This window comes from Rousettus aegyptiacus, unplaced genomic scaffold, assembly GCF_014176215.1.
Source record: "Rousettus aegyptiacus isolate mRouAeg1 unplaced genomic scaffold, mRouAeg1.p scaffold_m13_p_2, whole genome shotgun sequence".
Taxonomy (NCBI): domain Eukaryota; kingdom Metazoa; phylum Chordata; class Mammalia; order Chiroptera; family Pteropodidae; genus Rousettus; species Rousettus aegyptiacus.
Genome location: NW_023416295.1, coordinates 97,505,353 through 97,566,300, shown reverse-complemented (window position 1 = coordinate 97,566,300; position 60,948 = coordinate 97,505,353). Strand labels below are relative to the sequence as shown.

Genomic DNA, 60,948 nt, shown 5'->3' with positions numbered 1-60,948 from the left:
TCTTAACAAATTTTATGGTAATTTTCAGTAGAAACTATGACATGGAGAAAACAGGTTCATCAAGCCGGTGCCAGATGATTAATCAATGGAATCAGTACCTACTATAGGGTAGGCTCTTAATAAATGTTTACTGTTGAACTGTAACATGTAGAGTATCTCAATACTGTGTAACTGGAAAATATATTTTAGAAAGGGGGTGGGGCTGGGTAGGTGAAGTAGTATACAACAGTATAAAAATATACACTAGAAAAGAACAAAATGTACAATGGCAATAAGCAAATGCTCACTTTAATCATAATTCTAAATTACTTGTTTTCACATTAACATAGATGTTTCCATAAACCAAGAAACACTGGCTAAGCATTATACATTTTTTAATAGTTAACATGATTTGAAGAATTCTTATTAAAAGTGCTCAGGAGTGGGTTGAAATTCTCACTATAAATACAAGGTATCTATTACTATTTTGATTCACAACAAAGTTTCCTGATCTAAGTTTTCAGACCTAAGTTTCATGAATAGCTAGCTATACTATCTAATAATAAAAGAGATGCCTAGGTACTGGACAATCACCCTCTAAAGCCATGACTTACATAAAGTGATTACTTTAACAACACCCCCCTCCTTTATATTTATAACAAAAGGCTAATGTTTATTTTGCCAGGCATTCATGAAATTTAGACAGCCAGAGACAGATGGATATAATGGTAGTATTAAGAAAAAGAGTATATCAAAACGTCTTCATTTTTATTAAAGATTTTTGACAATAAGGGCTTCATAAAATGTCAAGAAATTCTATTTGCTATACAATAACCATCTATGTCTAAGTAGGAAACATATGCAACTGTTTTAATGTGTAAAATAATTCTGAATTCTTACTATAAAAATATTTGGCTAAAATACGAAACATATTTGCAATAAAACTGATAATGTAGCTTAAGCAAGGTACCAGGTTTCGGAAATGTCTGGGGTTCTGGGAAAGGGAATGTTTCCTTTTGCCAGATAAACTGTGAACTAAGCGAAGGTGCTGTTAACTAGACAAAGCTAGAAAGAAAGATCATGCTACTAGAAAAGAACAGCACGTAACATGGACTTTCACTGTGTCAAACTGACAACCACTTAATGACAATGACTTATTACACATAAGGAAAATAGAATATACTTTTCAGAAAGAAATAACATTACAAGATAATTCATACAAACTTCTTATTGAAATATTAAATAGCACTCCAGAGAACATAATCACTAAAAGGTAGAAATTAATTTACTTGACACTAAAGAATTCCTTTATATTACAATTCTCCTTAAATGTAAACACAAATCAAATATAAACACACTTGTAAAATTGTGACTCTGTTAACCAAACATTTCTTTACTGCCACACTCAGCTACTGGCGGCATTTGGATGCAAAGGTTTAACTCGTGCTAATCTGGATAAGCCAAGGCGGAGACTCTGATTTGGGGATTTAACAGACAATCCTGCCAGTGGGCTGCTGCTGTTGCTGCTACTCCCAGATACCGCTGAAAGAAAAGATATCACTTGATGATGATAATGTCAGAAATCTCTTAAAAAAATAAATGTATAAAACAAAAGCGATAACCATAGTTAAACATTATTCTGCTGTATAGGTTCTATCAAGTTATCAACAAGAACAAAAGAATGAAAAGTACTAAAGAGCAGAAAAATTATAGTATTGCCTATTTTCAAATATGCCTAAAGGGCAAGGAAAAGATATATCAAAAGCTTTAAGCATGAAAGCTGACACAGGTTAAGTTGGGAGTGAATAACACTGGTTGTAAAGGCATAAAGAAATAAACGCAATTATAATTTCTAAAGTCGTAGAAAAATCTAATGCATTTTTTAAAATCATGAAACTTTTATGAGTACGCCTTTGAATCTATTTTTTCAAATACTAAGTAACTTTAAACTTGAGAAATGCCATTCTTATTTATTTACACTGGTTTCATTGCGCTAGCACTCCAATGTAGCAACTATTTCCATCAAGTATTAAATTTAAAATTTATCTACATTAAGTGTTCATGGCAGATCATGACTATAGTCATGATAAGTACAACTGTGTGTACTTTTTTCAAAAGAAAATTTATAAACCTTGCCATGTTTCTAACCATCTGACTTATTATTCTTAATTGCATGCATGTGCCATATATCAAATTCTTTCAAACTTTCGGGCTGTTTCTAGTTTCTCACCATGTTTCTATAAATAGTTATAAAAATCTAATCACATTACTTTTTCTTCTTTTGAATTCTTTTTTGGGAATAAATTCCCAAGACTAGCTCCTAGGCCAAAGAACAGATTTATTTTTATGGCCCCTGTCAAGCTGTCCTATAAAGAGATTGTAAGTTTATAGTAAATAATTATACCCGACAACCCAGAGTATACTGGATTATATTGTTTTATTATTTTATGAGGTATAAAATAGTATTTTATTACTTTAATTTATATTTCCTCAATTAACAGTGAGACTGAAATTCCTTTTGTATTCATTTCTCATTGTATTTCTTGGGGCATTAGTACGTTTATGTCTGTGGCTCATTTTACCATTGCGGTGTTGGTGATCTTCTCATATTTGTAAAAACAGGTAAATAAATAACTGGCAACCTGAGGGTCAAATCCAGCTCTCAAAAATACTGTTTGGTCCACATGGTATAAATAAATGTCAACTTTTAAAAATTAGGAGATTTCATTAAAATCTAGATGTCTGGCTTCTCTTGAAAAAGTCAGTTCTGAAAATACCATGCCCATAATCCGCATGTAAACAATTTGATGGAGCTGAGTGACAGCTGTTTCCTTCCAAAGAGGTATGAGCTCTAAGTCCAACAATCCCTGGTCACTCAAGTTTGTTACATGGGCCCAATTTCCTTATACACTTCACTTGCTCTACCCTTTCACATAATAAATCTATAAGCACTTTGTGCTTTATATTAACTCTTTATCCATCATTCCATTATTTCCTTCATCTTTTTTATTATGCTACCTTTAAATTTCTATAGTCATTATATCATTTGTTTTAAATTTCTTTTAAATTTTGTTGGGGAAGCACTAATTATTCTTAGAAGAAATACACTAAGGATTATCCTTCAAACCATAAGGCATCATTATTTCAGTAACTAGTCTTCCTCCTTACCTTCTCCAAAAAACTATTAAGTCCTCATTAAAATTCTAGAATTTTTTTAGTCAGGAAAAGACTTTAAAGATTATATAGTGCCTAATATTTGAGATGATGAAATGAAGATTTAGAAATTAAGTAATCCGGCAGTCTCAGGCTAAACCCATCTATTAATACCTAGTTATGACTAGGGCAGTGACCACTGTGGACCAATCAAGAAACATCGCTGAAAAGAAGTAAACCTGAGTCAACTTGGAATGACTTAGAAGAGACAAATGAAGAAACATACCAGAGGAGAAAACTAGATAAAGAGAGGCTCTAAGAATATATACACTGTGTTTAAGGAACAACAACAACAAAAAAGGTATCAATTTCATTGGAATAGAGGATTCATGTGATTGGATAAGGGAAAGTTGAAACAGGACTAGCTAGGAAGTCACCAATAGTTTGAATATAAAATGAACAGGGCCTGGATTTGGGTTTTAATAATGTCAAGAAAGATGAAGGTCAAAGAATTCTTGGAGCATCGGTGGTGCCTGGCTGTGGAACAAAAGAAAACAAAAAGAAGTCAAGTTTGTATGGGCTGGAGGGTGAGTTTGCTAGGGCATGTATTAAATGCTGGAATTCCCATGTACTGGCCCTGATGCTTCAGTTAGACTATGGGGGTCAAGCAGGTTTTCAGCAAACCAATTTGTTGCCAAAAACATATGTCAGGAACCTTGAATGTTAATACTCTTTAACACTGTAATTTTATTAGGAATTTATCCTAAGAAATATTCAGGGATGTGCCCACAGATTTCTAGAATAAGCATGTTTGTGCTTATTGCAACCTTATTTATAACACTGAAAAAATACTACACAATCTAGATGCTCAACATGAGGGAGTGAGACATAATGAACCAATGTAAAATCTTGGTTTTGAAGAAAATGTAATAATATGTATAATGTTTACAGCTAGAAAAGCAATCTACAGTGGTAATTTTCCAAGCCCCTTCCCTTGATTAATAAATATATCATACCTGGTGGGACCCATTTAGGTCTCCTGCTTTCAGTTGAAGGACTACGTATTTGTAATGGTTTCCTAGTGGCCTCTGAAGAATGAGAGACCTTTTTCGGTGAGGGCTGAGATTCTGATTTGACAGCAGCTGGAACAGAGTCTACTGAAGTCTCTTATTTGAAAAAGATTTATAAAAAAGTTTGTCACAGAGGAAGATTAAGTCTGGTATGTATGTGTAAAAATTATAGATACATAATCTTATAAAAATTAAAAAGGCAGTATCATTTTGAAAAATTCTTCTTAATCAACATTTATTATGAACCCATTAGCCATCATTTATAAGCATTTATACGATAGGTGGTACAGTAAGCATATCGTATACATTATCTTTAACCCTTAGAGCAACTCTGACACAGATATTACTGTCTCCATTGTCACATAAGGGAACAGAGAGGTTAAGCAATCTGCCTCCAGTTTGACACCTAGTAAATATTAGAGCCAAGATTAGGAACCAGGTCTGATTCCAAAGTTCATACTTCTAAACATTACAACAGTGTCTCATCAATATATGTCAAAGAGACAATATATTAGACTCCAGGGTTACAACGAGTATGTAATTCATGGATCCTGCTCCTAAGGAATTCCTATGGACCAGTCACTAGACTCTAGTAGAAAGGGCAGCAAAGTAATATGTATAATGCAGTGTGATAAGATATGAGAGACTCTAGAGGTTTGCACAGTAGGAGAGAACCTACAATCTGTATATATATTTGCACAGATTTAGAAGTCACAGGAGGTGGGTGGGGATAATTTGAGCCAAATCAAGGATAGAAGGTAAAGATGACTTAGAGGAAGTTTTTCCAGGCAGAAGGAGTACAGCATGCAAAGCTGGATGATGTAGCAAGTTCCATAACCAACTACTGCTTCAGTATGGCTGGGGCAGGAATGGCAAGCGTGGGAAAGGTAAGATGGCAACTAGACTACTGAGAAGGCTCTTATGGTGAGAAGTGATAGAGCCTGAACTAAGTGGGGAATGGAGGAAAGAAACAGCAGACTAGATAACTTTTAGTAATTAGATGTGGGGAGGTGGTGATGGAGATGGAATAATCATGACTTGCAAGCTCCTGCCATGGGCTCACTGCTTGATGGCGCCATTAACTCGAAAATAAACACAAGAATGGGAGTAGGTGTCTTTTTCTTTTCGAGGTGGGGAAGAGAGGTAGAATATAAAGTCACTTTCAGATAACTCTTGCTTTGAGATACGATACCTAAGGGGTATCTAAATGCATATGAATATGAACATTTTCACTACATACTTTTCTTAATGTTAACATTTATATTCCCTAGATCAGCACTGTACAACAGGAGCTTTTCTGTGATGCTAGAAATGTTCTCTATTTTGTGCTGTGCAATTCAGTGGCCACTAGCCACATATTGTTATTGACCACTTAAAAAGTGGTTAGCAAAATCAAAGAACTGACCTTTATATTTTATTTAATTTTAATGAACTTAGGTGTAATATAGCTACATGTGGTGAGTGGCTACCACAGTGGACAGCTTGAAATCTCTTCTTTCAAGGGAATTATCACATGTACCAGATGAAAGACTCTTATAGGCTACTCAATACATTATTAGTGGAACAAGAAATATCCATCTTTCATAATTTTTAATCCCATTATTTAGGAGTTAAATTTTACTTCTAATATTATATAGTAAACTTCTTCGAGAAGCAACTTGCTCTAAGGTATATAAAACTTTATATGGTAAATTCCAACTTGGAAACTGAAAGTTTTAGTTTTTAGTGTATTTTGGGGAGGGAAGCATAAACGAACATCTAAAGAAAATATAAAACATATTCATATATTTAATGACTTGCATTATCACAGTTTGTGGCAGGCAGAATGACCCCTCAAAAACATCAATATTCCAATTCCCAGAGTATGTGCATAGCAAAGAGACTTAGCAGATGTCATTAAGTTCAGGATCTTAAGATGGGGAGATTATCCTGAATTATCCAGATGGGCCTAATACACATAAGAGTCCTCATAAGTGAAAGTGAGAGGCAGGGGAGTGAGAGTGATGTGATGTGAGAAAGTCCCTGTTAATGCTGGCTTTGAAGATGGAAGTGGGGCACCAGTCAAAGAACGCAGGCAGACTCTGGAAGCTGGAAAGGCAGAAAAATGGATTTTCCCCTAGAGTCTCCATGAACAACAAAGCCCTACTGATAGCCTGATTTTAGCCCAGTGAGAACCATTTTGAACGTGTGATCTGCAGAATTGTAATATAATTTTTTTGTGTGGTGTTTTCAGCCACTAAGTTTGTGGTAAAATTTTACAGCCGCAACTGGAAACTAATATACAGCTTTATTTCTAAAATCTCTTGCATTTGAAATGTAATTTCTGGAAACTAGATCCATTTGACAATTTAAAAAAACACTAATTAAAATCTCTACAATTCTGAATACAGTAGAAAGAGGAATATGACTCAATTAGAGTTTAATTCTTATTTCTTATCAAGTGCTCAGTACCATGCTATTTAAGGCAAGAGCAACTCCCACCATTAGTAAATGGAGTATGAATAATAATATTTTAGTTTCAAATAGTGTATATATTAAACAACTAAGACATAAAAACATATATCAATAAGTAAAACAAATCAGATTAAAGTTATGTTATAATAAACTATCATATATTATGAACTCAAAAACATCCTAATTTCTTTTACAAAAGAAATGGGTACTCTATGTTCAAGTTGTCACAAATTCCAAAAGTTTTATCATAAAAATGGTTTCTAATTGAAGTTGTTTTGAAAAAACAAAAGGGCCCTAAACATGTAGTAAAACAGTTCTCAAGTCAAAGATTAAGGCAAGCATGAAAGCAAGAAATTAAAATCATGGAAAGTTCCCCATTTAATTGCCCAGAGAAAACGTGGTCCAGTGGATAGAGTTTAGGCTCTGAATGGATAAACATGGGTGTGAATTTTAGCCACTTACTTATTAATTGTAAGAATTCTAACAAAGTACTTAACCTCTCTGAGCCTTGATTTTCTCATTGTAAAATACAGGTGATAATAGCTATCTAGAGGGTATCTGTCAGTGGTAATACATAAGAAGTGCTAGAAAGTAGTGGAGCCCAGTACACTTGGCTGATGTTTTCCACCCCACTCTGCTTTCTTCTATGTACTTTAATTAGAAAAGAACGCTGGCCAACTGTTAAGGAGAACAAAGGCAAAGACAAGAAACACCCATTAAATAAACCAAATACATTTCCTTTATAAAGTTAAGTGTTTCGTACTAAACTTACCCAAAGCATTACATTTGGATTTAGGTTTCTTCTCTTTCTTTTCAACTGAGGATTTAACCTTCACTTCTTTCTTTTTAATTTCTTTAACTTTACTTTTTCTCACAGTGAAGTCTTCATCATCATCTTCACTTCCACTAAAATCAGAATCATCTTCAGAATCTTCACCTAAAACAGATTACATACTTTTCTCTGTTGTGAAAACTGAGACATCTATGTCCTTGACTTTACCCACGGCTTTTGCACCAGGTTTTGTGCACAGCACCTTTGTGCTAAGCCATTTCCAGTGGCAAAACACTGTACAGTTGCCTGGGTTTGAATCCTGGCCCTTCCGCTTACACGTTGTGTGCCTCAGTTTCCTATGTCTAAAATGGGGATAACCATAAAACCTACATCATAGGGTTGTTGTGTTTGCTATTACTATTACCATGATCATTTTCCATCAGTAATCTTTACTTTCAATTTTACCAGTTTAACTCAGTAACTTTCGAAAAGAATGGTAAGGTATAATGTTAGCTACTCTTTCAAAATGATACTCTTGATTGTAATAATAACAGTACACTTTCCCTTAATCACATAAACTTCAACGTTCTAGAATAGAAACACATTGGGAATTGAGTAGAGACTAATTATACCACAACAATTTTAACAGATAATTCTATATATGATTTCATTTGGAACACATACCTAATTTCCTACAAACTCTTTTCTGTACTGCATGGAGGGGATTTAATATGTTAAAGAAGCACAGATACTCTGGAAAAAAGTATGGAAGATACCTGATAGTTAAATGGCATATGGTTATGGAAGAAGATGTAGACCATACAAAAAATGTATTAAGGAAAAAAAAAGGTCCACTCCCTAATTTCACCACCCAGAGATAACAACTATACGTCCACCATAAATAATATCTACCTATCTATACGAAATATATTTTATATAAAAATATGAAATATTTCAAACATATTCAACAGTAGATAATAATAAACTATTCAACAATCATCAATTTTTTTTAGATTTGTTTCATCTATCTCTTTTTTCTTTTCTCTCCTTTCATTCTTGGAGTGTATTAAAATAAATCCAAGGCATCATATCATTATACTCCTATATGCTTCAGAATGCATCTCTAAAAAACACAAATTTTTTTTTAAACAAAATAATGTCATTGTGATCATTATGATATCTAACAATGTCAACAATAATTTCTTGGTCTCATCTTCTACCTAGTCCATTTAATGACTTTTAATATAGAACAATATCCTCTCCTTTTCCCCTTGCCTTTGACTTGTTGAAATAACCACATCAGTTGTCCTATAAAAAGTCCCATGTTCTGAATTTGTCTGTTTACTTCCTCATGTCACTTAATTTATTCTTGCATATTCTGTGAACTGGAAGTTTCTCAAGACTCAATTAGAATCAGGCTCACATTATTATTATTATTATTTTTGGCAAGAATACACTTCATAGGTGATGCTCTTTACTTCGTATTATATCATATCAGAAAGCACATAACGTATGGTTGTCCCACTCTTTGTTGGTTCAATAGATGCCAGCCTGAATTCTCCATTGTAAAGATCCTCATCAGCCTTCCATTGATGCTCTTTGCCTAATTAATGATGATCATTGTGAACTTTAAATTGCAAATTTCCTTTTTCTATCATTCTTCCCACACAAATAAAATTTTTTAAAAAGATAAGAGTAATCAATCTACATATTCACACAATGATTACTGTGTTATATAGAATTAACCATATAATATCATCAGATCACATAAAGGCTGTTATAAATAGTACCTTGCAAAATCAAGCAATTATTTCTAGAATCCCAAGAGGATCTAGGTTCGAGATGGCAAGTAGTGGAGAAGTTTCTCCAAAATTTCAGAATATAAAATCTAGGAGGACAAAACTCCCTACATATCTAACAGTTCTAGTATTGCATGTGCTCTTTTCTTGGCTTGAGAAGATAAACGGTAGCAGCTGGGTATAATAAATGTATTCTTTCCTGCTTTTAACGTTTTCTATATCCTAAATCACTGTTCGACAGTACAGAACTTAAAAATCTATTCTCTCAAAACTATGGCTCACATTTCAGCTTGAAAATATTTGTTTATACAGATTTGAATAAGGAAAACACTTAGAACCAAGAAATTTACTTTTTAAAATAATTATGTTCTTAAAAATTTTTTTAACTGTGGTAAAAAAAACCATGTAACATAAAATTTACTCTTAGCCACTTTTAAGTGTATAGATCAGTAGTGCTGAGTACGTACATTTAAATTGTTGTGCAACAGATCTCCAGAACTTTTACATGGGACAAAACAGAGATTCTATATCCATTGAACAAAAACTCCCCACTCCTCCTCCCCCAATCTCTTTCTACTTTTGGTTTCTATGAATTCAACTACTTTATATACCTTAAGTAAGTGGAATCACACAGCATTGCCTTTGTGACTGGCTGAGTTCACTTAAGTCTTCAAGGTTCATCCAAGGTGTGGCATGTGACAGGATTTCCTTCCTTTTTAAGGTTGAATAATATTCCATTGTATGTGTATACACATTTTGTTTATCTGTTCATCTGTCCATGGATATCTGGGTTGCTTTCACCTCTGCGCTATTGTTAATAATGCTGCTATGAACATGGGTATGCAAATATCTGAGACTCTGCTTTCAATTCTTTTGGATAGACATCCATAAATGGGAACACTGGATCACATTGTAGTTTATTTTTTGAATAACTGCCATACTATTTTCCACAGAAGTTGCATCATTTTACACCAACAGTGATTAGGATCCTACTTTCTCCATATCCTCACCAACACTTGTTATTTTCTATTTTTGACATCTTAATGGGTGTGAAATATCTCGTTGTCATTTGGATTTGTATTTCTCTGATGATTAGTGATATTGAACATCTTTTCATGTGCTTTTTTGGCCATTTGTGTATCATCTTTGGAGAAATGTCTATTCAAGTTCTTGACTATTTCCTTTTAAGAGCCAAGGGGTGATTTTAAAGTCACTATCCAAATCATGATTTCCATAAAAACTTACTATTATAAAATGGTTTAAGAGAGATTGTCTGAAGTGAGAATGCAAATAACACAATGTTATTGTTTTTAAATATCTATCATACCTCTGGAAACATAACCCATGAATTCCATAAATCCAACAAAGCAAGCGATTTCACTTCCACATATGTAGCAAACGTTTTGATACTTGTTCTGCTATGCTTCTTGAAGGTATTTTCTTTCACTGGTTCCTACTTTTTGATGCTCCATTTATATTAGTATTTCTCAAATTAATATCAGACCACCTCCCTTGGGATCACAGGGGTCACGTGGAGGAACAGGTATTAGTTAAAAAGGCAGAGCCTAGCCTCTGCCTTGCCTTCCTCTTCTCCGTAGCTCTTCTACGATGGCACTTGACACATCATGGGCAGCCGGACCTCAAATAATATCATTTTATTCAATGCTGTTTCATTATAACAATGATGAGATGCTATAGGAACTTAACTCTTGTTTATCAATTAGCCTATGGTAAAATTGGTTTCACGGTCCGTCATTTCACTTAAAGTCGCAGAACCCATGGACAATGTTAACTGAGAACTTAACCATATTTGATTATTGTCCATGTCCCCTCACTAAAATTTAAGTTTCTTAAGGGAACTCTGTTTTGTTCACTGCTGTATTACTAGTATCTAGAATACAGTGCACATAACAGGCACTCAAATATTTATGGAATAAATGTTGATGAAAAAAAATCTGTTATTGTTTGATGCACCATCAAGGTCACTATGCTTCCCATTTGCCTGAATTTCTGAATGGGTCAGAAAACAACTGTCATAATAAAACTGAGGTTTCATATCACTTCTACCAAAAATATTTCATAAATTTCTACTACTTACAGAAAAAGTCTACACTTCTTAGAATGAGTCTGAAACCCTTCATGATTTAGTGCCAGCCTGCTACAACATTCTTCCCTGCAGGCCTCACTGCACTGTCATCTGGGTACTTGTCTATCCCATTTTTTATGCCTATTAGTCAGAAAAGCTACTTTATCCCTTTGTTTGCCTAAATGCTACTCATTTTTCAAGGCATGGCTTAAAGGTCACTTCCAGATAACGTTTTTTTTACCCAAATGCCACAGCTGAATTTAAAACTGTGTTATGTGTTCCTCAGGTTTGCATACGCCAAACATTTAGCACTCTGCTTTGCACACATTAATGGTCTCTAAGAACATTTTACTGACTGTCCATAGAATTACTTTTGAGGTAGGATATAACTTACCAGTTGCAAAGTCTGGTTCAGAGTCATTAACACTACCACCATCACTGCCTTCCAAAAGAATTTTCCTCTGTTGTACCACAGCTTGAGATGCTGCTTTTCTTCTCCCCTGAGCACCATGAAAATCATCTTCCTCCGTAATCTTATCCAAATCTTCAGGGGAAGCACAGAAATCAATAGAAAACTTTTTGTGACAGGCAATACTTCAAGAACTGGAAGTAGACTCCTTTTACCTCTGTTGTTTTTGTTTGCCTAGCTATTGCCCCCACCTCTAGTGATAAGATAACATAGCCCAATCTAGGCCAATCATAATAAGTTTCCTGGCAACAGAGTCTAGTTTAAGGATAACGCCAAGCCTCAAAATAAGAGTCTTTCCCCAGGAATTTTCAAACTGGAAATGGGAAGATACAGCCCCTTTCTTCAGTGGTCAACTATTGTGGATTAGAAGCCATGGGTAGTCATGAGCCTTCACCGGGAAATAAACTGGTCAACAGTAAAAGAAAAGCAAAACAGAAGGAAATAAAGGAGAGAGATGAAGAGGTTCTGGCTAGTTTCAAGATTTCAAATAATGAGTTAGAAAAATAGCTTATTGAAATAAATAAATACGATTATTACTATAAAAAACTTACCTAAATAATCACTGGCTACACTGCAATTGGAGATGTGGGGGGACTTATCTATTGTTTCTGTTTCATTATTGCCATGTTTTTCAGCGCCTAAATGTAAAAAAGAGGTAAGAAGAAACAGATGTACCTTAATCAACCAATGTCTAGATATAGGAAGATTAGTGCTAAAATAGCATCCAGATACAGATAATTGACCCAAACTCAAACTAGCACAATGAGTTTAATTGGAGAGGGTAGAATATTATTAGGAGTTTGGGCTCTGAATTAAAGTTAATCAAACTTAAGCTCAAATTCAGATTCTACTACTTAAAATGGGTATATGACCATGGGAAAGTTGCTTTCCTCTCTAAGACTTAATTTCCTCATCTATTATGGAGATAAAAATAGTGTGGGGATTAAATGGGGTTATTGTGGAGAATTAAATATCAACCACATGTGGAAATTGCTTATAGTAGTGCCCCAGCATATAGGAAACAGTGAATAAATATGAACTATTATATTTGCATAGGCAGAACCATCCTTTTACTAGCATAAAGACTCTTCAATCATTTAAATAACCTTAAAATGACCTAAAGTATTTTAAGAGTACTTTAAGTCATGATGACTGGTACTGTTAAATCCCAGTGCTACAAAGTACATTATTCTATGAGAAGCAGTACTTCTAAAGAAATCCTGCTCTATAGTCTACAATCTCATATAGGAGATAAATTTGTTTTTCTCGATTTTAGATATATGAAAACCCACTTTTTAAAGTTTCTTTGATTCCTGATTACTAAAAGGCTCCCTAATCAACACTGCTCTCATTTATTTTCAAATAGGAGACAATACTGATTTAAACATCTATACCCCTAAATAAGCTAATGGGCTAAAAACACCCTCCAACATTAAAGCAGTTAAGCCAAAACAATTTAATCCAAAAATCATTTTAGAGTTTGAATGTCTTTTCCAGAAATAATAATTTCTGCCTTTCCAGAATATCAATATTGACATCTGAGGCAGTTGCCAGAAAAATTAAAGGAGAAAAACCCAGAAAAATCTAGAAACCATAGATCCCTTAATTCTACTGAGTTTGCTAACCAAATTACTACCTTTAATCTTTGTAAATAAAAATTGCCATCATTAGGTCATGTTTAGCTAATTTGAATTTTGAAAGAGGTAGATTATTAGGACTGTACAGGTCATTTCAGTTGATTAAGAAATCAAATTTTCACTGTATACAAAGATGAAATTTGAACGTCCAATTTCAAAGTTCTGGTACTCAAGTTCACTTTGAGTGTTAAGCAGATGTATGTGTGTGTGTGCAGAATAAACAATTAAATCCAATCGTACCCTCTGCAACTTGCACCATTTATAATCCAAAGAATTAAAATTTTATTCTTTCCTCTGTGAACACTAATGCAAAGAAATGATTACAAAAGCAATAAGAATATTATAAATATATAGAAAATAAAGTTACTTTTATCTTGAGACTCTTCCACATCAATGGTGACTGTTGGAAGTTCCTTCATTGATAATGCTAGTGCAACTTCTAAGCCTCTCTGGTAGAGCTTATCATCTAAAGTCATCCTAGAGTAGACACACAAATAATAAGTTTTTTAAATTATCAACCTCAATTAAACAGAAAAATTTGAGATTTTCCTGAATTACTATTTAAGAGTCGCTAGCCTCACAAAAATCTTTTTAAACAATAATCATGATAATTGACCTTTAAGGATAAGACTTCTAAAATGTATCAATGCCATATTTTAAACTAGCATAAGAGATTTGAAACAAGAGCGGCAGGTGCTGTTGCACTTACTCTTTCTTGTGATGTCTGTCCTTACTACCAGTTCTGCTCAGGTGGGAAGCACTTGCTCAACCTAGAATAAAGACTCAGTTCGAACCTCACTTCCACCTAGAAATCTTCCTTGATCTCACCCACACCTCCTCAGCTATTATAGATCTTATATGTATGTATATTTTTACATGTGTTCCTCCTAATCTAGACTTTAACAAATATTTCACCAAATACTTAACTGTGCATGAGGCACTGTACTAGACAGGATACAAATGTACCAGCAAGGACTCTGCAATTAATAAGGACAGTAGGGAAATAGGACATACTAATAAATATCCCATATAGGCAGATTATTATGTCTCCTACGTAAGGTGGTTAAAAGTATTGTGGTGTGTGAGAGGAAATTAAAAACAGATAAGGAAAAGTTGCACAAAGGAAGAAATAGTGAGGTACATCTTGGAGGATTTATTATTTTTTTAATAACAATTTTGTTGAGATAGAATTCATACAGCATAAAATTCATCCTTTTGAGGTGTACAATTTATCAGGTTTTAGTACATCCACAGAGTTTTGAAACCATCACCATTATCTAATTTCAGAACATTTTCATCATCATGAAAAGAAATTCTGTATCCATTAGCATTCACTTCCCGTTACCCTTTCCCAGCATCTGGCAACCAATAATCTACTTTCTGTTTCTATGTAATTGTCTATTCTGGACACTTTATATTAATGGAATCATACAACGTGTGGCCTTTTTTCTATCAGCATAATGTTTTCAAGGTTCATCCACGTCGTAGTATATATAAGTACTTTATTTTTTTATTGCTGAATAATATTCCACTCTATGGATATACCACATTAACCTTTTATCAGTTGATAGACATTAGGATTGCTTTCCTTTTTTGACTGTTATTAATAATGATGCCACCTTCATGTACAGGTTTTTGTGTAGGCATATTTTAATTTCTCTTAGGTAAATGCCTAGGCCAAAGCATATAACTCTGTGTTTAACGTTTTGAGAAACTGCTACTCTGTCTTCCAATGTAGCTGCACTGGTTTACATTCCCAGCAACGATGTATGAGGGTTCCACTTTCTCCACATCCTCCTTAACACTTGTTACTCTCTGTTGTTTTTGATTATGGTTTGATTTGCCATCATTTCCCTGATGGCTAAGGATGTTCAAAATGTTTTATGTGCTTATTGGTCATTTGTATATCTTTTTTGGAGAAATGTCTACTTAAATCCTTTGCCCACTTTTTAAAATTGGTTTAGCCTTTTTATTTCTGAGTTTTAAGAGTTCTTTAAATATTCTGGATATAAGTCTAGAAATAAAATATATGATTTACAAATATTTGTTTCACTATATTTAAAATGTAGCCTGAGCTCAAAAATAGAAATTAAAAAAAAGAGAGAGAAAGAGAAAGTAAAGAGAATAACACGGGCTAGGTTTTTCTTTGTTAATGAACTTTTCTCATACTTATGGCAGTAAAACATCACATGCCCCATGCTGCATTTGTTAATATTCCTCTTCTGTCCATCTCTTCTCCATACTACAAGTTTTGGGCCTCTTGGGACTTCATTCCCTCACTCTCTCTCTTGGAACTAATGGAATCCCAGGGTTAGTCTAGAAATTACAAAACTTCTCACTGCTGGATAAATCTCAACAACGTAAAGAGAAAAATTTCGTCTGCAGAAAAACACATGGTTTTAAATTTTAGAAAAATGTCCTTAAAAATGTAATTTTTAACAAAGTAGTCTTGTTAGACTTGAGGACTTTAAAGACAGGTGTTGGGTCCTATAAAAGTAAGTCATAACTCCAAAACCTTGTTAAGTATGATTGTCTTAATATTTAAATGGATATTTCCTTACATGTTTGTGAATGTCTTTTTTAAGCCAGAAAGTCAGAAGGGAATTAACAGAACATCTTTATTCTCCTACAGGCACTAAATAAAATAATACCTATGACTCTGCTCGAGCTCTAATTTAAACCAAGAGTTCGGATCTGTCTCTCTTCTAAATTAATACATCTAATATCATATATTTACTATATGTCTTACCTCTCACCTTTTTTTAGGGGTTTTCTCTTGTAACAGGATGTCTTCTTTCTGGAGATTCTTCAACTTAGTTTTTGGTTTTTCTAGTTTTAACTCCTTTGGTGTTGTTTTGGATTTCTTATTTAAAGGTCCGGTTGCAGAAACAAAATCATCTATTTATGTGTGAATTAAAAATAAAATATATGAAATTGCTTTTCCTAAATAAGAAATAAAATTACTTTCTTAGTAGTTTAAATTCATTATAGTATGTGTTCAAGTTTTAAAGATTAAGCAAGTTGCTTAATTTTCACAATCTAAAAAATACCGTTGGTATATTGTCTTTATTCTTGCTGTTTTTCAACTTTGTTTTAGTAGCCTTTATTAAAATATCAATCTATCAAAAATTAATTCACTAAAATCTAATTTAGTTCTGTTGACACTCAATATAAAATTGCTGCTGTATCTTTTAAACTCATATGTGACACATGTATGCATACTTTCAGGGTACACGTAGTCTTAATCATATACTTTAGCATTTATTAATACATGTTGTCTCTTTTATGCTTCCTCATGTAGAAATCTGACTGACTGCCTTCAACTCTACTGCATACTGTCTATAACACAATGGGCAATTTATAAATATTTGGCGACAGATTGATGACAGTGATAAAAAGCTACAAATTACATTCTGTATTATTTTCTCCTAAGTCTTAGACACACTTAAGACTGTGCCCAAGGTGAAAAACAGATTCCTTCAAACCTCAGTTACTAACTATTTGACTCAAAGAAAGCTCTGGTGGTCTTAGAAATACAAAACCTACTTCAAAGTAAATGCAATCTAACCCAATGTTTCTTAGGCTTTTTGACTGAAGTTCCCTTAATATTGTGGAGACAAGTAAATATATAACCCAATGGGGTATAGCCTAAGCCTAACCTTTGGTCAAGATCTTGTTTTATTGTACAATTAATAGAGATTTCACATTATATTCTGTAACACATTTGCGTCTCAAGAAAACAGTGTGTTCCTTGTCAGGGGAAAGGATGGGGGAGGCAAATCCCTCTTCGAGAAACATGGTCCTGGAGTAGTTTTATCCTATTTCACCTGGCCGTGTTTATATATCACTCACCTATATAATTCTTGTCAGTGTAATTATCAGAGTAATTATTCCAAATGCTTAGAAAATTAATTTTCAAGACCTACCTCACATGCAGTTGGGTAATATGTTCAACATTTGAGCTATACATATGTGTCACATTTCAGAGGAAATAAATTTCCAAATCTTTAAAGCAATAATAATAATCTCCATTTACCATCGCTGTCGGAGTCTTCAAACTGTGAGTAATTGACTGGTTTCTTATGCCTATGACCAAGACAGAAATTTTTCATTTACACAAATGTCAATTTTCTCACATCCAATCCTTTTAAGGCTATTAAATTGTCTTGAGTAAATAAAAATGTGTTTGGATTCTCTTAAGAATACTTAAAACACGATTTGGATTTTAAGGATTTAGCATTAGATAAAATAGTGATTACATACTTGATGTACCTGTGAAGAAAAAAAATTAATTCAGATAACCCACAGTTAGAATAATCAATACAGTTAACACTTACAATTTATATACTGTTTAATTGCTGTTGGGCATTTAAGTAAAAGTTCCTATTGTATATACTCTTGTTTTATATGTGCATTCTGTCTTTCTCATTAGATTATAAACTTCTTGACACTAAATGCCATTTTCTTTTTTTGAAAATCTTACTACAATACTAAATAATGTTCTATATGCAATGGACACTTAAAAGATGTTGAATAACTCTGTCCTTGCCACCTGAAATGAATCTTTATACTACTTTCGAAGACAGTAATATTCAAAGTGAAAAAATAATTTCCTTCCTTGTTCCTCTAGGCACTAAATGAAATGGTATTCTAGTTTTCATTTCTGTCTTCTGCCAAATTCCCAAGTGTGACTAATCTGACAGTTGTTCTTTCAAGTAAAAATGGTTTTCTATGAAGAGGCTAGTTCAGCTCACAACTCAATCTCACAAGTGCTTTTCCTTAAGACAACCATTGTAGAAGGGATCTGTACTTCTCATTTTCTCATACAGAATATTAAAATAAAAGGTACTCTTATAACTCTCCTACTCCTTGGAGTTGAAGAATTTGAGAGCTAAATAGAATATAGAAAGCTTTTTAGAAATTCTGAGATTGAATAACAGTAAAATAAAATCAAAACTTTTTTAAAAAAAATATGCTCAACAGTTAAGCTATAATGGTATAATTCTTATTGTTTCAAGCACATTAAGTAAAACTTCCATTTTCTTTTTTTCTTTACTCTAAATGTGTAGCAGCAAAGAATACCATAACCACTCACACAATTCAGTGCCACCTGCCTCGATTCATGCTAAGTTGCCAGCCATTTAACCATCACTGCAGTGAAAATGACTGAACAATGAAAGAAGCCAGTAATGTCTTACTATTATTATAAAAAGAGTTTTGAACTAATGGACGTCCTGAGAGGGTTTCAGAGACCTGTAGGGGTCTGCAAACCATATTTTGACTGCTATTCCAGACTAAGGGATTATGTCTTTGCTCCTGAATGTTCAAGGCCCACTTCAAACTTAACATGTTCAAAAAGGAACCTTTGATCCCCCAGACATCCTGAACCTGTTTCTTTTCCTAGTCTTCCCCACCTCAGTTAATACAAATATCATTCATGCAGCAGTTCAGGCCAAAAATATTGTGAAGTCATCCTTGATTCTTTTTTTCCCTTACCTTCACATCTACTTCATCAGCAAGTTCTGTCAGCAATTATTTCCAAAATATATCCCAAATTCACCTATCCCATTTCATGTCCACTGATAATACTGTATTTCAAACCACTATCCAATGATATAATAGCCTCCTAACTGGTTTTCCTGCTCCCGTTCTGGTTACCCCATCTCTCCTTCATTCTCCACCAGGAGCCAGTGAAGTGTATACAACCAAAATAAGATTTCTTAGAATAAAATCCAAACTCCTTTCTAAAGTGTACAAGGCCCTCCCTGTTCTGGTCCCTATTTCTCCGACCTAATCCCCTACAATTCTCCCTACTGCTTGCTAATGCTACAGCTTTAGCGGCCTTCTTTCTGTCCCTCAAACATGGTCAAGCTCAGGGCCTTGGCTCTTGTTCTCTCTATGTGAATTGCCCCAGATTTTCATTGGCTGGGTCCTTATTGTCATTCGTGCTTCAGCTCATGTATTATCTCCTCAGAGAGGCACATCCTAACTACCCTATTTAAACTAAGGCTTTCCTCCTCCTTTCTCTCACATCGTGTTATTTTTGGCACCCTATCCTTACCCCTTGACTAGAATGTAATAACCTCCTGCACCTAGTACAATAATATATAGAAGTAAGTCTATTCTATAAACGAATGGTTAATCTTAGGCGTCCAAAGCACTCAAGATAAGCAGAGGAAGTTTCAAACAGTATAGTGGAAAGTGCAGGGGTTCTGGAGCCAGGTGACTTAGGTTTGCGTACTATCCTGCCACTCTCTAGCTTTGTGACTCAGGTAAATTGGCCTTTATGCCTAGGAGTTGAAGCAGATAAAATAGAGATACCTAAACTGGTATATCAAACAACTGTAGTGATGAACAAATGAAATAGCACATAAGCAGGAGCTTGGTGAAATGTAAAGCGCTGTTTGTACGCTACTATAACAAGGTCTTATTTGAATGAGGCGTGTAAAAGAAATAGCAACGGCTGTGAAGGGAGGCAAAGAGAAGGAAAAAATTAGGTTGCTAGGATACTTCTGAGGAATGGGTGGTCCTCAGAGGAGACCGGAGTTTCCCAGTAACTGTCCATCCCACCCCACTGTCGCTACCCTCTGTCCTACTCGGCCCTTTCCCCTCAGTCGTGTGTAAGGTGAAGTTGTCTACAGCGTGTTCCTGCTCTTTCTCCCCATCCCCGCCGGATGTCCTGAACTACTCACCTCACAGGCCGCACCATGGCTCCCTTCAAGGCTGAATACTTACAGCTCTCAAGTTCTGGTTGGCAGCAGTGGCGGTTTCAATTCCCGCCCAAAACCAGACACCGGAGTTCTCCGCCCCCTGCTATCAGTCCTCCAATAATTACCAGCCATCCTTACGAGTGCGCACGCGCGCTGAGAAGAGTTAATTTGTTCACGCCCTCAGCAAGACATTGCCCTTCCGCTTCCGGTCTGCCAGAGCCGCGTTTGTACTTTGCTGCTACACTTTCGGCGCGACACTGGCTTTACGCCGTCTCTGAAATACACAATAACAGTAGAATTGTACCTTCTTAAACTTTTTAAATGATTAAGTTGAGGCAGGATAGAACAAGGGGCACTTACACTGAGGAATTTTCGACGGGGTGCCGGGAAAGAGGAGCAAGCGTGAGCGAATCTGCTGAAGCGGATCTGCTGGCTGTAAAAACAAGTCTGCGAGTCAGCTGATGGTCCCTGAGGCTTGGCCTGTTGACATCGCCGAGTGCGCGGATGCTTCAGGACTGCGGAGCTAGGGGAGGTGAGCCCGGAACCAAGAGTGAGGACGCTCTTTTAGAATGAAACCCCCTAATGGAGCTGTTGTTCCCTCAGTCGGCTGAAGCTTCTCGGCCCCGCAGTCTGCCCTTCTTTTGCGTGACTGATTTGAGCTGCAGAATCCCCACTCTGTTGGCGGTATGAGTTCTGACCAGCCCTCCTCTTCACATCCCGTTTTTGCATGGGAATCTTTCCTTAATTTCACCTCTGCTTGAAAAAAAAAAAGTGGGGAGAAGGAACTAAAGACTCAATTTGTTGAAACATAGTAGGTTTAAATGTTGAACTGAAGCTAAAATATTTAACCAAAGAAAGAAGTAAGTGTTGAAGGCAAAGGAAAGACATTCCAAAAGGTTGGGAGTTGAAAAAGAGATTTAGTATTCAAAGTAATTCTGTGTGGCTGGAAAATAAAGTTTTCGAACGAGTGCAGGTGCTGGGGAGAAGAAAAGTCTGGAGATATAAGCAGACGTGTGTGAGTTTGAATTTTATCCTGATACCTATGGAATGTTATAGAAGTGTTTTAAGCAGATTAATGTCATCAGATATGCAGTTGGAAAGATGAGTATGACTTCAGTGCTGTAGTATGATTTCAGAATAGTCTAAGAACGGTTTTGATGGGGAAAAGCCTAGAGCAGGGAGTCTGGTAAGGAGGCTGGTAAATAAATCTTACTTGATATTGATTCTTATTCTTTTTGACTAGATTTTCTTCTTTCTGAATAACGTCCAGTTTGCCTTGTGGGATATCTTGGACCTTCTATTTTCTGTATATCTTCTTCCCACATTGAGATCTTTCCAACACCATCTCCCGCCCCTCTGCCCCTAGTTTGCTTCTTGGTCCCTGATCTGTTTCTTTGATTTTGCATTCCCCAACTTTCATAAACTCTATATAAGCCCACCCACAGATCTCTTCCTGAGAATCCTTTTTTTTTTTTTTTTTTTTCCATGTTCTTTCCCTGTTCTGGAGAACCCTGCCTAGGAATGAAAAGTACCCCATGGGCATAATTTTTTTCTGAAATAAAGCTTAAAAGAAACTTTCATTTTAAAAAGAAACATTTCATTTTCATCATGAAGATGAAAATGCAGGGATAAATGTAGGAAAAAATAGAATAATTTGCCCAGGGTCACACAGATAAAATATCTTGAGCGGTGGACCATTTTCTTAGAAGTGGCACATCAGTAATGAAATATCATGTTTTTATGGACTTATAACCTGCTTTTTAAAACTTTCTACAGATATCCTGCCAGAGAAGATGAAGAAAAACAGAGAACGATTCTGCAACAGAGAGAGGGAATTTGTGTATAAATTCAAAGTAGGAAGTCAGTGCTTAGAACTGAGGGTGCCCCTCAAATTTCCTGTTCAAGAGAATGCCAGTTATTTACATGGACGTCTGATGCTACTGCACAGTTTACCATGCTTTATAGAAAAAGGTGAGGACTAATTTATTTTTAATACCACCTTATTTTTCTATAGTCTGTCATTAGAAGTTTCATATTAGAAAGCATAAACCTAAGAAGCATTGGAAACGACTATAAAATAAGAAGTGTTTAAAACTGCTTTTAAGAATAAAAAGGTTTTATTTAGTGCTTTTTCCTATAACTCTTGTAGTTGTTTATAAGGCAATTTAGTATAAAAATTAAATTACATAATGAAAAATTAGTTACAAAGTCTAGATTAGAACTTTTAACCTCTTAGTTTAGTTGGGTGAATTCATAAGGCACTTCAGCTATCATTTATTATATTATAGAATTATATTGCTAAATGCATTGCCCCTTTAATGATCTGGTTCTCAATTCCTAAGATGCCATAGAAGAGAAGGAATACTAACCTATGAATAATTTTTGCTTACCTAAGTTAATTCTATAAGATATTCCATATTAATCCATTTTTAAAAGTCTATGTTCTGTCTCACAGATGAGGACAAAAATTTAAATTGAGAATGTGTTGGATCATAGAAAGTTAGAGTTAGAAGGGAACCTAGAAACTTCCTAACACATTCTCATTGTACAAATAAGGAAAGATGTACATGAAAAGATTAAATCATTCGCCTAAGGCAGTTGTTCTCAAAAGTTTTTTCCTTATCAGAAGCAATACCATTTCCTGGAAAATTAATTAGAAATGCAAATTCTTGGGCCTCACCCTATTCTTGCTAAATCAGAAATTCTGGGGGTAGCAGGCTGCAAGCTATCTCAGTAAGCCCTCCAGGGAATTCTGATGCAAGGTAAATATTGAGAACCACTGGTGTAATATGACAAAAATAGTGGACAGAGCGAAGATCAGGACACATATGTTTTGACTTCTATTCCAGTGCTCTTTCCATTGTATCAATCTCTAAGTAGTGTCTCTAAAATTGGAATTATAGATCATCTGAATTAAATCAGTTTTAATATAGTGATTATTCAAATTTCTATTCCAAATTCAAAGCATAATAATATATATAATGAACTTTGTCATTTAAAAATATTCTACAGATTTAAAACCCTCTAAATCTATAGAATATTTTTCTTTATGTGCTTTTACCTGTTTCAAACTGAAGCATCAGGCTTAAGAAATTAACATTTCAAATTAGTATCAAGGTTATACATAAGAGTTAAGAATTTTGACCATTCTCCATGTATAACCTGTAATAGTAAAGAAAGATATTTGTGAAATTAGTTAAATGATCCCCTAAGCTTATTTTATTTTATTTAGACATTGTATTAAGGGTTTAAGCTTGGTAAAATAAAATTTTATGTTGGAATGCTTAGTCAGATAAAATGTTCCCTATTTATGTCTGGATTTTGCTGATGATGGCATTTCTTGTCCATGTTCCAGATTTAAAAGAAGCTCTGAGTCAGTTTATAGAAGTAGAATCCCTCAAAGATTATGATAGAGATGCAGAAGCATCACTGGAATCCGTGAAATCAGGTGAAGTAGATTTGCATCAGCTGGCAAATACATGGGCCAAAGCTTATGCTGAGGTAAGAAAATAGATCAGATTGTAAATTTCAAGGATATTCTGGACTTTGACAAGGATTTTTAAATTGCTAAGATAATACTGAGTTGCAGAATCCTTTTTTCTCTACATAAAAAATTTATTCCTTAATACACAGTATATCTTGATGCGTGAGTGCTTCCTTCCTATATTAGGGTAAGCACATAACATAATACTTTATGTACTTCCTTTATAAGATGAGATGGTATTTTTGTATTTCTAACCAGGATAACATTGCTAGATTTGGTAATTAATAATACAGAGCACCAGTTAAATTAGAATTTCAATAAACAATAACTTTTTAGTGTAAGTATATCCCACATATTCCATGGAACATAGTTATAGTAAAAAATTATTCATCGTTTATCTGAAATTTTAATTTATCTGGTAGCCATAAACTAGCAGTAGTTCATTTTAATCTGGTTTACTTTTGTTATATAGTTATATAACATCGTCATTTTTCCATTTAAATAATATACCTCATTGTATCATATAAAGATATAATCATTTACATTTATACTGATGACTCGAGGTCAACAAAGTTAGGATTGAGTTTTATATATCATGTCTAAGAAAGCAAAGAAATGTGTATTGCCTTTAAAAAAATCATCAAAAGGTGGTTAAGACAAATATTTTGTTATTTACGTGTTACATCTGAAATATCTAGTAAATCCATTTACAGTACACAGAGCCCATTCCTTCATAACCCTAGGTAACTGGTATCACCATAAGCATTTTGTTATTTCCCCTCTTTATTGTTGTTTCTATTATTCTCAACATTACTGAAATACTGTTTACCCACATGCTGCAGAGACGCGTTAGCCCTCTCTTGTCTCATGTACTACTACTCCATTCTGCCTCTGCTATCAGTTTGCTGCTAGGCATATTTTGATTTTTCTCCACAATGCTGCAGCTTCTAATCTTTGCCAGACCTTGTGCAATCAACTACACTGGTCCCTTTTCTTTTTTAATTCCTTCATTTGGTCACTGACTCCCATATTTCTTGACTTGTATTGAGCTGTTTGGTTTCTGTCATTTTCACAGCCAATAACAACCCAGATATAACCAAGAGGAAAGCAATATTTGGGTCTTTTGAGTTATTTTTCTGACTGTCAATATTTCCTTTTTTACTGTTAGAAATAACTTCTTTGCTTTATCTTTCCTTAATTCTTTAAAGACAAACAAGCTACAACGGTTCTAGAATTCTGCCATTGCTAGAAATATGAACTCTACAAAACAAGAGGTGCTATGTATCTTCTAAATTTGCATAGAGTAGGACAGAATACTTCTCAATTGATATGTGTCAATTTTAATTCACTGTATATCTGTACTCTTGCGATTAAATGAATTAAGTATAATGTTATATTGATGTAACTATTATTGCTACTATTGTTAGAATCATTAATCTGGAAGAGAGTCATTCCTATTTTTAGAACAACTAAAGCACAAAAGAATAAGTAAAACCATAAATTTAGTAAACACGGTATTTATTTATAACAAGATAAACTTAAATAAACATTTATTGACCTAATATTCAGGAAGTTTTCTCTTTGGTTACACAAAATCAGGGATAGGTTCTGCTTCCAGATTTGATAACAAAACAAGAGCAATTCTAGAGAAGGAACTGCTTTCTTCACAAACTCTTTCCTTCTTTCCTCAATTTCTCTACATGCTCCCACAGTATTTATACTGATCCTAATGCTGATTGCACAGTTATAACAGTCTGTGGACGTCTTTGTACCTTCCTACTAAGATTTTATGCCTCCTGAAGGTAAAGACTTATCCTCAGCTGTATACCCAACCTATTTTAGAGGTACAAAAAATGTTGTCAAATAAACCAAGTAGAATCATTATTGTAATACATCTTACAGCTTTATTTTTTTTTATCAGCTAGACAATGGAGTTTCTTTAAGTTTAATCACAGACATATCTTTTTTAATGTAATAACTATGTTTTTTTAACAGTTAATACATGTAAATAGTGTCATCTTTTAAATAAACTAGGAAACCTTTCTGGGCACAGAGCAAACTGCTTTGATTAATAAATACGACCTAATGGAGAAACATGAAGGGGAGAAGTGGGGAGAACTTAATTTATATGGGGCTAGAGAACTCTTCTCTAAGGAGGTAACATTTAAACTGAGACTTGAAAGATAAAAGATTACTTGGCCCAGAGTTCTGGTTTGGACTACTGGATGGTGGAATGGTGGCTCCATTCATGTGAAGAGAAGCAAGTATTGACATAAAAATGATGGCTTCAGTTTTATGCCTATTGAATGCAAAAGGCCTATAAGACACCCAACTGGAGCTGTCTCATAAGCACTTAGCTCTATAGGTCTGGAACTCAGGAAAGGTGATTGGACTGGAGACACAGGTGTGGGAGTCATTCATATATCTGTGAATTTCAAAGTAATGGATTAAATGAAATTGTGCATGGTTACTATGTAGAATGAGAAGAGTAGATGCCTGGACAGAATCCTGACAAAAGCCTGTATTATAATTGTGTATTGATTTAACCTGTATTTCCTACTTGTGGCTATCCAATTGAAAATGTCTAGTTTATTCTCCATTATACCTCTGGTATCTAGTGTCATGCCTGCAAATAATAGGGCTTTGGTATGTGTTAGATAGGTGGGTGGCAAATAAATTGATGAATGAATATACAAATAAATGAACAGACAGTAACACTTAAGCTATTAACAGAGGAAGAAGAACCTGCAAAGGAAAGAGAGGAACCAAAGAAGTAGAGAGAAGGCAAAAAATTGGGGTTTCATGAAAGTTAAGAAAAAAGAAGCACCAAGAAGGAGGGAATAGTCAACAGTATCAAATGCTGCAGAGATCAAGCAAGGAAAAGACTCAAAAATATCCATTGGTTTTTTTCAAATAATCTTATGGTAAGATCAGTTTCAGTGGATTGGTGGGGGCAGAAATTAGATTTCAGTGACCTTAAGAATGTGTGGAAAAGTGGAAGTAGAGAGAAGGGGTATAGGTAACTCAAGAAGTTTGTCTATATAGAGAAGAAGGATGAGGCACTTTCAAAATGGGAACACAGGGTTAGAAGTTTGTTTGTTTGTTTTTTAAGATGATTGAGATGAAAACTAGAAGAGATAGAATCCAGAACTCAAGTAGAGAATTAATTTTAACTAGATGGAGAGACACTTCTTCCATTAGCACAAAGGAAGAAAAAAGGGGTGGATATAAATTAAGAAAATTTTACTACTTTGGTAGCAGAAGTTAAAGTAGAACTATTTCTACTTTATCTGAGAAGTAATAAAAACAGGTCATTTGTTCAGATGTTTGCGGTGAGAACTGACCTGAAGAAGATAAGATTACCAGGCATCACTGAAGGGAAAGTTTTAGAGTCACGCCAATCTGCCACCATAAACTAGAGTTTTGTAGTTGTTCTGCTGCAGCTCTCTAGAGCCCAGCTGTAAGATTAGAGTTTTGTTAGGTGGGCAAGAGAAAGAACAGCCAAAGGAACTGAGAATTGGCAAGATGGTGATTGAATGCCAGACCATGGAGTGTAAGCTGCGTAGGGAAGAAAGTAAAGCTAGATTGTTGCGGAGACAGTTTGGAAGAAGAGTCGGAGTCTGGAAATGTGTAACTTACGTGGATAAAGGAGAGGAGGATTGGCAATGCTAGCACACCCAACCCCTGTCCCCATGGCCTTTTATTAAGTTAACAACAATGCTGGCTTTGTAATTTAGTAATAGTTATAATAGTAATAATTCAGGTCAGCAAATACAAGCTACAGCCAACTCCCAGATTCAGCCTCAAAGCCACCACTGTGTTCTCAGCTATTTCTTTTCAAGTATCTTTTTCTTATCCTCTTAAGTACCTTTTTCCAGTCCCTAGAGCAAGAAGTCTTGGAATCAGTCAGGTGTGTGCACCCTCCCTGCAATGTGTCCTTGTGTGTAAGTCCACATCTTCTTCCATTGTTCTTGTTGCTCCAAGGAACATTCTGTACTGTAGGCATCTCTTATAATACTAGGTGGGAGGTGATGGTTGACAAAAAATGAAAAAGTAGAGGGCCTATGGAGTGGAATCCTGATAAGGTTGAAAAACCAACTACCTGGGAGTAATTGAATGAGAAATCTTGATTGGAGGTTATACTCAGAAACTGAATGTTTGAAGTTTCGAGTTTGAGCCTGTTCCTGGTGATGTAGAATGGGTGACTGATGTGGAATGGAAAGCTTATGAGAGACATGGAGTTGAGGGAAGTAAGACAGAAGACATTGGATGGGTTATCCACATGGACATCCAACTGACCAAGGTTGATGACAGGATGTGTGCTATCACACATCAGAGGAAGTATGTGAGCAGTGCCAAAGCTTTAAATGAATGAGAGTATGACCGGTAGGTTGTTTGATAATGATGGCCATGAAAAATAAGGGATGGCAAATGGCTTGAGCCTCAAAGAACCTGAGCTTTATGCCTGAATATGGAGGCAGAAAAATAATGGCCTGGGCATTGAATAGTATTCTCTCAGCAAGCCTTTACTGAATGCCCCATTTCTCTCAGCTGTCACAATCCCCTTTCTAGTATCATCTCTCTTGAGACAATGGGAGGACTTAGGTCAAGGAGAAATTCTAATGCTTCTCATGTAGGTAGTATCATAATGCTAGGCTGAGTTTTCAATTGATGCTGCAAATTGTTATAATTAGATGATATGACTAGTGAGAATGTCTGGTGTTATATATGGCCAGCCAGATCCCTACGGTCTTTTACTAGCTCCTTCCTACAAAATTTTAGCCTGAGCCTGAAGTGAATTTTGAACTAAGTTTTAAGTCACATGGGCTGGTTATAATCCCTACCGAAGGCGGTGCCAAATCTATAGACATAGAACAGTTATCAGAATGTGATTTTAGATTTTCAGAGACATAGAGTAAATGAAATCCACGTTCTAGACTCAGCTAGAATCATATTAAACTCTTCCCTTCTGATTTGGCAATTGAAGTATAAGTGAAAGAAAACAAGGGGGAAAAGTTCACTATTAATTGACCAAGTTCAAAATACCTGTTTCTGTGATTTATCCATTTGTTTTATTTTTAAGGTAAATTAAAAATTTACCTTATTTATGTTATAGATTTCAGTTTATAATATTTTCATTGGTAAGAAAAGGGGAAAATTCAGTTTCTTTTTTTGCAGGTATCTGTCTACAAAGATCAGTAATGAAAAAAACATTGAAATCTTTGTGTTATTTCTACTTTTGCCATCAAATTATATGATGCTTGATGGGGACTTCTCAGCATATCAGTTTCCTCACCTGTAAAGCACTATGTCTGATGTGTTGACACATCACATGTCCTTGGGACAGGCATCTTTACCTCCCTGGGTGGATTTGTGTTTGTGCTGAGGGTATCCTGATTTTACTTCTCTCCATGTTTGTTTTTCTTGTTTATTAGTGTTGACTCAGTCTCTTTTTTTGATAGCTACTCTTTCCATATACCTAAAAAAATGCTTACATTTTAAGAAGAAAGCAGAACACTATGAAGTGTCAAAATTAGAAAACGCATGTTTATCTTTATATAAAATTCTATGCATGAATTTAATTTTCAAGCTCTTTGCATCGCTATACAGATGATCATGTAGGTGAGGTCATCAGAAATCCCACTGTCCTGAAATAGGACATTAGCAGTCTGTGTTATGTTAAAGAAATTGGATCATAGCAGACTTTGGTTTTTCCTACATTTCTATCCTTTCTTCCACATTAGCCTCTCTCCCTATCCCTGTCTCCAGGTGACCCATATTAATAACTTAGTTTGTATCTTTCCATTTTGTGTGGATGCTTAGATAATCCTATGTAGCCAATATAAACACATATATAAATAGAGGGTCTTTCTCTCCTTGTCTGATGTACAAAAATTAAATCAGTGTAAACATACTTTTTTAGTAGTGTGTTAATTAAAAATACTATGTCATGATTTAAGAATATCTGTATATCATCTCGTAGACCACATTAGAGCATGCAAGGCCTGAAGAGCCCAGCTGGGATGAAGATTTTGCAGATGTGTACCATGACCTAATCCACTCTCCTGCCTCTGAAACGCTCCTAAATTTGGAACATAATTACTTTGTTAGTATCTCAGAACTGATTGGTGAAAGAGATGTGGAGCTGAAAAAATTACGAGAGAGGTATTTCAAATTTCTTGCATTATCATAATTAAATGTTACATTGTCAGATATGGCCTACAGAACAACTTATTTTTAGTTTGTTATGAGATTGAAGAGTAAAATAGAAAAAAAAAATCTTTAATATTAGGAATTAATTTTCTTGTGTGTTTAAACCTATAGTTTTAACTGGGAAGTCCTCATAGGTTTATAAAACTTCTCAAGTGATTTACAGAAATAAATGTGGTGGCCTTATTTATTCTTATTTCTAATAAGGAATAGCTAACCTCTTTTGAAGGTTTGCTTTTTTTCTAGGCACTGTGTGAAGTGCTTTGGATGCTGTCTTAGTTTGGGCTGCTATAACAAAAAACCATAGATGAGCTAGGTTAAACAACAGAAATTTATTTCTCAGTTCTGAAGGCTGGATAGTCCAAGATCAGGGTGCCAAGAGATTTAGGTGAGATGAGGACCCATTTCCTGGCTTACAGAACGTGCTTTCTCGACGTGTGCCCGTATGGCCTTTCCTCAGTGCACGTTCCTGCTGCATCATTCTGAGAGACAGAACTCTAGTGTCTCTTCCTCTGTGCACTAGTTCCATCATGAGACGCCAACTTTATAGCCTTGTCTATAAAGGCACTGCCTCTATATACCATCGCATTGAGGGTTAGGGTTTCAGCATATGCAGAGGGTTTCATGCATTTCATGACATATCCTATCTCATTTGATCTTTACCCTACTATTATTATCCCCATTATACAGATAAGGGAACTGAGACTTAAATAAGTTAAGTAACTTGTCTGAAGACAAGCTGGGATTTTAAACCAGGAAGTCTTATTCCAAAGCTTCTTAACAACTATACTGTACTGCCTCCCTATTCAGGATCTATTGAAAACACTGCTGTGACTAAGTCCATGGTGTCTTTCAATTCAGTTTGTAGGCTTATTTACATTAGCAAGAAATCACTAGTATTATTCCAAGAAATATTAATTAGATTTGACTTTATTTTGTATGGATAACTTAATACAGTATGCAAACAAGCTTTTGTGATCATTTTTTTCCTCAAAGTAAAAAATTGCTAGCATAATTTATTTTAAAGCGTGACTTTCCGGACTACTTCCTAGTAATTCTATAATTGTAGTAATAACTTAGGACACACTTCTCCTTCTAGATAATCCATATAATCTAGCTGAATCTAATAACATATATTACCTTAAAAGCATTTACTTAAGACTTGAGGTATACCTGGCATTAAGATAATTTTTTTAGCATTGCTGATTGATGTGAAGTTTATTTGATTGTGAAAGTATATTAGGAGCAAATCACATCTATTCTTAAATCAGTCCCAAAAAAGTAAATTTAAAATGATGTACTGGTTTGCTCCTGGCCCTCATTAGCTTCACATTGGAAAACACTGGGACTAGCAAGATGAAAATAATGTCTTATTTTGAGGGTTGTCATAGATGAGAACATTTAAAACACAAAAATCATAAGCAAATGGATTTAATTATTTTTCCTGAGACCTACTGTCTTCTTTGTATTAGATTAGTATTTTTATTATATTATGAAGATTTATAAATTTTCATAATAGTTCTACTCTTCTGGACCTTTTGTTCTCTTATCTAATAAGATATTGGAACTGTCTATGTGTCAGAAAGAACATGATGTTTCAAGACATTTGCCACTCTTTATGGGTTTGGGCTTGCTGACTACCTGTATCAAGGCAGTTTCTTTCTAGGTGGGATGCCTGTAGTATGGGTAGTTTGCCACCAGGTAAATAGTTGAAGCTGTGTTCCTGGGGAAGTCAAAAAATTTTTTCCCCTAGTTTTTTATTATGTAGCCCATAAAATTGTGAATATATTTTTAAAATAACAAAATAAAGATTGGATTATTTTTAATATATAAAAATATGATTGCCTAATACTAATTAATGACCTTCTGTTGAACTTCATTTTTCCTACTAGGGCTTCAAATTATATAACCTTCAACTCATTCTAAATCTGTTCTCGGGTCTCAGGTTTTCTGGGACTACACTCATTCTCTCTATTTAGATATATGAAAAAATTCCCAGCTTGGCTGTCTTCGGTTCATATCAGTAGCCATTACTAGTCCTTTCATTCAACTGCTGACCTACTCTAAATTTTGGCCCACTTTGTGCCTACTCACTACACCTCTCAGAAGATTTTATAATTGTTCTTTTTTCTAATTCAGAAGCAGATTCACCTTTTGGTGAATTAATTAATTTTTTAATTAATTAATTTTCTTCAATGCCATTTACTCTGGTACTTTATACATTTTTTTTCTTTTGTGGAATAGTTTTTAGTAGGGGTTTGTTTTGGTTTATGTTATTTTTTGAAATGTCCTTTCGTCAAAATTCCTGATAGGGTTTTGCTTTTTTTTCTTTCTAAACATATAAACAATATTTGAATACATTTATTTTAAAAACAGTTTTGTAGTTTGTCTTTCACATATCCAAACTGTTAGTTTGACAAAGAAAAGTAAGCTGTGTTCCTCTTAAGGTAAGTACTATTTATTGCAAAGGCGAACAGTATAACTCAAGGTATGTTGGAATTCACTGGTATCAGTGGAATTTCACCCAAAATTTTGGTGTTTAATTCATTTACCCACTTCATGAGTGGAAGTGACATAATTTCTTATTTCTCCTTTCATTTTAATTGTTTTACATCTTTAAAAGAGTTTCTCAGCACAGCATCAGTATAGTTAAAATGATCTTTTTTCCAGAGTGGTTTCAAGGTAATATACAGGTTGTCAGAGTCATCATGATCATGACTGACATACTGAGCCAGTACATAGGTAGTAATTCATTTACAATATAATAAGATTTTCTTTGATTTTAATCATAGAAAATGTATACTGTATTATTGATTATATCATTAGCTCCTTGCATTTCTGACACATTTAGAGTAAAATAAATGTTCATGTAATTTTATTTATTGCATTCTTATTCATTAGTCTTCTTTTTCCTCACTGGTAGTTTGTTCCTTTCAGCAAACCAGTTCAGGTTATTTTTTAAAAAACTTAAAAATGGCAGTGATACATTTTATCCACTAGAGGGAACATGTGTAATATAAAATGTTAATATATTCATATCAAAGTTTGCATTTAAAAATATTTAGCAGTTATTTCTATTTTAAATAAAAATCTTACTTGCAAACATAATCTTTACCTAACCTCTGAAAGTTATTAAAAAGTTAATGAAATCATCTACATTAGAATTAGGCGAGAAGTATATGGTATTGAATATTTAATACTGGACGATGTATATAGAAATATGTAAATGTATAACATGAATGAGTTTTATTTCTCATGTACATATCTTAATCAGTTGTCATAAAGAAGTATAAATTTGCTTCTGAGAGCAATTAAATTAACTAGAATGATAGTAAAAAATTTTTAGTTTATGTCTGTTTCATTCTAAGTTTGTTTCAAATATGTTTTAGAGTAAACTTTAACATATTTATTAAGATAATTTTTTAATTTGAAATTTTTAATGAACGTACTTATATAACATACATGCAGAATAAGCAACAAAATGTAGGTGTGCAGCTCAGTAAATTTTCACAAAGTAAGCTCAGCCATGTAATTATCATCCAGATCAAGAAATAGAATATTTCCAATACTACTAAAGGCTCCCTCGTGCCCTGCTAGTCACTACACATTTCCGCCAATAAATAACCACTATGTGAACTTCTAATAACTTTGTTGAGTTTTTCCTTTAGGAAAAACCATTTTTCATTTCTGCACGTTATTTATTTGGGTAAATGAAGGAGGTGAGACAAAAACATATCTTCAGAAATATTTTATATTCCTCTGTAAGGGGAACTTGGTGACTTAATATCAGTTTGATTCCTAGAACCTAATTGACAGCTTATAGTTATAATATAAACTAATTTTCAAAGGTTGAAGTTATTAACTCATGTACAAATAAATAGAATACATATTTAAGATGGAATTGCCGAGCATCTTGGAGGAAATTTGCAGGTGAAAAGAGATCTGGACTTATAAACATTAGATCACCCAGATTTAGACTGCTTTCATTTATAGATTAAATGAAATTTAGCTGCATAAGTGATGTCAATATAATATGAAATTATCATAATTTTCCCATTTCTAAGTCCTCATAGTGCTTTCCAGGTATTAGAGTTGTCATACTTGGACATATTTCTATAAAATAAAAATTTTATTTTTACTTTATAGAGATCATTCAGAGAATCTGGAGTGGTCATATACCTTACAGTTTTGATGAGTATATCTGATGTGCTTATTTATGTTTTAGACAAGGTATTGAAATGGAAAAAGTAATGCAAGAATTGGGAAAATCACTGACAGATCAAGATGTAAATTCACTGGCTGCTCAGCATTTTGAATCCCAGCAAGTAAGTGAAGGACAATGAATCTTAGATATGTAGTTATGTTTTTTTAACTTATTTATTTTTGCAAAAAAATTAACTAGTTGATGTACTGTCTCTTTTTAGGACTTAGAAAATAAATGGTCAAATGAATTAAAACAATCAACTGCCATCCAAAAGCAAGAGTATCAGGAATGGGTAATAAAACTTCATCAAGACCTAAAAAACCCCAACAACAGCTCCCTCAGGTATTAATCATTATATTATTCTTATTAGATAAAAGTTCATTGTTATTAATAATTTATGTTTACTGAAAATTTGAACCTTTTTGGTTGTAGATATTTTTAAATTACCAGTGAAAATTCAAGATAATTATATACTTTTAAAAAAATCTTTTGTTTTATAAATTTTATATGAATTATGTGTGTGGGGGGGAAGTTAATTGGTTGTTTAAAGTAATGATTTCTCTCTTAGAACTCAGCTTTATAAATATCTTAGGTATGTATACCTAAAAATCGCAAGTACTGTCTCTTGTTTCTTTAAATTGGTTTCCATAGTATAACAAACATTGATTGAATGAATCCTAAATGCTAAGCACTCTCTAAGCAAAAAATAAAAATGATAGTTGGTCATGTGGAGAGACTAACCTGTAAATAAAATAGAGTAATATGTACAGTAATAGAAGCATGCACAAGGTACAAAGATAGTATAGAGCAGGGTTTTCCAACTCCTGGGCCGTGGACTAGTACCATTGCATGGCCTGTTAGGAGCCAGGCTGCACAGCAAGAGGTGAGCAGCCAGTGAGTGAGCAAAGCTTCATCTGTATTTGCAGCAGCTCTGCAGCACTAGCATCTCTGCTTCAGTTCCACAGATCATCAGGGATTAGATTCTCATAGGAGCACCAGTCCGTAGTGCCAAAAAGGATGGGGACGGCTGATGTAGAGGACTTTCTGTAATTCATAACTTGTTTGGTACTTTATTGTTTTCATATATAGTCCTAGAGCTTAACAGTGCCTATGTTATTTCCTGGCTGTATATTCATGTATTCAAGAATTTCTTAATTCTTTCAAACTCTAAAGTATAATTGGCAATATACTTAGTGCAATATAATAATCCTATTTCCAGCATTTGCTGCTGTATACTAGAAACATTTAAAAATAGTGTTTCATTTGTATAATGTCAGTCTCCCCCACTAGTCTTTTCTTGAATACAAAAACCGTGTTTGTTTTCTCTACTGTTGTGTCTTGCTCTTGACGCTGGCACAAAAGAATACTCAATAAACATTTATGGGCTGGGTGAACAAACAAGCAGATGGATGGATTATTGTTAAACTGTTTTCCTGATATCTATGTCACCTCTTATCTAAGTATTTATAATCTTTCATTTGCCTTATTGTTTTCCCCAAGATAAGACCTTAGTAATATTTAAACAATTTTTTATGGTTTTGATGTGGGTTGACATTCTTGACACTAACATATTTAACTATAATCCTCATTTCAAATGAAAATAATGACGAAAGGGAGAAAGATGGGCTGGGAACATCCGTATGTTATAATATACATTGGATTTTTTAAACTGCTGATTATGTTCCTTGTTTCAAATGAAAATAGTGATGAAACAATACAAAGAGAGAGCTATGGGAAAAGATGGGTTGGGAACATCTGTGTGCTATAACGTACAATGGTGTTTCTCAAACTTCTGGTTGCAGGCTGCAAGGGACCATTCAAAATCTTTTACCTTACAATCAGACTTCTAACATAATAATAAAATGGAATGGAGCAGTGTAGAATAGAGTAGAATAGGGAAAAAAATCAGAGTGCATCATGCATGCATTCAGCTTTCTATAAATAAATGTGTGTACTGAGCCAAAATGTAAAATATATACTGTACATTGTGGTCAAAAATGTGGAAAGTAACTAATTAATGGAAGCTGAGGAAACCCCTTGCTGCAAAAATCATCTCTCACTTTACTGCTATAATTTCATAAATTCAATCTATAGGGTCAATTTCATTGTGTAAATATTGGCCTGTAGCTGCTGCTGCTTTTAAAAACTAAATATTCCTAGGAAAGAATATTTTTATTATGACTTTGTTAGTTTATTTTCCTATATTGATAGGAGTTTCCTTGTGCAACAGAAATCTGTTTTCAACACAACTACGTATAGAACTCCTATTGAGATTGATAAAAATTGTATTTTATTTTTGTTCATTAACTTTCCCCCCTTTTTTTTTTCAGTTAGATCCATTGGAGGATAAATTACATAAAGGAATATTCACCTGTTTTAGGTTTACATTTTGATGAATTTGACAAACTGAATTAGTCATGACCATCACAGCAATCAAGATATAGCATTTCCCTTTTATACCTTTTTTATTCCTTTTGTACTTTTATAGTTAATCTTTCCTTTTGCCCAGTTCCTGGCAATCTGATCTGGTTTCTGTCCCTGTAGTTTTGATTTTCCAGAAGTCATATAAATTGAACCATACTGTACGTAGCAGTTTGTGCCTTGCTTCTTTCACTTAGCACAGTGCTCCTGAAACTCATTTATGGTGTTCCATTTATGAGAGGTTCTTTTTTATTACTTATTAGTATTCTGTTATACTTTGTCCATTCACTCAATAATGGATAGTTTAAATATTTCCAGATTTTGGCAATAGTAAATAAAACTGCTATAAACATTTACATACAGGTGCTTGTGTATATACATATGTTTTTATTTCTCTTATATAAATACCTAGTAGTTCGGATGCTAGATCACATGGTGAGTGTATTTTTAACTTTATAAGAAACTGCCAGACTGTTTCCTTAAGTGGCTGTACCTTTTCCATTCCCACCACCAATGTATTCAGGGTTTTGGATGCCCCACATTCTTGTCAACACTTAATGTTGATATTTAGCCATTCTAGTAGGTTTTGTACTGGTGTCCCATTGTTTTACTTTGCATTTCCTAATGGCTAATAATGTTGAACATTTTTTCATGTGCTAATCTTCCATCCTTATCTCTCCTTTGTTTTTCTTTTTATTGAGTTTTGAGAGTTCTTTATGTATTCTGGATATGAGTTCATCAGATAAGCGTTTTACAAAAATTTTCTCTAAACTTATAGGGTTTCTTTTTATTTTCTTAATATTGTTTTTTGAAGAGCAAAATTTTTCATTTTAATTAAGTAAAGTTAATTAAATTGCATTTAAATGGTTTGTGTTTTATCTAAGATATGCCTAATTCAAGATTATAAAGATTTTCTCCTATGTTTTCTTCTAGAAGTTTTATAGTTAAGAGTTGCACATATGGCATGATATATATTATATATAATATATAAATATAAATATTCACTATAAGATAATAAACATATCTTGAGTGTGTGGGTCTATATTTTTGTTTTTAATATCTTCATTTAGTTTTGGTATCAGAGTAATGGTGGCATGATAATATTTGTTGGTCTGCTGATGCCTGTCAAAGGAATCGGTATCTGTTACCATTGATCTGATCTCATGTTTTATTTCTAGTACTTCCATTTGTTTTCTCTTTGCTGAAATTCCTTATCTGTCTTTGTTTTACAATAGATATTTTAGCAAATTAATCATAGTTATTTGAAAGTCCCTTTGTTTTAGTTCCAATATCTGGGTCTAAGTCTGTTTTAGTTGATTACTTTCGCTGTTTACAATGGGGTTGTTTGTTTGCTTGCTTGCCTTTTTTGGTGCCTCTGTTTAACAATGCTGGATATTGCATGTATTACAAGAGAAGAGACTGAGGTAAATAATATTTATGTTCAGATATGAACAGGCCATTAATATGTAGGTCATGCAGATCTGGTCAGCAGTGGAGCTAAATTTTGTTCCTTTAGGACACCACAAGCTTCATTTTCCACGGTAGTAAGCTGCAGCCACTTTGTGTTGAGAGTGGGGCTTTGGGTTCTAGAGGTTTCTTCTCTGTCATTATGCTCCTTTCTCAGCTTTGAATAGTCATATGACTTGCCATAGCATGAGGTTTCTCTCTATGCTTTTGCTCCAGTGCCCAGCAATAGACTATTGTTTGGAGATGGGCATATAGTTGAGGATGGGAGACAGGTCTTTGTTGTCTTTGTCCAGCTTCAGTCTTGGGCAAGACCTGTGTATCAGAGCCTTGAGCTTAGGGCATTCTCAGCATTTCTAGCTGTGGCATTGAGGGGGTGTTCTTATTTCCTCCCTGCCCCCAGTGTTTTCTTGGATGCACCTGGTGAAGGCCAGTGTAAAAGAGTTTGCAGTGAATGCAAACTTCCCTTGTGCTTATGGCACATAGCTATTCTAAATTTACATGCTAGCCCATAATTGACCTTTAAGAATTAGTTAAAATTTGAGCTGATTTCCTCTACTGCCTTACATTACAGCAATGCTTTTTTACCATGCTCTGCCAAAAAAGAAAATATCCTGTCTCTCCTTGGAGGGGTGTATCTGTCACACTTGAGAATTAGTTTACTGTGTTGTCTTGTTACCTCAAATCTCCAATGGGCTCCAGAAAAGTTGTTATTATATAGATTATCTGACTTTTTCTTGTTAGAGTGGGAACAATATTTTCTTGTGGCTTTCTACATTTTATGATAAGGGTATTTTATGAATATAAATATATTTTTATAAATCAATTTGCCATATTTACTAATGAAGTCAGTGAGATTAATGAGACTGCTTAGACTAACCCGCAAAATATAGTCAGGGGAATGGATGACTATTATAGGTTTATATCTTTGGCATACTGTGAAATTAATTGAACAGCTGTATAGTTATAGTGCCTCCATAGAAACCTATTTAGGAAATACAAAAGCAGAGTGTTTTTTAATGGGAGGAGAATATTGTGAGATTGGGAGAGGACAGGAAATGGTAAAAATAAAAAAGTAGAAGATGTGACTACATTAAATTGAACTTCATCTTTTTTTATTATTCCTTGACTTTCTACTTTTTAATATTCATTTCTATCACTTTGCCTTTTTCTAGTTTTGCCTAGAGTCAACCCTGATAAAAGATATATTATATATTTTTGAAATGTGTTATTTTAAAGTAATAAATTAGTCATTTCATTTAACCATTCTTTTAGGCCACTAAGAAATATTAAATGGTAATATATGAATTAATATTATAGTGACTAAAAATGAAAAATATGCATTACTTATAGTGAGGAAATGAAAGAACAAGTGGGAATTTTAGAACCTGTTGGTACTTACTTGTCACCATAGATTAATGATAAGTTTAGGTATAAATTAAGTGCTACTTTCAGCTGTTACTTTTGTGCCATTTCATTTTAAAGCTTTCTTTCCTTTAGGAAAAGTTCTTGACAAACATGCTACCCAAAATCAATAATTTTATTAATTTCAGTGAAGAAATTAAAGTTCAACCAAGTCAGTTCAGAGAATCTGTAGAAGCGAATGGAAGGATTTATGAGGAACAGAGAAAGTTAGAAGAAAGTTTTACCATTCACTTAGGTAAGTGTTTTAATTTTTTACAGTCATAATTTTTTGAAACTTGTGAAACTTTTTTTATTCTATAAGAGAAAAATTCCTAGCACATGAGGATATACCCCTGTTATTTTTAATTACAGTATTCTGCTCCAAGAATGCCTATAGTTTGTTGGCTATATGTTTTCTGTTTTAGTTTAAATATTATATTTTGCAAATAGAAAGATTAAATATTAATAGTTATTAAAACAGGAAATCGCAAAGCCCATTTTTAATCATTTGTAGTACAGATTTATTTGGATTCTTGTCACAGAGATTTGCATCCTGTTATACTGAATTTTTGTAACTAAATATCTTTCTGGGATTGTTGCCTGCCCCCTAGGAGCCCAGTTGAAGACCATGCATAATTTGAGATTGCTGAGAGCAGATATGCTGGATTTCTGTAAGCATAAAAGAAATCATCGAAGTGGCGTGAAACTCCATCGCCTTCAGACAGCTCTATCACTTTATTCCACATCTCTCTGTGGCCTGGTTTTACTAGTAGATAATCGAATCAATTCATATAGTGGTATAAAAAGAGGTAAGTTAACATTATACGTATTTATTTCATTGAATTTCTCCTTTTAATACTGTTCTTACAAAGAAAAGAATTAAATTATGGAAAAATTGAAAAAAAATTTAGTCACCTCAATATTCAAGTAGACCAAACAATTCACATACCCAGTCACAGCTATTTTAGGTTTGCTTCATACTTTAGCATGTGTACAGTGCTTCAGGGTATTTAATTTTTCTTAAAATTCTATTATAAATAATAGTCCTTGTTTCAAAGTATAACAAAAAGAATAATTAAGATATAAATGTAGTTTTCAATTTAGAAAGATCCTGGTTCAGCGAATTTTAATTCATCCATTTGTCCTTTTTGTTTTTTTTAAACCTGTTTCTTAAATGTCTAGGTAAAATTCTACCTTCCCTCATAGTACAACTCATATTTTATGATTAAAAAGTCTTTTAAAATATAAAATGTATAATTGTTTTTAAAAGAAGTTTAGATTTATTTCCTCTTACTGCCTTACATTACAGCAATGCTTCTTGTATTTTTGTATTTTATAGTGCTTTTTGAGATTGTGATTTTTTTAGCCCTTTTCAGGATTATGACACTGGATTATGATCAAAGTATGTTATTTAAAGAAGGCTTGGACTTATATTAAAATTTCCTTGTCTATTAATTGTTTACTCTTGAGTGATTAAGAGATTATTTCTGATCAAAATAAAATTGCTGTACCCTAACTTAATATAACATCATTATCGAAAGGGCAAATATAAGAAATCATATTTGTGAATTTTATGCCGTTTCACCAAATCTCCTTATCTATAAGTAAATAGGAAATACTTGATATTTCACCTTTAGAGGTTTGTAAATGTTTTGTGTTCCTTAGATTTTGCCATAGTTTGCCAAGAATGCACTGACTTCCATTTTCCCCGAATTGAAGAGCAACTAGAAGTTGTCCAGCAGGTGGTACTTTATGCTAGAACCCAGCGCAGGAGTAAGTTGAAAGAATCGCATGGTCAGTAAAACTCAAATTTTAAAAAATTTCACTTTCAGTGTGTTCTATCCCTAAGCACTTTAATAGCATATGGGCCATCATTGAAATACAGAAAAATTTATTGGTAGAAAGGTAGAAGAAAGAAAATAAGAACAAAATTCAAGATTTTTAGAAGCTTGGATTCTGTTCTTAAGTTCCTTTTTTGGGGGGGCATGATCTTCTTGTTCAAGATCCTTAGCCAAAACTGTTTTTAAATTTCAGTTCTGTAGTTATACCTAGGCACTCAGCAGAAAGTAGATACTCTTTTGACCAATGTTCTATATCTCCAAAATGGGCTTAATTATTACTTCAGAGGGCATTGAAATCAGAATAAATAGTAGCACAAAATATATACTTTTTATATTTTTGATTCATTTAGGTAGCATGAAGTCAATTATAAGAATTGTTTTCAATTGTTTCTTAAAAAATTACTGTGTCCAGAACTATGCCCTGCTTTTTCTGTTTCTAGCTATAATGTGACCATCCTTTCTAACTATTTAGGGAATTTACTGAGAATGATTTTAAAGCTTTGGAAAAAGTTCATGGCATCTTCAGAAGGTTTCATAGAGAAACTTAAGGGAAGACATAGGTAAAAGAAAAAACTCTGAATCAAATTACAGAGCAATTCTGCTATTTTTTAATTGAAAAATGAAAATGAAATTTTAAAAGGTTTTTAAAAAATTAAATTGGTACATTGTTTAGTTGGAGCTAAAATAGGGTAACATTCAAAAATATGTATAATATGTGTTTTTCTGACATTTCACATATCACAGTCATAAAATCATAATACATGTTCTTATCTGGCTTGAATGCATACTTTGTATTTAATCTTTTCATGTAAAAACTTATTGTCCTGCCCAGGAAATAAAATGTGGCCAAGTGTTAAAGTTGTGGCTGGTCAAACCTTTAAATTTGCTCCTGGTAATTTGGATTTCTTTTTTGTTTGTTTTGCACCTGCAGTGTTTAAAAGACATCGTTATAGGACTTTTGAGTCATATAGTAAACAGAGATACTGTTAAATCTTTGCTTGGTATCTTGGTTCCTCTCACCCATTTAATTGTAGAATTGTTCATTTTCTCTTGATGTTAGAATGTAGCCATCTAGACTTCACTTGATTAATATTCACTATAGTTGCCTTCTTTATTCAATAGACTTTAAATAATATTCTATTTTTAGTCATTAAATAAGTGAAATAACCTCAAAATTCACAATTCATATGGTACAAAAGAACATACAGTAGAGGCCTTCATAACCCTGCCCACCAGCCAGCCAGTGCTATCTCACATGTACCTTCCAGACACATAAGAGCACGTGTATCTGTGTGTTTGTTTTCCCTTTTACACAACCAGCAGCTTTCTCTGCACACTTTTATGTACACTGCTTTTTTCCCTGAATAATTTAACTTGGACATCACTTCCTATCAGGACATAAAGAGCATCTTTATACCTTTTTGCTGCTGAATAGTAGTCCATTGCAGGATAACCCATTATTAATCAATCAGTTCCCTATTGATAGACATTTGACCTGTTTATTGTTTTTGTTATTATGAATAATAATGCATTAGTAACCTTGCACATATATCATTGTGTGTATATTCCCAAATCTATAGAATAGATACCTAAAGAAATTCCTGGTTTAAAGGATACATACATTTATAATTTTAATGGTATTAGCAATTGCTCTCCATAGAGGTTCCCCCAGTTTATATTATTACTATAAGTGACTGTGGCTTTGCTGTGGCAGTATGTGTTATATTTGACAAAAGCAGGCTGAGTATTAGGAAATCAGTATAGAAGTATATCCTAACAAAGGACAATTTGGGAAATTCCAGTTTATCCTCTTATTCGTCTACCATTTTCTTCTGTCATCTCTTTGAAACTAGCAATGATGTGATCAGTAACATTTTAATATTATTCTTAGTAGTGACTAAAGAAAGCATGAAGTTTGGTATCATGACAAGTGTGGGAGGAGGATTCTAAGTATATTTATGAGAGCTAGAAAGTGTGCAGTAAATGACAGGAAGTTTTTAAACCACATACGGTTAAGGCAGTGTGTGTACATCATGGTATTATTTTGTTCCTGTTCAAACAACTATTTTGTGGTTTAAGTGAGTCAGTGAAACAAGTAGGTTTATAAAGGACAACTTTCCTAAAGGAAACCAGCATGTTGTTAATGAACATACTTACTCTGTTTTTCCTTTTCTGTGCATGTTCACATATTTACTCTACACATTTATAACCTGATACACAAATACTCATTTATTCTAAGACAGTCCATTGTTTTCTTTATTGTGTTTATTAACACCTTTATATTCCTACTAAAACAGTTTGTTTTTTGTGCACATTTTATATACATTTTTTAAAAATAAAAATAGCCAGTTTCTTAGTATTATAAGGTGTTACTATTAAAATGTAGAAAGGAAAATGGACTATGAACTGTTCTCTCTTGTTTACTTAATAGGGATTCTGTTTGTTATATCCTGTGTTAACAAAACTAAAATCTATATTTTTTGTTTTCTGGATCATGATCATTTAGTCAGCACTTATCAGTTACATGGCTCTGTTTGAGAAACTGTTACATTAAATATGGATTCTGGCAACACAGTCTTTGTGCTTTGCTCTTCCTTTCTGTCTCTTTAAAATATATGTGTTTACAAGTTACAGTGTTATAAATCGATTTATCAAAGTAGTCACTAGGTAAAAATGTTGTTACTTTTATTCAGGCCATTCTTGAAACCATAATCCCTTGGTATTTGCAATTTACTCATTTGAAATTCAGACTCTTTTCAAGTGATTTTCTGATGCTAAAGGCCATTCCAGACAGTTATATACTTAATTGGAGTAAATATTCAGCCTCATAAGGAGAGCTACTTTGAATGCTCATATCCATTCTGCATTTGTTAATTCCACTAGAATTCTTATAAAATTCAGGTGTTATCTTCTATTAAATATATATATATATGTAAAATAGTGTTCAGTAATGTGTAGTCAATTGTGATGTATCTTATTTTACCCACTTTTTTTAAGTAATATATTTTCAAAAAAGAAAAAAAAAATTATTGACTGAAAAAAAATGCTCCATTTGAAAGTCTCACATACCTATTTGAAATAAATTATATATAATGTCAGATAACAAGTGACAAATTTCAGGAATGGTCTGAATATAAGATTCCTGGTGCTACTAACCATTTGTTTGTAGTCCTGAACAAGTAATATCAACAACAGTGACTCAGATTCTAAAAATAAATATGGCCACATGACAACTATTTAATGAAGTAATTTTATGTGTCATTAACTTAGTGCCTTGAACCTCCTCGATGAAAAATAGGGTTTTGGCAAGTCCAATGTGGTTAAGACTATAAGATTGGGAATCTGAGTATATGTATTCAAGACCTGATTCCACCACTTACCCGTGCATCAAGTTAGTTATCTAAGCCTCTGTTACCTCACATATAAATGAAGTAGTAATAGTACTTACCTCATAAAGTTGTGGTTATAGGCATTTTGTGAGAATGAAATGAGACTATTTATATAAAGCATGCATCAGAATGCCAGTACCTAGAGAGCCCTAGTAAATTTTTACTCTTGTGATTGCTTGAGGAGGAGGAGTAATGTGTTTTCATAAGTGTTGTGTTCTTTCATGTTGCATTATCTTCTGAATAGATTCTGGGAACCGAAATGGAGAAAGTGATGATAAGACTAAAAATGCTGACAGAAACTATTTAAATATTTTACCTGGTAAGTATTATTTTAAATTGCAATTTTCTCATAATCATATACATTGAAATCATAGATTTGAAACATAAATTCTTAAGGTGTGCTTTATAAAAAGTTTATTAGTCTATCACTTATCTGTATAATGTACTTTCACAGATGTTCTGCAATTTAAATCGTATACTAATACTGACTTTTTTCTGAATGCGCACAAGAAAAATTGCTCAAGCAGTTGTATAGGTTTTATTGTTATTTGCTATTTCAGATTTTGTCTTTTATACTCTATCTGTTAAATGAACCAAGAAATAATTTTTACTCTGAAATATAAACAGTGGTACATAGAGATGCAAACAGTTAAATTTGCACAAAGAACATGGGTCATTTGAAAATCTTATTTCCATTTCCTCATAAATTTTCATGCTTTCCATTTCTTTAATTTCTTTGTTCTTGGATATATTGTTTATAAACAGGAAATTTAGTCTCTTGATCCTCCGTTAGATTGAATTCATTAGTAATGTTTATATGACAGAGCATAACAAGGAAGGCCTATTTGTTTATAAGTGTAAAGTCTTTAAAACTAAATGGTAAATTTTGCAGTTTCTTAAATAACCAAGGTTGTTTCCTCACATTTTCTTCCCCAGATTTTCTATATGTAGGTCCCATTCCATGTAATGTAAGCAAATAGCATACCCATTTCTGATATTCATCTTGTCATTCAGTTAGCTTGTGGTTGTCAGCTTCCGAATTTCCTTCCACCTTCAGATAGCCTACCTTAGCGGATAAAGTGAGAGGCAGGATTACATCACCACATGCTGTTTTCTTCACTTTGTGGAACAGGAAACTGTCTTCCTTTCCATTTTAAAATACCTTTATTGAGACAGGGTTTATTATATTTTCTCTATAGATCCATTATTTAAATCATTCATATGTTGCGACATTCTTAAAATGTGCCAATCTTATTACCTATTCTGGAAGTACCAATGTCTGATTTTTTTAAACCTAACTCTTTATTGCTATATTTATTTATTTTTCTTGCTCCTTTTTTGAAAAAGCCTATAAGTTAGTATCTTGTTATCACTACCAAATTAGGAAGATATATCATAAGTCTGTATTAGAAAAGGAATATTAAGCTATTCAGTTAGATATGTTGATAGCATCTGAATTTCCATTCAGTTAAAGGATGCTTACACTGCTAGAAAGTAAACAGAAGGATAAAAGATCCAAATCACAAGTGCTTTAAAATTTTTAAGTTGCAAAGTAAAACAATTTTATTTCTATAATTTTTAACCATACTTTGTCATTACCTAAATATTTATAGTCTATTTAATCTAATTCTCACAACTTTGTAGGGAAAGCAGTCAGGCATTATTTTTCCCATTTCATAAATGAAGTAGAGAAGACCTATAAGTTGAATTGATTCAACCAAGATCACTCAGCTGAAAAGTGCTAGAGACCACATCTTCTTAACACCTAATCTACTATGTTATGTTACTTTGATTACTACTGCCAGCTCCATGACCCCATTTTACTAATGGGGTAAAATGAGGCCACGAGCCAGGTCGCTTAAGGTCAAACAAAGCTGTGCCAGTTTGGGGATTAGGAGCACCTGATTTGTTCAGTAAGTTATATGCCTCACTAGCTCATATTTAATGTTGTAACTTCCATCACCTAAATTATCATTAGGAGTTTATATCAGTAATGTACTTCATTGGGCCCAAAAGGACATCATCTCATAGAGTCTACCAGGCTTCCGATATGCTTTCTGTGCCTTTTATTGCCTTCCAGGGAAATTATAACTGTACCGTTTTTCATCAAACAATTTTTATTCATTTATTTTTGTCTAGTTTATGTTGGTATTTTTGTCACTCTCTTTTAATTTCTTTTTCTGCTTATCTAATTTTTTTCATCTTAATTTAGAAACTAAAGGCCTTTGCTTAGGGCCTGTCAGTGGCGTTCTTGGGGTAACTTATGTACACTGGTAACTAGAAATGGGTAAACATTGTGCTATAGTATATTAAGTACTTTTAACTATACTGTATGTTTATAAGTAAGTATAAGTAAAATTCTAAGATAATGACTTTGAAGCAAAGAAAGGTAAGAATCTGTGAGGGCAGGGGTTAGTGATAGAAGAGGATTTCTTAGAAGAGCACAGCTTTCCTAGAAGGACATACCAGAATTTCCAGGGAACCGTGTGTTTTTGTGAAAACATATTCCTTATATGTTTTATATTTTGTTTATTTCGGGGGGGGAGGGTAGGGGAGGAAGTGGCTAGTGTGGCTACATAGAAAATGGAATGATTGTAGAAAGCATGGATTTTAAGGTTTGATAAATACTGCTCTAACATTCAATCTAAAACATTTGTTCATTCATTCAACAAATTGTTATTGACTACTTTATGTGTACCAGATACTGTCCTATGTGCTAGAGATAGAACATTAAACAAGATAAACAAAATTCCTGTAGTTATGGAGTGTAAACAATGGTCTCTTTAAAATAATCTCATAAACAAATAAAAGAATTTCGGTGCTGAGAATAAAATAAAACAGAACAATGTGAAAGAGAATACGTGAGGGGTGAAGGAATCCTCTATCAGATGGAACAGTCAAAGAAGACGTCCCTAAAGAGGTGACCTTTGATCTGAGACATAAGTGATGAAAAGAAGTCAACCATACCAGACTCTTAGGGAAGCCTTTCACAAAGCATCTCCGTATTGAGAACAAGCTCTGCATGTTTGGGGAACAGAACAAAAGCCTGTGTGACTGGGCAGAAGGAGAGAGGGTGAGACAGGATATCAGACTGATTGGCGGTGTCCGGATCACACAGACCTTGCAGACCACAGTGAAGGGTTTTGAACTTTTTTCTGAATGTAGTGTGAGCCTGTTGGACTTTAAGTAGGGGAGTGATATAATCTAATTTATATATAAATCATTCGCCTACAGTGTAGAAATTGTTTGTAGATGGGCAAGAATGGGAACAGATTAAGAAAACCTATCCCAAAAATCTAGGTGAGGGATGTTGATAGCATGAACTAGGGTGATAGCAATAAAAATGGAGTGCTCAGATTTGAGATATTTGTTGGAGATACTACTGAGTATAGATGGTTGTGAATGGGATTGGGGATTGGGGAAAAGGTTATTTAGAGAACAAAAGTAATGAAAGGCAACATCTATCTTTCTGTCCTAAGCAACTAACTGGACAGAGATTGGACACATAAACTGAGGTGGAGAAGAGCAGATTTAGGGTATGGGGATAACAGGTAATCAAGTAACCTGTTTTTACATGTTAAATTTGAGTTAAGTAGGACATTTTGAATATTCACATCAAAATAGAGATGATGAGTACTCATTTGATTTACTACCTGGTGGTCACTTCATACCAATTTATGAACCTAATGCAAAATTGGCTACTGTCTCTTTCATCACCTTTCCAATAATTAAGATGCAGTAATCATATTTGCTTCCTGAGCCCAACATAGGTTCCTGATATACCTCTTTGTTTGACACATTGACTGCCCGTTACAGTTATTTATAAAGTCTATTGATGACTGTGGTTTATGCATTTGAAAATCATGATTGTATTTGTTGTTCACAGGAGAATTTTACATTACACGGCATTCTAATCTCTCAGAAATCCATGTTGCTTTTCATCTTTGTGTGGATGACAATGTAAAATCTGGAAACATCACTGCTCGTGATCCTGCCATTATGGGACTCCGAAACATACTCAAGGTTTGCTGTACCCATGACATCACAACAATAAGTATTCCTCTCTTGCTGGTGCATGATATGTCAGAGGTGAGCAAATAGAAAAATACCATAATTCTATGAATATGTTAACTCTCTGTATTGTATGCTAATAATAATTTATGTTTTAAAAACACTTTTGTTTTTACTAATGGACCTTTGCCTCTCCTATCTAGTTAATAGAATTGAGTGGCAAATAATACAAAACTGAATAATCCTTTACCATTCAGAGTATTAGAGCATTATTCTATGATAGGTAAACTAAAAAATCAAAGTTATCTTTAGCTTTGTATAAAGCATGTGCTCCTATGCCTCCTTCTCTCTCCCTCCTCTTTCTCTTTCTCCATTTTTGTCTTAAGTAGCATTAGATTTGCCTCCACGTTTATATTTGGTTTAGGCTAACCTTACAATTAGTTTGTATTCTCTGAGTATGCATTAATAGGCAAAGGAAAGAGATGCTATATGATAGAAAGAAGCCAGCCTCATTTTAACATTTTTCTCAGGTCTGCTCTTTGGATAACACAAGTATTGGATTGTACTTTTAAAATGTGGCGTAATCATGCATTCGTTTTATTAAATACTGTACTTTATTTTACATTTTTGTAAAAATATCTTTCCATAACCATTTGCTTTCTCTCCTGCTTTCTTCCCTCACCCACATAAAAACTGGTTAGAGGGGGTAAGTTATGAAAATAATACAAAGACTAAAAATTCAACTTTAAATACTCTATGAGAACAAAGCAGTCTCAGAACAAATTGGTACAGGCAAGTGCTTCTGGGAAGGCCAGGGGTCAGTCTGGTAATGAAGGGCCCACCCACATCAGCAACTTGGTGCCTGCTTGTCTTGAAGTGGCATTTCTTTAAAAAGCAAAATTGCTAACTGGTAAGTAGTGCACATTGTGAATGTCAGGAAAGAAATTTGTTGATTATTAAGTTACTTAGCAGAATGAAAGATGTGTGTTAATTCTATATTGTAGAATGCAGTGTAAAATATTGTATGTTTTGCTTTTTAGAGTGACTAGGTCTCCACTTAGACTGATTATAAGAGACCTCATTTTAAAATGCAATACCCTATGCAAACACAGAAAAAAATCAATGCATGTAATGCAAGATGATTTTATTTTATTTTATTTATTATTTATTTTGCAAGATGATTTTAAATGGTTTCCCACTTATAATTCATTTGTATTTTCACCAGACACCTGATCGTTTTAAGAGAATTCTGGCTTCATCCTATGAAAACTGCATCAGACTTCCAAATCTCTCATTCCATTCACTACTATAGCCTCAGTCATACCTAATATGGTATCAGGAGAGATTGTCATAAACATGTTTTTCCCCTGACTGTAGCTTTATAAAGTCTTTGTTTCATCAGGAATTTTTAGCCATTGTTAAGTTATCATCACTAACTAGTCCATCTATAAAAGAGCCTTGGGGGAGTAACAAAGAAAGTTTGTAATGAATTCCAGCCACAAGGAAACATCCAAACATTCCTGCAGCTGGACTCCTGGTTAACCAGTTTATAAAAATGGTCTTATGTAGGTGGGAAACAACCTCAAAAACAGTGTTTCCAGAAGTCACTAAATTCAGATTTACTCCCAGACATCTGACACTACCAGCGTTCCCTCTCCCACAAGGTCACATGTTTTAAATAGGGACAGCCAGCTGCAGAACATTGTTTATTTCCAAAGTGTCCATTTTAATTCACAAAAGTATATTGAGCCATGATCTTACCATTTGTTGTATTTAAACATCCATTCAGGTCAAGAAGTTTATTCTACAAACTCAGACAACACTACAGAGGATATAGTGGTAGTATTTGTCTTAGGTTTCCTACAAGGATCCCAGAGCATTTTTGGATGTTTTTTTCCTTCTCTAACAGAATTGCTAGACATTCAGTTACCGTATCTTAGTGTGCGCATAATGATAATAATGTCTGAAATAGTCTGTGTCCTATAGTAAATAAAAAGAGCTGTAGAAATTAATTGCAATGTTTTTTTTAAAAGGGAAAGGAAACCATCTATCAGCAAGAAGAAAGATATACTATTACGAGTTTTATCTCTGTAGATCTTTGTAATCTGAAGATAATGTCTAACCTGATAGATATGAAATGAACCTGCAAGTCAAGAATCTTGAGTTCCTGACTTTATTCTTACTATAAGTCATTGAATAATTTGGGACTAAGGAGTTTTAGTTGTTGTAATTGTGGTTGGTGAAGATGTTTATTTTTAACTTTTAGTATATGATATACATATAGTAAACTACATGTATCATATATATATATCCCAAATTTCACAAACTTAACACCAATGTAACCAACATTCAGATCATAAAATAGAATGTTACCAGCACCCCAGAAGCCACCCTCGTGCTCCCTTCCAATCACATAAGCCACAATCCCTCCAAAAGGGTAACCACAATTTTCACTTAGAAAACCATAAATTATTTAGGTTTGTTTTTGTAGTTTATATAAGTAGAATGAATCTTATAGTACATACTCCTGTATTTGGCTTCTTTTACTCACTATTATGTGAAATTTATTTATATTACTATTTGTGGTTGTAGACTGTTCGATCATCCCCTTATGTGGCTAGACCACAATCATTTAGCCAATTTACTACTTATGGACATTTGAGTAGTTTCTAGTTTTAATTATTATAATGAATGTTGCTATGAACATCCTAGTACATATATGCTGGCATTTCTGTTGAGTATATACTTAGGGATAGACTAGTTAGGTATCAGGAAATGCATGCTTCACTGTGATAGATGAAGCCAAATAGTTTCCCAAAGTAGTTGTTCTTACCCCATTGTGTTTTAATGTGGAAAATGATAAATCCAGACTAGTTCTCACCTTCTGTTAATGGCTCTGAAACTGATTAATGCAAGTGTTTTGGATATGTCAGAGGCACATACTTGAGAGTAAAGAATAGTCTTGCAGTTTCTTCCGTAGGAGTGTAAACTCAGAAAATTATTCTTTCTGACTTCCAAGATATACAGCAAAGACCTAAAACTATATACCAACTAAATTATAATCACCTCTGTAGTTCAGCCTTGCTCTGATCGAAAGATTAAAGTCGAGTAGTCAAAGTATGGCCATTAACTTTAGATAGGTGGTACCATCTGCAATTATCATCAGAATTGACTTTTTAATCTCAATTTCACATGTTTAGAACTTATTTTGCATGTTTAGTGCCCACTTATCATCTAAAGTATAGCTGTAGGGCCCAGTTTTCTGCCTCAGTTCCAAGTCTGAAGTGTTTCACATGATCCGTTCAGCTTTTTCAATGGATTTCTTTCACAGTGTATTCTCACAGGTATGACAGTAAGATTTAGTTACTTGGTCATTACTTAGAACCTATGATCAAAAATTTTCTATATGGTTACCTGACCTACTATATTGTGTACCCCATAGACTGTAAAATCTATACTAACATTTGTTTCCAGAAGAGAGCTCCTTATGCAACTGCAGGCCACAACCCATGATGACATTCGATAAGTCGTGCCTTCTCAAGACCTTACTGACTTCTAAAGTTTATAGTTTACCTTTTCCAAGGGCTCAAAGCCATTTTTTTTAGGTGCTGGTTTGAAGCAAAGAAAAAATGACAAGGTTGCTTGGGATGGAGTCTCTCTGTAGGCAAATGAAAGATTAAAAAACAAGTAGGATGTGCATCGACTATCTTACATTTTTTTTCAAATTTATATGCTAGAAGCACCATTAATATAAGTAAATGGAATATGAGGGCTTATATGAAAATTAAATTCTCTATCACCTCAAAGATAGCCTGAGATCCTGCCATGAATTGGTATTTTGATGTGTTCTCTATATAGCACTAATGAAATGTTGCATTAATTCACATCATTCCGAAGAGTGTGAAGTTCATAATTTCTCTCATAAATATTTGTTCTAGATCATGCTATTAACCACATATATACAGAAAGCAAGAAAGTATGGTATTGATGGATAAAAGGTGATGATCTTTTCCTCCCGTCTATTTTTGGTCAACCCATTAGAACCATCCCTCTGCTAACTTGTGCTTCAGTCTTTCATTATTTTTCATATTTTAACACATTGGGGTAATATCTATTCTAATATTAGTGTTCAAGGCTAGCCCTGCTGAAGCTCTGTGCTTATAATTCACATTAGTACATTTGTGAATAGTGATTCTTAGGCTTGACCTTAGCTTGAAATAATTCAAAGGCTAATCATAGATGTCAATAAATCATAGATTATAAGACAAATTACTGTCAGACAATGCTTTGTTATATATAAAAATGAGTATCTTGTAGTAATATAAAGAGTAATAATTTGATTCTGATTATTTTCAAGGTATTTTTGGAAAATAGTATATTTTAAGGCGAAGCATATACTCAGTTATACTTTAGTATTTGTACCTTAATAATTAGAATTCCTGTAATTCCACAGCTATTATTTTACAGCATAGAAAACAATTTAGTTGTAGTCTATTGCTTTAGATGTATATACCATTAAAAATCCAAAATGAATTCGAGTTGCTGAAGCATTTTCCCTGTCATTGTTTGATACAATCTGTTCTCTTTATTCTTGGTAGTTGCATAGACAGCCTCATTTTTAGTAACATACTACCATAAGATGTTAATAATAGAGGAAACTGGATGTGGGAGTTTATGAAAATTCTCTACTATTGTCATTTTTTTGTAAATCTAAAACTGTCAAAAAAGAAAGTCTCTTTTTTAAAGATAATCAGATAATAGCCTTTCAGATCTATTAAATTAGTAATAATGTTAAATAATAAGTAATATTTAAATGTCCAAATACTGGTGAACATATGGTGAAATTGGATGGTGTGTATATTGCCAATGGTTAATGTAAATTGATCTAACCTTTTAGGGAAGAACCTAAATTTTATTTCACTAATCTGTAGAAGTATCTCAAGAAATCATTCAAAACCATGATTAGACAATAGGTAGACACACACACACATATACATAAATCCGTTCATTGCCATGTAATTAACAAAAAAGTGGAAATCTAGCTATAAGGGGCTGTTTAAGTTATGATACATTAATTCAATAAACAGCAGGTTTTAAATTGTGTTCTGAAGAACCACCCAGGATCCAGCCCCTTCTGAAAGCAAGATTAAAAATATTTTCAAAATAATAAGGCTTTATTGTTTTTTTCATTCTCATTCTTAAATGAGCATCAGTGGGTTTTTCCAGAAGCAACATGCTGTATGTGAACACCACAGATGGAATGCAGAGCAGATAAGAGAATCCAAATGTCTTCTATTAAGCCAAGCATTAATGAGATTTTAATGGAGAGTATATTTACTTTCCACTAAAAAAAGTTAACATGTTTATTGTGTTTTTAAATGAAATTAATATTTTATTAGTTTTCATTTTTAATGCAATAAATATTAAGAGATATAATCCACATTGATGAAAGCTCATCAGAATCCTCAGTGATTTTTAAGAGTATAAAAAATAAAAAGATCCTAAGACCCAAAAAGATTGAGAATCACTGTAATGAAATAATAAACATTTTATTTATTTTTTTAGACGAGGCAACCTTTGGTTGACCTCACAGATTGCAAGAACCTTGTCAGTTTACAATCCCTTATTTTTTTTATTTTTCACACCTATAGCACCTGGTCTTCGTAGGCCGTCTCCCATCCAAGTTCTTACCAGGCCCAACCCAGCTTAGCTTCCGAGATTAGATGGGGTTGGGCTTGTTCAGGGTAGCATGGCCGTAGAAATAATAAAGATTTTATTGTTATGAAGACTTGCAACATGGGAAAATAATTCTGATGATAATGAACAGGAAGTAAATTTAAAATGGCATAATTGTTGATCATAACTGGAAAATTATAAACGTGTTGGTTAGAGTCTGACACTAGCACCTATGTGCTCACTTGGTCAAAGATTAGGCAGGAACGTAGAAAAATGGATGTATTTGGTTTGTTAGGTGACTGGGATGGGCTGTTTGTTTATTTTTGTTACTTTTGTAATATAAATTAAGATCTGATTATGTATTTTTTACAAAGTTCTGTTTTTAAAAAGATTTGTTTCCATTTTTAGGAAATGACTATACCGTGGTGCTTAAGGAGAGCAGAACTCGTGTTTAAATGTGTGAAAGGTGAGTATAATCTTATATTTAACAATGACCTATATATTTCTTCTTCCCAAATATTGAAAGTAGAACAACCCAGGAGAGAGAATGTGAAAGTTACTCCTGTCATCTGGTTTTTTAATTAAATGGTTTATTTAAAAAGCAAATATTTCATAATGGGCTTTTTTACTTATCTTTTTCCAGTCATAAAATAAACAAATATCCAGCCCTCTTGAAATGCAGAATATTTGGATGTTATTTATGTTTTGCTCTATTACAGTTTGTTCTCTATTGCCTTTTATTTTCTTAAAAAGAAAAAAAATAGAGCCACATGTTTAATTAGACTTTTTTCGGTTTCCCTGTATCGAAACTAAATAGGACTTGAGAAATCATAAGAATATGTTGACAAAATTATGTTAAACCTCTCTGGCATGGAGAATTAAGGATTGTAGAAGCCTCTGATATAGACAGCGGCGAAGCCCCAGTGTCTTGATCTAAGAAGTGAAGATGCAAAGCCCCACAATGAAAATTCAGTTTATTTCAGTAAAGGATAGGTAGGTTTGAAGACCAGAACTCATAATTCAACAAAATCTATTGTTCTGTTTTAGGTTTCATGATGGAAATGGCTTCATGGGATGGAGGAATTTCTAGGACAGTGCAATTTCTGGTACCACAGGTGTGTTATCTGAATAGCTCTCACCCCACTTTAATCTGTTACAATATTCCTCACAGATATAGTGAGTACACTGCCCTAAACTCAATGTAATGACAAAATGCTGACAGCTTCCTGTTTTTTTAGAGGGAGAAATATTTGTATGCCATAAAGGTGCTTAGTTTATTGTCATCTGATGTCAGCATCTACTACTCAAGAGATCTTTTATTTAACCCCAAAACCAAACTTAACTTTTCTTTGTTTTCCTTTTTTCCCATTTATGTAGGTTTTAGAGAGTTTATAAATAAGGATATAAGCAGAGAATAATTGTGTATTCTATATAGACCTTAGCAAAATTAGTGGTACTTGTGTTATTGATTACACTAGTGTTATCTAGGGATTTTTCTGGTAATCAAACCAGTTATTTGATAGAAACAACAGGGTCTCAGAGGACTGAGCCAGGAAAACAGCCCCTGCCCATAGCTGTGCAGTTAAATCAGTCATGAAAGATAATTTTTACATATTGTACTCCATATCTAGAATTAGTGTCATAATTTAAAATATTTTTAATTTATTAAAATATAAATGTTTTAACAAATACAAACTTATTTTAACCTCTTACAGAGTATTTCTGAAGAAATGTTTTATCAACTTAGTAACATGCTTCCCCAGATCTTCCGTGTGTCGTCAACACTTACTCTGACATCCAAGCACTAAACCCTTATAGATCATCGTGCTGGCAAAAGAGGATTGTTAAACTCTCCAGGAACTTGAGCTATGCTGGGATTCTGTCAAGCAAAAGATGCCCAGAAGGAGAACTTGCGACCCAAGCCACAAATCAGATCATGATAGATGTCTATTAAACATTCCAAAAATTCATCTATTCTACAGGCTAGTGATCAGCCCTTTACTTACACGTGTATTCTTAAAGTCTCTTTATGAAATAATGTCTTTTTTTTCTATTGTAATGTCCTACCTGTGAATATTAGTAAGTTAAAACTTCCTATATCACACATGGACACTTGATGTAAGAGATTGTTCACTATAATTTTCATAGTGACATTTGTCTTTCCTCAAAGGTTTGAATCATATCAAGTGCAAGGCTTAACTAAGCATACAAATACAATCTTCCTTCAACTTTATTTGCCAAGTAAAAATTAAAAACCACTGAAATATACATTGCAAGTATAGCTGTCTTGTGAAAATCTTTTTGCAGAAACAAATATATGAGACATGGTACTTATTCTTTTAAATTCTATTTCAAAAACTTGCTTTTTAATATACTCTTTCTAAAGTTTTATTAAGTTCAGAGTCAGAAAAAGACTGGATACTTTACCTTATCTTCTCTATGTAACCTTGCTCTTGTCTGTTAATAACATTTCATGGGCTAGAAAAAAATAGTGGGCTTATTTGCAAGGCTGATGGAAAGTTAGTCTAAACTAGCACCTGGCAGTAATTTTGTGCTCATCAGCATTGTGACAGACAATGAGGGTCATTTTCATTCCTCCTTCCTGCTTCCTTCATTCTGTTTCCTTAACCATTCTCTTCGCATTTCTTTGCTGATAGCTATGTCCCCATTTCTGGTCTGTTTCCTCTTCCATTATCTTTCCTTGTAGAACTACTTTCTAAGATTCTGCATATCATTTATGTACCCCATCTATAACATTTACAATGAGTAGTGGCTACATTGACCAAAGGCATTTACAAAAGCAATAGTTTCATTCAATTCAAATTGTATAGACATTGTAACTGGCCTGTGGAATGAAATAGAGGACTTTTGATATCATGATTAGTTGGTATATCTTGATTCCAAGAAAAAAAAAGTATTATATTAGTATGCCTAAAAGTAATAACTTATAGAAGCTCTTGGCGTGTAAAATGCTTTCCCATAGCATAGAATATGTCTTGATTTTCTACTCAAAGCTACTTTCCAAGTAACAACACTAAGAATGCCTATTCCAGACTATGTTCATTATGCTAATAACACTTTCCAAATCCTTTTCCGGGGAACCTGGTGTTGTGCCCTGAGAGCGAGAAACTGTTTTCCTGGCACCACTGTTACCATTAAGACTGCTTCTAATGCAAAGCAAGGTAGACAGAGGTAGAAAATAGGGGTGTGCCAGAGCACCGTCAGAGACTGTTTTAGTTTATAATGTGATAGGTCAAGTTGGAGGTATAATGGGATCAATCAATAAAAGACATTCAAAAAGAGGTATTGAGAATCTCTCCACAGAATTCCTGTAAGTATACAGCCAACAGTCTGAAAGGTGCATCCAGGATCAGGGTGTAGGAATAAAGGGCTCATTCACAGAAACTTGGTGAACGCTCCTGCCCAACCCTTCCTTTGTCACCTCATGGCTGTTTTATTAAGTAATTTATAAAGAGGTGGCTTTCACTCTGGGGCAATTTAAAGTTTTTATTTAGCCTATGAAATCAAGATGAGTTTATTAAATATTCATTTTTCACATGGTACTATATTATGAAGTATATAAAAGTGGTAAGATTAGAAAATGCTTATGATGTTACATACTGCCACACCAATCACTAAGCTAATAACAAATACATAAGGTACTAATTACATAGATTTAAGTACTGGAGATTTTAGTGAATCAGTAGATGAGGTAATCTGGAGTTCTGTAGTTGGATTGGGAAGGATGAGATTATGACCTTTTTCTGAGTGTTCCAGAGGGCTTCCTGGAGGGGAGTAGTTTCAGGCACTTCATGAATGATATGAAGCAGGTACCTCAGTAGACCGAGCCTAGACGGGGCATTCTAGGTATAAGGCGCTGATGGGAGCAGAAGTAGAATGAAGGGAGGCAGTGATAAACAGAAGTTGAGAGAAGCTGACCCCAAGAGCCTTTTGAAGGTAGGGGTGTAGGATCCTGTGCCCTAGTATGAGTAATGGTGAGGAGTGTCTCAGTGAGCATGAAGTTTTCTATTTGTGTAAATAATTATGTATTCCTGAAACATGACAATCTGGTCCTCAAGGCCTTAAAAATATGCTTTGGAAATCAGGCAGGGGCATTGAGCCTGATGTCTCCATTCCATGTTGCTCTTTTCTCCCTCCCCATTTCAAAAAGAAACCAAGCAAGGCTGTAACCTTGCCATTGGTCAAGAAGCGTGGCACCAGCTGTTCTCAGCATGACAGTGTGACTGGAATGGAAGAAATGCGTGAAAAAGAATTTCAACAGAAACAACTTAGCTTGCCTGGGAGTTGGCAGATCTCTTGCTGGCACAGGACACACTTTATTTGTATCACTTCAGTTGGACTGTGTCTAATTCTCACACGAAGAAAAGATGTTACACAAGGGAAAGATGAATTTATGGAAACACCCCTGCTCCCTGAGGAGAATGAGCAGAGCTGTGTTGAAAGAATGGACAAAGATAAAAGAATGGATCCTCGGGGCTGTTTTTCAGTTTCTAGGAGAAAATGATTGATTTTCTCTTACTTAGTTTCCCCATTTAGATGAAATTGGACTGCTTTGCTCAAAAGAAGATACAGCAGTGTGAAAATCCTAATTTTGAAATAATAAAAATAATTTTACAACACCTGTTTATACAAAGGTACCATGTATTCAGAACCCTTTAGATCAATGGTTTTCTATTCTTTCACCATCAAAGGACATTTCCATTGCCTCCCCAATATTTCCCTGAAATGTTACAAAAACTTTTACTTAGTAAATTGAAATCATTTGAGTAGTAGTCTTTTTGTTAATCAAAGACATGTCTGTGGAGCTGAGTGATAGTATTACATAAGATTATCGTGTAATTCCAGGCAAATTTACAAAAACGAAAACAAAACCTTGCCATTTTATTTAACGTGTGAGGTCTCATCCTAATGAAATGTATTTCTGGAAAGATTGTTGAACTAGCTCAGTGACATGTTTAAGAAACCTTTAAGGACCACTAATTCCAGGAACTGCAAGCTGGGGTCCACAACTTGAGATAAATATTTACCTGAGAGTACATTACAAAGGGAGGGCAGAGATGAGGACAACATAAGTCGCAGATTGACCCTGAGAATCCTGTTCAGTAAACGACAAGTGTTTGCCAAGTTTCTTCCACACACAAAGACGTAATGCTAAGCAAGATCCGGCCTCTACAAGGCTATACAAAGGCAATGGGACTTGAGGAACTATTTGATTAAAAAGACTTGGCAAGGTTTTCTGTGATCGGTGATGCTGACGATCTCTAATGACCAGAACAAAATCTCAACTAAAGCAGGAGAAGGGATGAGTAGCCGCTTCAGGGTCCCCGCAGCACCAAAATGTGCTTGTGATGTTCTCCTATTTAAATACGAAGCTAAAATTGTGATACGCTCCACATCTGTCTGGCTGTTCTTTTCCTGTTTTCCCACAGGAAAACAGAGCTCCTAATATATACAAATCTAAGATATATCAGACTTTCTAATATTGACCTAAGACTTGGCTGAATTTCGTGCTCTATCAGAGGTCCGCAACCCCCCCCAGGCCATGGACCTGTACCCATCTGTGGCTTGTTAGGAACCAAGCCGCACAGCAGGAGGTGAGTGGCGAGTAAGCGAAGTTTCATCTGTATTTGCAGCTGTTCCCCGGCACTAGCATCAGCACCTCAGTTCATCGGGCATTAGATTCTCACAGGAGCCCGGATCCCTGGTGCCAAAAAGGTTGGGGACAGCTGCTCTATTTAGCCAATCTTTATTAATTGTGGACTCGATATTTTACAAATTCCCCTACTTGCTATAATTTATATGTAATTACACAAAGTCATTTACAAAAGCACAGAATCATCTACAAAAGCAATAGTTTCATCAAGTCTAAATCATACGGATGTCACTGGCCCACAGAATGAATTGGAGGACCTTTGGCAGCACTTTTGGCATCATTTATGGCTGTGTGCAGAGCAGTGAAAAATTTGAGTCGCCCAACACACACATTAGCTGAGAGGAGCAAGGTGACCTTCTGCCTTCTTGTTCCAGCTCTTATAAACAAGTGTCCTTTTCAGTCTATTTACTGCCACATTTTTCACATTTTTGTGCTTTTTGTTGGTGATTTTGCTGTTTAAAGCAGCCCCCAAGTGTAATGCTGAAGGGCTGTCTAGTGTTCTAAGTGTAAGAAGGCTGTGATGTAACTTACAGGGAAAATATGTATGTTAGATAAGCATTGTCCAGGCATGAGTTATAGTGCTGCTGGTCCTGAGTTCATTGTTAGTGAATCAACAAACAGTAAGGTGTCTTTAAACAGCAACCTTTAGAAAAAGTTTATGTATTGATCAGCTGACGAAATGTGATGAGAGGCTTGCGGGAACCCAGCCTTGTATTTCTCCCAGTAGTAATGGTTCAGTATTGGCTAATTCAGTGTTTGCAGCATGAAAATCAACTGTGTATGTGTCTTCTCGCACAGGTAAGAGAGCATAGAGAGCTGTCTGTGGATATCTTTGGCACATGGAGAATGAAACCTGGAACACATTACCAGAGAAGCAAACAGAACTTTCCTGGAGATGTTTAGGAATTAAGCAGAAACCATGCTGTCACAGGTTAGGTATGGCATCTGCAGAAGGAGAATGTATTGGTGGTTCTCTCCCTCCCTTTTTCATTCTCCTGCTTTCTATCCTTCTCTCCTTTTTCTTTCTTTATAATGAATTCC

The 60,948-nt window shown here is 34.1% G+C and overlaps 2 protein-coding genes across 7 annotated transcripts; one reads left to right on the top strand and one right to left on the bottom strand.

Annotated features, from left to right (window-relative positions):
• Positions 1 to 261: 261 nt before the first annotated feature.
• Positions 262 to 20,235, bottom strand: RAD51AP1 (RAD51 associated protein 1). 2 transcript variants are annotated; one of them, XM_016150136.2, is made up of 9 exons: positions 20,112 to 20,234; positions 17,456 to 17,505; positions 16,176 to 16,317; positions 13,787 to 13,896; positions 12,334 to 12,420; positions 11,708 to 11,857; positions 7,429 to 7,593; positions 4,149 to 4,298; positions 262 to 1,521 (listed from the first exon to the last, which is right to left on the bottom strand). In XM_016150136.2, the coding sequence occupies exons 1-9, from the start codon at positions 20,126 to 20,128 to the stop codon at positions 1,385 to 1,387; spliced, it is 1,008 nt and encodes a 335-aa protein (XP_016005622.2). In that variant the 5' UTR covers positions 20,129 to 20,234; the 3' UTR covers positions 262 to 1,384. The 2 variants fall into 2 exon arrangements, with proteins under 2 accessions (XP_016005622.2, XP_036092383.1); XM_036236490.1 differs by lacking the exon at positions 4,149 to 4,298 and having other exon boundaries at positions 20,112 to 20,235.
• A 108-nt stretch (positions 20,236 to 20,343) lies between these two features.
• CUNH12orf4 (chromosome unknown C12orf4 homolog) lies at positions 20,344 to 58,873 on the top strand. Of its 5 annotated transcripts, none has more exons than XM_016150133.2 (14): positions 20,344 to 20,661; positions 21,906 to 22,100; positions 23,485 to 23,630; positions 29,597 to 29,778; positions 34,049 to 34,148; positions 34,248 to 34,369; positions 39,466 to 39,572; positions 39,928 to 40,125; positions 40,982 to 41,110; positions 44,791 to 44,865; positions 48,433 to 48,635; positions 54,642 to 54,699; positions 55,281 to 55,348; positions 55,949 to 58,873. In XM_016150133.2, the coding sequence occupies exons 1-14, from the start codon at positions 20,634 to 20,636 to the stop codon at positions 56,039 to 56,041; spliced, it is 1,704 nt and encodes a 567-aa protein (XP_016005619.2). In that variant the 5' UTR covers positions 20,344 to 20,633; the 3' UTR covers positions 56,042 to 58,873. The 5 variants fall into 5 exon arrangements, with proteins under 5 accessions (XP_016005619.2, XP_036092381.1, XP_016005620.2 ...); XM_016150134.2 differs by lacking the exon at positions 20,344 to 20,661 and adding an exon at positions 20,668 to 20,813; XM_016150135.2 differs by lacking the exon at positions 20,344 to 20,661 and adding an exon at positions 20,838 to 21,144.
• Positions 58,874 to 60,948: the final 2,075 nt, after the last annotated feature.

What these genes read in the sequence shown, in the direction of transcription:
- RAD51AP1 (XM_016150136.2), bottom strand. An exon ending in TGAAGACTCCGACAGCGATG is followed by an intron (nt 16,318 to 17,455) that starts GTAAATGGAGAT and finishes ACACATAAATAG; the next exon opens with ATGATTTTGTTTCTGCAACC. An exon ending in TGAACCAGACTTTGCAACTG is followed by an intron (nt 7,594 to 11,707) that starts GTAAGTTATATC and finishes AATCTGTTTTAG; the next exon opens with GTGAAGATTCTGAAGATGAT.
- CUNH12orf4 (XM_016150133.2), top strand. Translation starts at nt 20,634, where the DNA reads ATGCTTCAGGACTGCGGAGCTAGGGGAG. An exon ending in AAGTTTTACCATTCACTTAG is followed by an intron (nt 39,573 to 39,927) that starts GTAAGTGTTTTA and finishes CCTGCCCCCTAG; the next exon opens with GAGCCCAGTTGAAGACCATG. An exon ending in TGGTGCATGATATGTCAGAG is followed by an intron (nt 48,636 to 54,641) that starts GTGAGCAAATAG and finishes TTCCATTTTTAG; the next exon opens with GAAATGACTATACCGTGGTG.